Source organism: Schistocerca cancellata, chromosome 4 (genome assembly GCF_023864275.1).
Source record: "Schistocerca cancellata isolate TAMUIC-IGC-003103 chromosome 4, iqSchCanc2.1, whole genome shotgun sequence".
In the NCBI taxonomy this organism is placed as follows: domain Eukaryota; kingdom Metazoa; phylum Arthropoda; class Insecta; order Orthoptera; family Acrididae; genus Schistocerca; species Schistocerca cancellata.
In genome coordinates, this window is record NC_064629.1 from 156395112 (window position 1) to 156465092 (window position 69981).

Genomic DNA, 69981 nt, shown 5'->3' on the forward strand with positions numbered 1-69981 from the left:
TGCTCAGAGCCATTTGAACCATTTTACTTAGGTTCAAGTGAAGACGTGATATTTTTTGCAAGAAGTGTTATTTGACAATTTTTCTATTCCCAGTTTTTCACTTTCTTTAATGTGGCTCCTGAACTATCTACTGGTGCAGCGTTATTTTACATACAGAAAATACCACTGACTGACTTCCAAGTTCTTGATATTGGACGAAGAATAAGCTGCAATTCTTGTGACCTTCATATAATTCTTATTTATTCCACTTAGGATATACTTTATTTAGTAAAACTCCGCAGAAACTTCTGTTACGCGAAGATTTTAATTGTTTTGCGTCCAGTGGATGAGACCCATAATTTTAATTTCAGGAAAGAACTAGACTATTTGGTCCGTTCTCCGCTAATACGAAATGGGTGGATCTGTCAACATTCCACTCTCGTATATGCGCTTTACAGGTACTTCCCCCAGCCGATTCGATGGCTTTTATCTTTCTGACACTTCATGTGGACGGCTGTTAGCGATAGACGTGATACCAGCTTGTTTCACTCATCGCTGTGAAACGTCCCCTTAGAACAATTATACATGAATGTGCTTGAAGTGGCACACAATATTTTTTAGCGCAACGCAATCTGACTTTCAAAAATCCCTTCAAAAGAATGGCCCTGACTAACATTAAACTATATGTGTCACAAATCACTTACCTCACAAAAATCTTGGTTACTCGAACTACTACAATACAGCAAGCGCCACTACTGCCAGCTAAATAAAAGATTCAAACTACGGAAGGCACTAACTACTGATAGGCATAGTTATCAAATGAAAGATTTTAATAGAGAACAAACAATGTATTTACCTTAATAGTCATCAAAAGTCATAATATATATAGCAGTTCATGACATCCAGTCTTACAAATTTCAAAATTCCGCCATTTCTCTCCCCACATCCACCACTTCTGGCGGCTCACCTCCAACTGCGCAACGCTACGCGCTGTTAACAGCCAACTGCGCAACGCTACAGTGGCAGACAACAATACAAACTAGCCACAGACTGCACACAGCACAGCCAGTGATTTTCATACAGAGCGCTACGAGGCGTTACCAATATAAAAACCTAAACAGCATACTTACATAGCCCCCATGCTCCCCACAAAGAATTTACAAATTGTTTTGGGCAGTGGCCAATACAGATTTGAAGAAAATTTTCATAATTACAATAACAAAGAAATCAAATGCACACACTTATTATAATGTTGGTCAAAAGCTAAAATTTTCTCACAGTCCAGAAAGACAGTCCTGATAATTCATCACAGTAAAATTGCAGTTTTTTTTCTCAAAGTCTGAGCAGTAAAAGAGAATGCACACGGAAGTAGAGGATTTCCATGCAGTCTGGAAGTAGTGTTGTCCTTCCAACGAAAAGACAGTGCTGACTCTTGACATGCAGACAGGTAATGGGCCACAACAGAGCAAACCCACAGCAGTCAGTCGAAGTTTCGAAGAATATTGGTAGGTAGGTCATCACAGAGGAGACCCACTGTAGCCCTGGTAGAGATTATGGTATTGGTGGGCCACCAGAGGCGCAGACCCACTGCAGTCCTTGTAGAAATAATGGTATTGGTGGGTCATCAAAGGTTCATACCCACTTCAGTCCTTGTAGAGACGGCCAGCAGCCATCTGTTGCGACTGTGCAGGTGCACAATCACCATCGAAGAGTCCATAAACCACCACTTGTGCACTCACAAAGTTTTTGGAATTTTTCTTAGAACCAGCAATGCTGTTAACCAGTCCCTTGCTCAGTTGTTAACACACATGCAAACACGAACAGTCCCAACTTCTCACATGTTGTGCATATACTATGACCAACAGAAACGTGTGCAGTGAAATTTAACTTAAAAGTTACTTAATTTGATGAACTGGTGTCAATTACAATTATTTTATAACATAAGAATACAATAACAAAGGTACAAAATACATCTTTAAAGAACATAACAATACAGGTAACATTTTTAGTAATAGAGGCTTTACAAAAGAATAGAAATAAACATATACATCAGTGTTACAGGAATTATGACATAAGTAAATACATAAAAGATCAGAATAACTTTTGAAACATCAACTTCACACATGAGCATTAAAACAAAACAGAATAATGTCTATGCATCTTTACAAGGTAAATAACATATCATTAAAATTCTACAACATAAATCTTATTAGCTAAACACATACAGACAGGAAAAACACAAATTCACATAGTGTAATAACACAAGGAAAGGAGAGGTGAAACATCCCCTTAGAACAATTTATACAAGACTGTGCTTAACCTGACACACAATAATTTTAGCGCAACGCAATCTGACTATCAAAAATCCCAGCAAAAGAATGGCCCTGGGTAACATTAAACTATATCTTTCAGAAATCACTTACCTCACAAAAATCTTCGTTACTCGAACTACTGCAATACAGCGAGCGCCACTACTGCCAGCTAAATAAAAGATTCAAACTACTGAAGGCACTAACTACTGATAGGGATAGTTAGCAAATGAAAGATATTAATAGAGAACAAACAATGTATTTACCTTAATTTTCATAATTGACATCCAGTATTACAAATTATCAAAACTCCGCCATCTCTCTCCCCACATCCACCACTGCTGGCGGCTCACCTCCAACTGCGCAACGCTACGCGCTGTTCACATCCAGCTGCCGCTGCCCGACACTACAATGGCAGACAAGAATGCAAACCAGCCACATACCGCACACAGCACAGCCAGTGACTCCCATACAGAGCGCTACGTGGCATTACCAATATAAAAATCTAAACAGCCTACTTACATAAAGAAAACATAAACAGCCTACTTACATAGCCCCCATGCTTCCCACAAAAAATTTTTACAAATGATGTTGGGCACTGGCCAATACAGATTTGACAAACATTTTTCACAATTGCAGTAACAAAGATATAAAATGCACACACTTATTGATACAATGTTGGTCAAAAGCTGAAATTTTCTCACAGTGCATAAAGATAGTCCTGATCATTCATCATAATAGTAATTACAGTTCCTCATTAGTAAAAGAAATTGCACACAGAAGTAGTGGATTTCCATGCAGTCTTGAAGAAGTAGTGTTGTCCTTCCAACGGAAAGACAGTGCTGACTCTTGACATGCTGACAGGTAATGGGCCACAACAGAGCAAACCCACAGCAGAGTCATTCGACGTTTTGAAGAAGATTGGTAGGTAGGTCATCACAGAGTAGACCCACTGTAGTCCTTGTAGAGAGTATGGTATTGGTAGGCCACCAGAGGTGCAGACCCACTGCAGTCCTTGTAGAAATAATTATATTGGTGGGCCATCGAAGGTGCAGACCCACTGTAGTCCTTGTAGAGATTGTGGTATTGGTGAGTCAGCAAAGGTGCAAACCCACTGTAGTCCTTGTAGAGATGGCCAGCAGCCATCTATTGCGACTGTGCAGGTGTACAATCACCATCGAAGAGTCTTGCAGAGAAGTTTTTGGAATTGTCATTAGAAGGCTTGCAGACAGTATAGCAAGTCCATAAACCACCACTTGTGCACTCACAAAGTTTTTGGAATTGTCCTTAGAACCAGCAATGCTGTTATCCAGTCCCTTGCTGAATTATTAACACACGTGCAAACACTAACAGTCCCTACTTCTCACATATTGTCCATATACTATGACCAACAGAAAAGTGTGCAGTGAAATGAATGCTTACAAGTTAGTAACATGATGAACTGGTGTCAATTACAATTATATAACATAAGAATACAATTACAAAGATACAAAATACATCATTAAAAACATAACAATACAGATAACATTTGTAGTAATATAGGCTCTACAAAACAATAGAAATAATCATATACATCAGTGTTACAGGAATTATGACATAAGTAAATACATAAAAGATCAGAATAACTTTTGAAACATCAACTTCACACATTAGCATTAAAACAAAACAGAATAAATAATGTCTAAGCATATTTACAAGGTAAATAACATATTATTAATGCATATTATATTTGAGGATAACAGTATTCCTCATCATAGTTCATGTAGCGGAGTATTAGAAAAATTCTACAACATAAGTCTTATCAGATAAACATATAAAGACAGGAAGAACATAATTACACACAGGGACCCAAACACATAGTGGGATAACACAAAAGGAAAGGACAGGGTTTGTTTCACTGCAGTATTTTGTAAACAAAACTTTCTTTGCTTCTTGGAGATTTCCCTTCATTCATCATTATTCCCAAAAATCCTATCTAAGCCTGCCTTCTGTATTCTGTTCACATCCTCTTTCAAAATAAGTATTTCTGATTGTACAATACTCATTTTTGCCCAAACCATTTTCATATAGCTTCTCAATACATTTCTTCCTAGTCATCATAGTTAGTTTCTTATATAGTCTACCCCCTCTTAAGCTAACTTCAATCTACAGAGCTCAGATGCTAAACTAAGGGACGAGGCAATGCAGCAGCATACAACAAATCAACACAAACAGCAATGACAAAAAATGCCAATTTGCAAAGCAAGCAGCAGTAAATCTAAATTAACAGATAAAATGCAAAATTACAACTAATATGAGCCAATGTGCAGCAACAAGAAAAGCTTAACAGAGTAATACAAAGTTAAATTTAGGAGCACTATGCCTGGCAAACAGCAGCAACTTATACCTAAACATGACATAGCTCAAGCAGAAAAAATATTACAGTAAAAACAACAATGCAGAAAAGGTAAATGTATATTCACATCTTAATGTCTATGTAATTAAAGTGGTGCACCACAACAACTTATTGTAAAAAGAAATATTACAATGTACTTGAAAAGAAAATTATGTGTAACTGTTTCTAGTTCCTTCTTATTGTTCTTTCCTTTCCAAGTGCTCCTTTTGTAAAGAATGTGGATCATAAAATAATTATTTAATAGATCTGTTGACAGAAAGTGTTCACATTAGCAAATGCATTTTATTTCATAAAAGCAATGCTGCAACACAGCTGGAAACCAGATATCAAATGAAATAAGCAACTACGAAAACCAAAGCATAAAAATATCATTCAATAGTCATGTGGCATTTCGTAAGTCAGTAGCTCTCAACTCTAGTAGAAAGACACTTGTCATAATCAGGTGCGCAGATGTACGAATATTTCCCATCAATTCAGAAGCATTTCAGTAATTAGCACAAAGTACGAGTAATCATATGTTTTCAGGTAATGAGCGTGTAATATTTGCGATGCTTTCTACAAAGGAATGTCAATAGCAAGGTTAATGGAAGTAATGAGGGTGTCACATTTGCAATATTTTCTCTAAAGGAATGTCAATGGCGAGGATAAAGGCCTGCCTTTTTTCTTTTTTTCTTCTACCTGTGCTTCCGGAAAGGCACACCCTAATGGCTTGTTCTCCAGGTGTTTGACACAGCTGTGTGCCCACGACGCATTACGTGCAGGTGGTCACTTAACTTTCTTACGGAAATATTTATGACATGAGTTTCCGCTACAGTGACAGTCTCATATGAAAATTTCACAGGTCGAGAATTTGCATTGCAAATGTGTAGAAACAAAATCCTATGAATATAACATTGTCCAAAAAATTTTCGCCGGCCTTGTGATACATTCACGCATCTACACACACATTTCATAACTCTTAAAGTACAATTCTTGGTTTCCAACATCCTTTTTCACAAGTCCGCGTCCCTAACCACTATTCATTACTCCTTACCTTATTCGTCGACACTTCTTCAATATTGCATCATAACAGATATGTAGCATAATCAAATAACTCATATAGCATCAGCCTATTAATCATAAACATACCTCAGCAGCATAATACACATCGTCATCGTAATAATATCATAACACCTCAGTCAAACCTCAAAATCGTCGTAGCTTCCTCCAGTAATTTCAAAACCTAACAAAATTCTCTGCTCATGTCAAAAGTGTCATCTGCCTCAAACGTACTTTAAAATCATGCTCCCTTACCAAATACATCATTCAAAGCTCTCATAGTATCACAATGGTACCAAAAAAATATGAACAGTTCACACAGTACAGACAAAATACAATTTCGTAGTGAAGTTATCCAACGGTGTAATTGCGTAAACATGTGTCACTGACGTAGTAAAAAAGTTTGTCTCTCTCAGTTAAATGATCAGATAGCTGTGTAATTTGTGTTAGAGAAATATGGTACCGATGTGTTAAATTGTATAAGCAAATACCATATTAGCTAGGGCTCCTTGTGCTTGCCAAACACATGGTACACAAAGTAGGCGTGTACCCCCCTGAGGATTAATATAATTATACCCTCAGGTGTTACAGATTACAGCAATGGGATGAAATGTATCACGAAAAACTTTCTTTGTAATTCAAAAATCTTTAAAAATAAATGTTTAAGTACAAAATTAATCACTGAAATGCGTGTCCTGTAGCGCTAAATGTGCATCTTGTTGTAAGATAATCTCTGTGGAAGTGTCGTAGTTATTTTCCTACGAAAGCTAAGTTCTGCAGAAGTCAATGTACTTACCTCATGATACACAAAAGTGAAATGCTTTGCGTATAGATAACTTAGTTATTACGCTTATTGCCGTGATGAAGAAAGTACTGTGCTGTAACGTATTGTTGTGCTACGGAAAAGGCTGTCTCATTGTAGCTGTACCACAAAAGTTACTAATAAAACATGTTTTGCTTTCCAGAAGAATTCAGAAAAATTGTGCAGATATCAAACAGATACACCGCAAAAGCAACATTGTAAATTGTCGCTCATTAGTAGCGTCATGATAAAATCGTGTAGCTGTCACATAAACTAACCACTGTCTCATCTGGTATCTCACTGAAAGTACCTTAAATCCAGAATCCACTCTCAAGCAAACCAAAATGTTGCATGAAAATTTCATTAGCAGTGCCGGTATATGTTCCAAGTATGTGAGCCTTATAGTCAAAATCATCGTGTCGGCGAGTAGCATATCGGTCATTGTTATGTCGTGTAGGCGGTTCCATCTCAAAATTCGGTGTACCTTGCCAATTTCTTTCATAATTACCGAAATGCCCTGTGTTGTTATTTTGTGGCTTTTGCGTATTTCTAAGTGCCTCATCCCGTGTTGGAGCGCGAGTGTCCTCTGAAATACGTAATTCTTGTATTACCTGTGTCAGCTGATGTTGTACTTCCCGAATTTCTCTTTGGTGTTGCGTATTAATTTGATTCTGATTTTGTTTGAATTTCCTAATTTGTTCGCACTCTTCTGTGTCTTTAAAGACTACTGGTTTTGTGTCATTCAGATTATCATCTACCTTCGTAGATAAATTATTTAGCTGATCCGAAAGTTCAACTACTTTCTCTGATAATGAACTAATTTCCCCCATGTGTCTTTCTACTGTGTCCTTTAAGTTTTCCTGAGTTTTTGCGTAACCGAATCGGTAGATGCAACTGAGTCCATTTTAGCTTGCAAGGTCTCATGATTTTCATGAACAGTAGTCTGCAGTTCTTTTATGGCTGCTTCGTGATTCTGTAACGCATTCTCATGACGCGAAAAAATGGGTTGGAAATGCTCACAAATTGGTGTTTTTATGTCATTACAGACCTTTTGACATTTCGATTCGATGTTATGTAACTCAGTAGTTAAATCTTCACGTGTTTGTTCAAGTGTGGTGTCTCACTTTTGAAGATTTTGTTCCATTGTGTCTCACTTTTGAAGATTTTGTTCCATTGTGTCTAACTTTTGAAGATTTTGTTCCATTGTGTCTAAATTTTGAAGATTTTGTCCCATTTGTTTCTGATTTTGTTCAAGCGTTGTGTCTAACTTTTGTAGCCTTTGTCCCATTTGTTGCATTACCTGTAATAACAATGCACTGGTGTCTGAAACATGTTCCTCAGTGCTTTTCGGCAGTGAATTTGCACCGGCAACATTCACATTTTGACAAGCGGAAAATGTGTCTTGACTCATTTGAGAAAACGGTGAGGACGCAAAACCTGAATCTACAGTATTTGCAAAATTGTGTCCTATCATTTCGGATTCCTGAGGCGAGCTGTTGCCGACCGATCGATCGATAATGCTTCCCTGTTCACTACCTGTTTCACTGCCTACGCCATTCTTTGACGCCTGCTCCATTTCCCTATGCACAGTTACCAAATTACTACTTTGAATATTAGTTAATTCATTACATGGTGGGGCCAACACACTGCTTTCGTCTTCACTGTCATTTCTCAGTTTACTTTGGAGCCGAGTGTTACGTTTTTCACACGCCATTATTGTCACAATATTTCACACGATAACACAGAAAAGCACAATTTGAATAGCTAAAATAAGAGAACACATTAACATAGCACTGAAAATAATATGTAGTTAATTACAAGCGCAGCTGCGAAGTACTTGGTGCAAATCTACATGCATGCCACAACTGTTTTACAGTACAACAATGAAAGACTGCAACTACAAAGGTAATTCTCTCTACAATTACGCGCTAACAATAAACAAAAGCTACACTAAATACACAAACTACAAGAAAAAATCAGAAGATTCCAGTGAGGTATCCTAGGCTAAGGGTCGACATACGGAACGTCCCCTTAGAACATTTGTACATGACTATGCTTAACCTGACACACAATAATTTTAGCGCAACGACATCTGACTATCAAAAATCCCTGCAAAAGAATGGCCCTGAGTAACATTAAACTATACCTTTCAGAAATCACTTACCTCACATAAATCTACGTTACTCGAACTACTGCAATACAGCGAGTGCCACTACTACCAGCTAAATAAAAGATTCAAACTACTGAAGGCACTAACTACTGATAGGGATAGTTATCAAATGAAAGATATTAATAGAGAACAATGTATTTACCTTAATATTCATAATTGACATCCAGTATTACAAATTATCAAAACTCCGCCATCTCTCTCCCCACATATTCCACTGCTGGCGGCTCACCTCCAACTGCGCAACGCTACGCGCTGTTAACATCCAGCTGCCCCTCTACAATGGCAGACAACAATGCAAACTAGCCGCAGACTGCACACAGCACAGCCAGTGACTTTCATACAGAGAGCGCTACGTGGCGGTGGCGTTACCAATATAAGAACCTAAACAGCCTACTTACATAAAGAAAGCATAAATAGCCTACTTACACCATATTTGCGTTTTTCCCATATTTGCGTTTTTCCCATATTTGCGTTTTTCCCATATTTGCGTTTTTCCCATATTTGCGTTTTTCCCATATTTGCGTTTTTCCCATATTTGCGTTTTTCCCATATTTGCGTTTTTCCCATATTTGCGTTTTTCCCATATTTGCGTTTTTCCCATATTTGCGTTTTTCCCATATTTGCGTTTTTCCCATATTTGCGTTTTTCCCATATTTGCGTTTTTCCCATATTTGCGTTTTTCCCATATTTGCGTTTTTCCCATATCTGCGTTTTTCCCATATCTGCGTTTTTCCCATATCTGCGTTTTTCCCATATCTGCGTTTTTCCCATATCTGCGTTTTTCCCATATCTGCGTTTTTCCCATATCTGCGTTTTTCCCATATCTGCGTTTTTCCCATATCTGCGTTTTTCCCATATCTGCGTTTTTCCCATATCTGCGTTTTTCCCCTGCGTTTTTCCCATATCTGCGTTTTTCCCATATCTGCGTTTTTCCCATATCTGCGTTTTTCCCATATCTGCGTTTTTCCCATATCTGCGTTTCCGCCATATTTGCGTTTCCGCCATATTTGCGTTTCCGCCATATTTGCGTTTCCGCCATATTTGCGTTTCCGCCATATTTGCGTTTCCGCCATATTTGCGTTTCTGCCATATTTGCGTTTTTGCCATATTTGCGTTTCTCATATATTTCGTGAACCTTTGACTCTTCAGACTATGTCCTACCATCCAATTGTTTCCTCTTGTCATGTTGTACCACAAGTTTATCTTCTCCCTTATTTGCATTTTTCCCATATTTGCGTTTTTCCCATATTTGCGTTTTTCCCATATTTGCGTTTTTCCCATATTTGCGTTTTTCCCATATTTGCGTTTTCCCCATATTTTCGTTTTCCCCATATTTGCGTTTTCCACATATTTGCGTTTTCCACATATTTGCGTTTTCCACATATTTGCGTTTCTGCCATATTTGTGTTTCTGCCATATTTGTGTTTCTGCCATATTTGTGTTTCTGCCATTTTTGTGTTTCTGCCATATTTGTGTTTCTGCCATATTTGTGTTTCTGCCATATTTGTGTTTCTGCCATATTTGTGTTTCTGCCATATTTGCGTTTCTGCCATATTTGCGTTTCTGCCATATTTGCGTTTCTGCCATATTTGCGTTTCTGCCATATTTGCGTTTCTGCCATATTTGCGTTTCTGCCATATTTGCGTTTCTGCCATATTTGCGTTTCTGCCATATTTGCATTTCTGCCATATTTGCGTTTCTGCCATATTTGCGTTTCTGTCATATTTGCGTTTCTGTCATATTTGCGTTTCTGTCATATTTGCGTTTCTGCCATATTTGCGTTTCTGCCATATTTGCGTTTCTGCCATATTTGCGTTTCTGCCATATTTCCGTTTTTGCCATATTTTCGTTTTTCCAATATTTGCGTTTTTCTCATATATGTGTTTATCCGATATTTGCGTTTTTCCCATATTTGGGTTTTTCCCATATTTGGGTTTTTCCCATATTTGGTTTTTCCCATATTGGGTTTTTCCCATATTGGGTTTTTCCCATATTGGGTTTTTCCCATATTGCGTTTTTCCCATATTGCGTTTTTCCCATATTGGGTTTTTCCCATATTTGGGTTTTTCCCATATTTGCGTTTTTCCCATATTTGCGTCTTTCCCATATTTGCGTCTTTCCCATATTTGCGTCTTTCCCATATTTGCGTCTTTGCCATATTTGCGTCTTTGCCATATTTGCGTCTTTGCCATATTTGCGTGTTTCCCATATTTGTGTTTCTCATATATTTCGTGAACCTTTGACTATTCAGACTATGTCCTACCAAAAGAATCTTTCCTCTTGTCAAGTTGTACCACAAGTTTATCTCCTCCCATATTTGCATTTTCCCATATTTGCGTCTTTCCCATATTTGCGTTTTTCCAATATTTGCGGTTTTGCCATATATTTTTCCCATATTTGCGTTTTTCCCATATATTTTTCCCATAATTGCGTTTTTCCCATATTTGCGTTTTTCCCATATTTGCATTTTTCCCATATTTGCGTTTTTCCCATATTTGCGTTTTTCCCATATTTGCGTTTTTCCCATATTTGCGTTTTTGCGATTTTTGCATTTTTCCCATATTTGCATTTTTCCCATATTTGCATTTTTCCCATATTTGCATTTTTCCCATATTTGCATTTTTCCCATATTTGCATTTTTCCCATATTTGCATTTTTCCCATATTTGCATTTTTCCCATATTTGCATTTTTCCCATATTTGCATTTTTCCCATATTTGCATTTTTCCCATATTTGCATTTTTCCCAGTTTTGCTTTTTTGCCATATTTGCGTTTTTGCCATATTTGCGTTTTTGCCATATTTGCGTTTTTGCCATATTTGCGTTTTTGCCATATTTGCGTTTTTGCCATATTTGCGTTTTTGCCATATTTGCGTTTTTGCCATATTTGCGTTTTTGCCATATTTGCGTTTTTGCCATATTTGCGTTTTTGCCATATTTGCGTTTTTGCCATATTTGCGTTTTTGCCATATTTGCGTTTTTGCCATATTTGCGTTTTTGCCATATTTGCGTTTTTGCCATATTTCCGTTTTTGCCATATTTCCGTTTTTGCTATATTCGCGTTTTTGCCATATACGCATTTTTGCCATATACGCATTTTTGCCATATTTGTTTTTTTGCCATATTTGTTTTTTTGCCATATTTGTTTTTTTGCCATATTTGTTTTTTTGCCATATTTGTTTTTTTGCCATATTTGTTTTTTTGCCATATTTGCTTTTTTGATATATTTGCTTTTTGGCCATATTTGCATTTTTGCCATATTTGCTTTTTTCCCATATTTGCTTTTTTCCCATATTCGCGTTTTTGCCATATTTCTGTTTTTCCCATATTTCTGTTTTTCCCATGTTTGCGTCTTTCCCATGTTTGCGTCTTTCCCATGTTTGCGTCTTTCCCATGTTTGCGTCTTTCCCATGTTTGCGTCTTTCCCATGTTTGCGTCTTTCCCATGTTTGCGTCTTTCCCATGTTTGCGTCTTTCCCATGTTTGCGTCTTTCCCATGTTTGCGTCTTTCCCATGTTTGCGTCTTTCCCATGTTTGCGTCTTTCCCATGTTTGCTCTGCCATTGACCTTTCAATCTGTAGCCCTAGCCTCTTACCATCTGTCCACTGGAGTGTGCATGACGACCTGTGTGGTAGTGACCACTTTCCGATTTTTCTGTCACTACCACAGCGTCACTCTTCTGGGCGCCCTAGCAGATGGGCTATGAATAAGGCTGACTGGGACTTGTTCTCCTCCACTGCCGCTATTGAGCCTCTCTCAACTGATGCCATTGATGCGGTGGTTACATCGGTCACCGCCGGCATCGTCACTGCCGCCGAGTCTGCCATTCCCCGTTCTTCTGGGTCCCCTCGGCGGAGGGCTGTGCCTTGGTGGTCGCCTGAGATCGCTGAAGCGATTAAAGATCGCCGGCGAGCGCTCCAGCGTCACAAGCGACATCCCTCCATGGACCACCTTATCGCCTTCAAATGGCTGCGTGCGCGGGCCCGCCTCCTTATCTGCCAAGGCAAGAAGGAGTGCTGGGAGCGGTATGTGTCCACCATTGGACTCCATGTCACTCCATCGCAGGTCTGGGCCAAGATTCGACGGGTCTTCGGCTATCGGACCCCTGCCAGCGTCCCTGCGCTCCCACTGAATGGAGCAGTTTGTACTGACTCCGACGTCATTGCAAACCGCTTAGCAGAGCATTTTGCTATGAGTTCCGCTTCTGCGAATTACCCCCAGGCCTTCCGCTCCATTAAAGAGCGGATGGAACGTCGGAGCCTTTCTTTTCGCACCAACGCTTCTGAACCCTACAACGCTCCATTCAGTGAGTGGGAATTTCAGAGTGCCCTTGCCGCTTGCCCTGATACCGCTCCCGGGCCAGATCGCATCCACTGTCAGATGCTGAAACACCTTTCAGTGGACTGCAAGCGACGCCTCCTCGACCTTTACAACCGTCTCTGGGTCGAGGGTGAGTTTCCGTCGCAATGGCGGGAAAGTATTGTCATCCCCATTTTGAAACCTGGAACAAACCCTCTGGAGGTGGACAGCTACCGGCCCATTAGTCTCACCAACGTTCTTTGCAAGTTGCTTGATGGTGAGCCGGCGCTTAAATTGTGTGCTGGAGTCTCGGGGCCTTCTGGCTCCGTCTCAGGGTGGGTTCCGTAAAGGCCGCTCCGCCACCGACAATCTGGTGAGCCTTGAGTCGGCCATCCGTACAGCCTTTGCCCGCCGTCAGCACCTGGTCGCTGTCTTTTTCGACATGCGGAAGGCGTACGATACGACATGGCGTCATCACATCCTTTCTACGCTTCATGGATGGGGTCTTCGGGGCCCTCTGCCGATCTTTATCAGAAATTTTCTGTCGTATCGTACCTTCCGCGTGCAAGTCGCGGCCTCGTATAGTTCCTCCCTCGTGCAGGAGAACGGGGTACCCCAGGGCTCTGTCCTCAGTGTCTGCCTGTTTTTAATTGCAATAAATGGTCTCGCTGCGGCAGTTGGAAATTCTGTCTCCGCTTCCCTGTATGCTGGCGACTTCTGTCTTTACTATAGTTCTATTAGCATTGCAGCAGCTGAACGTCAGCTACAGGGCGCAATCCGCAATGCGCAGTCTTGGGCTGTAGCGCGTGGTTTTCAGTTTTCGGCTGCCAAGACCCGCGTTATGCATTTCTGCCGGCGCCGAACGGTCCATCCTGAGCCGCGGCTTTATCTTGCCGACGAACTTCTTGCTGTGGTGGAGACCCACAGGTTTTTGGGTGTCCTTTTTGATGCCCGGTTGACTTGGCTGCCTCATATCCGGCAGCTTAAACAAGCGTGTTGGCGGCATCTCAACGCCCTGCGTTGTTTGAGCCACACCCGCTGGGGCGCCGACCGATCTACCCTGTTGCGGCTCTACCAGGCGTTAATCCAGTCTCGCCTGGATTATGGGTGCCTAGCTTATGGCTCAGCATCCCCATCTGCATTGCGGGTGCTGGACCCCATTCTCCACAGCGGGATACGCCTTGCCACTGGTGCTTTCCGCACCAGCCCTGTGGACAGCGTCCTAGTGGAGGCAGGTGTACCTCCACTGCGGTTCCGACGCCAACGTTTGCTGGCCGCTTATGCTGCCCATGTTTTTAGCTTGCCCGGGCATCCAAATTATCGTGTCCTGTTCCCGCAGTCAGTCGTCCATCTGCCAGACCGTCGGCCCCGGTCGGGTTGTCCGATCGCCGTACGCATCAAGGAGCTTCTCTGCGGGCTTGGGTTTTTCCTAGTTCCACCTCCTTTCCGGGCGTCTCTGCGTACACCCCCGTGGTGTGTTCCTCGCCCTTGCCTTCGGCTCGACTTGGCACAGGGCTCGAAGGACTCGGTCCCTCCAGAGGCCTTCCGCCGCCGCTTTTATTCCATCCTGGCCACGTATCAGGGCTCTGGAATTGTTTACACCGACGGTTCGATGGTTGCTGGTCGTGTCGGGTATGCGCTAACTCTAGGGGACCATTCCGAACAACGGTCCTTGGCGGCTGGCTGCAGCGTTTACACTGCTGAGCTAGTCGCCATCTTTCGTGCCCTAGAGTATATCCGCTCCTGCTCAGGTGGGTCCTTCGTTATCTGTAGCGATTCCCTGAGCGGTTTACGAGCTCTCGACCATTGTTTTCCTCGTTCTCGTCTGGTGATGGCTATCCATGAGTCCCTGCATACTCTTGCGCGTTGCGGCCGCTCTGTGGTCTTTGTGTGGACCCCCGGTCATGTCGGTATCCCGGGCAATGAACATGTTGACCGCCTGGCGAAAGAGGCCACGAGTAAACAGTCTCTGGACGTTGGCCTCCCAGAGACTGATTTGCGGGCAGTCCTCCGCCGAAAAGTTTTTGCGCTTTGGGACGCTGAATGGCGCAATCGGATCATGCCCAATAAACTCCGTGCCATCAAGGAGACGACGACTGTGTGGCGGTCATCCCTGCGAGCCAACCGCAGGGACTCTGTCGTCCTTTGTCGGCTCCGCATTGGCCACTCCCACCTGACACATAGTTATTTACTGCGCCGGGAGGACCCTCCTGTATGTCGCTGTGGGGCGGCTTTGACAGTGGCCCACATTTTGTTGGCCTGCCCCCTTTTAGCTGTGGTCAGGCAGAAATTTGCGCTGCCTGATACGCTCCCTGCCCTCTTATGTGATGACCCTGGTATGGCTGACTTAGTTTTCCGTTTTATTCGGGCAGGGGGTTTTTATTATTTACTCTGAGTGTTTGTTCTGTTCTTTTGTGTTGATTCTGGCCATTGGCCTACGATTTTACGCTGAGTTTTTAATGTGTTCTCGGTGGTTGGCTTTTCCTTTTTATCTCTATGGTCGGCCAACCACTGTCACACTCTGTGTGATTTTAATTTGTTTCGTCTGATCTCTGTAGGAGTATTTCTTGTCCTATGTCGTCTGACGTCTTTCCTGTTGTTCGTTTTTTTTTTATTCTCTTTGGGTGGTTTTACTTTTTTTTTGGAAAAAGGGACCGATGACCGTCGCAGTCTGGTCCCTTTAATCCCTCCCAAACCAACCAACCAATCCCATGTTTGCGTCTTTCCCATGTTTGCGTCTTTCCCATGTTTGCGTCTTTCCCATGTTTGCGTCTTTCCCATGTTTGCGTCTTTCCCATGTTTGCATCTTTCCCATGTTTTGCGTCTTTCCCCTGTTTGCGTCTTTCCCCTGTTTGCGTCTTTCCCCTGTTTGCGTCTTTCCCATGTTTGCATCTTTCCCATGTTTGCGTCTTTCCCATGTCTGCGTCTTTCCCATGTCTGTGTCTTTCCCATGTTTGTGTCTTTCCCATGTTTGTGTCTTTCCCATGTTTGCGTCTTTCCCATGTTTGCGTCTTTCCCATGTTTGCGTCTTTCCCATGTTTGCGTCTTTCCCATGTTTGCGTCTTTCCCATGTTTGCGTCTTTCCCATGTTTGCGTCTTTCCCATGTTTGCGTCTTTCCCATGTTTGCGTCTTTCCCATGTTTGCGTCTTTCCCATGTTTGCGTCTTTCCCATGTTTGCGTCTTTCCCATGTTTGCGTCTTTCCCATGTTTGCGTCTTTCCCATGTTTGCGTCTTTCCCATGTTTGCGTCTTTCCCATGTTTGCGTCTTTCCCATGTTTGCGTCTTTCCCATGTTTGCGTCTTTCCCATGTTTGCGTCTTTCCCATGTTTGCGTCTTTCCCATGTTTGCGTCTTTCCCATGTTTGCGTCTTTCCCATGTTTGCGTCTTTCCCATGTTTGCGTCTTTCCCATGTTTGCGTCTTTCCCATGTTTGCGTCTTTCCCATGTTTGCGTCTTTCCAATATTTGCGTCTTTCCAATATTTGCGTCTTTCCAATATTTGCGTCTTTCCAATATTTGCGTCTTTCCAATATTTGCGTCTTTCCAATATTTGCGTCTTTCCAATATTTGCGTCTTTCCAATATTTGCGTCTTTCCAATATTTGCGTCTTTCCAATATTTGCGCCTTTCCAATATTTGCGTCTTTTCAATATTTTCTGTTTTGCTATATTTTTTTCCCATATTTGCGTTTTTGCCGTATTTGCGTTTTTGCCATATTTGCGTTTTTGCCATATTTCCCTTTTTGTCATAATTGCGTTTCTGCCATATTTGCGTTTTTGCGATATTTGCGTTTTTGCGATATTTGCGTTTTTCCCATATTTGCGTTTTTCCCATATTTGCGTTTTTGCCGTATTTGCGTTTTTGCCGTATTTGCGTTTTTCCCGTATTTGCGTTTTTGCCGTATTTGCGTTTTTGCCATATTTGCGTTTTTGCCATATTTGCGTTTTTGCCATATTTGCGTTTTTGCCATATTTGCGTTTTTGCCATATTTGCGTTTTTGCCATATTTGCGTTTTTGCCATATTTGCGTTTTTGCCATAGTTGCGTTTTTGCCATAGTTGCGTTTTTGCCATATTTGCGTTTTTGCCATATTTGCGTTTTTGCCATATTTGCGTTTTTGCCATATTTGCGTTTTTGCCATATTTGCGTTTTTGCCATATTTGCGTTTTTCACATATTTGCGATTTTGCCATATTTGCGTTTTTGCCATATTTGCGTTTTTGGCATATTTGCGTTTTTGCCATATGTGCGTTTTTGCCATATTTGCGTTTTTCCCGTATTTGCGATTTTCCCATATTTGCGATTTTCCCATATTTGCGTTTTTCTCATAGTTGCGTTTTTCCCATATTTGCATTTTTTCCCATTTTTGCATTTTTCCCATATTTGGGATTTGCCATATTTCCGTTTTTAACACATTTCCGTTATTGACTTATTTCCGTTTTTGCCACATTTTTGTTTTTGTCATATTTTCGTTTTTGCCATATTTTCGTATTTGCAGTATTTCCGTTTTTGTCATATTTCCGTTTTCGCTATATTTCCGTTTTTGCTATATTTGCGTTTTTTCCATATTTGCGTTTTTGCCATATTTGCGTTATTGCCATATTTGCGTTATTGCCATATTTGCGTTATTGCCATATTTGCGTTATTGCCATATTTGCGTTATTGCCATATTTGCGTTATTGCCATATTTGCGTTTTTGCCATATTTGCGTTTTTGCCATATTTTCGTTTTTGCTATATTTTCGTTTTTGCTATATTTTCGTTTTGGCCATATTTTCGTTTTTGCCATATTTTCGTTTTTGCCATATTTTCGTTTTTGCCATATTCTCGTTTTTGCCATATTTTAGTTTTTGCCATATTTTCGTTTTTGCCATATTTTCGTTTTTGCCATATTTTCGTTTTTGCCATATTTTCGTTTTTGCCATATTTCCGTTTTTCCCATATTTCCGTTTTTGCCTTATATGCGTATTTCCCATTTTTGTGTCTTTCCCATATTTGTGTCTTTGCCATATTTGCGTCTTTGCCATATTTGCGTCTTTGCCATATTTGCGTCTTTGCCATATTTGCGTCTTTGCCATATTTGCGTCTTTGCCATATTTGCGTCTTTGCCATATTTGCCTTTTTCCCATATTTGCGTTTTTGCCATATTTGCGTTTTTGCCATATTTGCGTTTTTGCCATATTTGCGTTTTTGCCATATTTGCGTTTTTGCCATATTTGCGTTTTTGCCATATTTGCGTTTTTGCCATATTTGCGTTTTTGCCATATTTGCGTTTTTGCCATATTTGCGTTTTTGCCATAGTTGCGTTTTTGCCATATTTGCGTTTTTGCCATATTTGCGTTTTTGCCATATTTGCGTTTTTGCCATATTTGCGTTTTTCACATATTTGCGATTTTGCCATATTTGCGTTTTTGCCATATTTGCGTTTTTGGCATATTTGCGTTTTTGCCATATGTGCGTTTTTGCCATATTTGCGTTTTTCCCGTATTTGCGATTTTCCCATATTTGCGATTTTCCCATATTTGCGTTTTTCTCATAGTTGCGTTTTTCCCATATTTGCATTTTTTCCCATTTTTGCATTTTTCCCATATTTGGGATTTGCCATATTTCCGTTTTTAACACATTTCCGTTATTGACTTATTTCCGTTTTTGCCACATTTTTGTTTTTGTCATATTTTCGTTTTTGCCATATTTTCGTATTTGCATTATTTCCGTTTTTGTCATATTTACGTTTTCGCTATATTTCCGTTTTTGCTATTTTTGCGTTTTTTCCATATTTGCGTTTTTGCCATATTTGCGTTATTGCCATATTTGCGTTATTGCCATATTTGCGTTATTGCCATATTTGCGTTATTGCCATATTTGCGTTTTTGCCATATTTGCGTTTTTGCCATATTTGCGTTTTTGCCATATTTTTGTTTTTGTCATATTTTCGTTTTTGCAATATTTTCGTATTTGCATTATTTCCGTTTTTGTCATATTTCCGTTTTCGCTATATTTGCGTTTTTGCGATATTTGCGTTTTTGCCATATTTGCGTTTTTGCCATATTTGCGTTTTTGCCATATTTGCGTTATTGCCATATTTGCGTTATTGCCATATTTGTGTTATTGCCATATTTGCGTTTTTGCCATATTTGCGTTTTTGCTATATTTGCGTTTTTGCCATATTTGCGTTTTTGCCATATTTGCGTTTTTGCCATATTTGCGTTTTTGCCATATTTGCGTTTTTGCCATATTTGCGTTTTTGCCATATTTGCGTTTTTGCCATATTTGCGTTTTTGCCATATTTGCGTTTTTGCCATATTTTCGTTTTTGCCAAATTTGCGTTTTTGCCATATGTGCGTTTTTGCCATATTTGCGTTTTTCCCGTATTTGCGATTTTCCCATATTTGCGTTTTTCTCATAGTTGCTTTTTTCCCATAGTTGCGTTTTTCCCATATTTGCGTGTTTCCCATATTTGCGTTTTTCCCATATTTGCGTTTTTCCCATATTTGCGTTTTTGCCATATTTGCGTTTTTGCCAAATTTGCGTTTTTGCCAAATTTGCGTTTTTGCCATATTTGCGTTTTTGCCATATTTGCGTTTTTGCCATATTTGCGTTTTTCCCATATTTGCGTTTTTCCCATATTTGCGTTTTTTCCCATATTTGCGTTTTTTCCCATATTTGCGTTTTTCCCATATTTGCGTTTTTCCCATATTTGCGTTTTTCCCATATTTGCGTTTTTCCCATATTTGCATTTTTTCCCATATTTGCGTTTTTCCCATATTTGCGGTTTTCAAATATTTGCGTTTTTCCCCATATTTGGGATTTGCCATATTTCCGTTTTTAACATATTTCCGTTTTTCCCATATTTCCGTTTTTCCCATATTTCCGTTTTTGCCTTATATGCGTATTTCCCATTTTTGTGTATTTCCCATATTTGTCTTTCCCATATTTGTGTCTTTCCCATATTTGTGTCTTTGCCTTATTTGCGTCTTTGCCATATTTGCGTCTTTGCCATATTTGCGTCTTTGCCATATTTGCGTCTTTGCCATATTTGCGTCTTTGCCATATTTGCGTCTTTGCCATATTTGCGTTTTTCCCATATTTGCGTTTGTCCCATATTTGCGTTTTTCCCATATTTGCGTTTTTCCCATATTTGCGTTTTTTCCCATATTTGCGTTTTTCCCCATATTTGCGTTTTTCCCCATATTTGCGTTTTTCCCCATATTTGCGTTTTTGCCATATTTGCGTTTTTGCCATATTTGCGTTTTTGCCATATGTGCGTTTTTGCCATATTTGCGTTTTTCCCGTATTTGCGTTTTTCCATATTTGCGTTTTTCCTATATTTGGGATTTGCCATATTTCCGTTTTTAACATACTTCCGTTATTGACTTATTTCCGTTTTTGCCATATTTTTATTTTTGGCATATTTTCGTTTTTGCAATATTTTTTGTATTTGCATTATTTCCGTTTTTGTCATATTTCCGTTTTCGCTATATTTGCGTTTTTGCGATATTTGCTTTTTTGCCATATTTGCGTTTTTGCCATATGTGCGTTATTGCCATATTTGCGTTATTGCCATATTTGCGTTATTGCCATATTTGCGTTTTTGCCATATTTGCGTTTTTGCCATATTTGCGTTTTTGCCATATTTGCGTTTTTGCCATATTTGCGTTTTTGCCATATTTGCGTTTTTGCCATATTTGCGTTTTTGCCATATTTGCGTTTTTCACATATTTGCGTTTTTGCCATATTTGCGTTTTTGCCATATTTGCGTTTTTGCCATATTTTCGTTTTTGCCAAATTTGCGTTTTTGCCATATGTGCGTTTTTGCCGTATTTGCGTTTTTCCCGTATTTGCGATTTTCCCATTTTTGCGATTTTCCCATATTTGCGTTTTTCTCATAGTTGCTTTTTTCCCATAGTTGCGTTTTTCCCATATTTGCGTGTTTCCCATATTTGCGTTTTTCCCATATTTGCGTTTTTGCCATATTTGCGTTTTTGCCATATTTGCGTTTTTGCCATATTTGCGTTTTTGCCATATTTGCGTTTTTGCCATATTTGCGTTTTTCCCATATTTGCGTTTTTTCCCATATTTGCGTTTTTTCCCATATTTGCGTTTTTCCCATATTTGCGTTTTTCCCATATTTGCGTTTTTCCCATATTTGCGTTTTTCCCATATTTGCGTTTTTCCCATATTTGCGTTTTTCCCATATTTGCATTTTTTCCCATATTTGCGTTTTTCCCATATTTGCGGTTTTCAAATATTTGCGGTTTTCCCCATATTTGTGGTTTTCCCCATATTTGCGTTTTTCCCCATATTTGCGTTTTTTCCCATATTTGCGTTTTTTCCCATATTTGCGTTTTTCCCCATATTTGCGTTTTTCCCCATATTTGCGTTTTTCCCCATATTTGCGTTTTTCCCCATATTTGCGATTTTCCCTATATTTGCGTTTTTCCCCATATTTGCGTTTCTCCCCATATTTTCGTTTTTCCCCATATTTGCGTTTTTCCCCATGTTTGCGTTTTTCCCCATGTTTGCGTTTTTCCCCATGTTTGCGTTTTTCCCCATTTTTGCGTTTTTCCCCATGTTTGCGTTTTTCCCCATGTTTGCGTTTTTCCCCATGTTTGCGTTTTTCCCCATGTTTGCGTTTTTTCCCATATTTGCGTTTTTCCCCATATTTGCGTTTTTCTCCATATTTGCGTTTTTCCCATATTTGCGTTATCTCCCATTTTTGCATTTTTCCCATATTTGCATTTTTCCCATATTTGCGTTTTTCCCATATTTGCGTTTTTCCATATTTACGTTTTTCCCATATTTGGGATTTGCCATATTTCCGTTTTTAACATATTTCCGTTTTTCCCATATTTCCGTTTTTGCCTTATATGCGTATTTCCCATTTTTGTGTATTTCCCATATTTGTGTCTTTCCCATATTTGTGTCTTTCCCATATTTGTGTCTTTGCCATATTTGCGTCTTTGCCATATTTGCGTCTTTGCCATATTTGCGTCTTTGCCGTATTTGCGTTTTTCCCATATTTGCGTTTGTCCCATATTTGCGTTTTTCCCATATTTGCGTTTTTCCCATATTTGCGTTTTTTCCCATTTTTGCGTTTTTTCCCATATTTGCGTTTGTTCCCATATTTGCGTTTTTCCCCATATTTGCGTTTTTCCCATATTTGCGTTTTTGCCATATTTGCGTTTTTGCCATATTTGCGTTTTTGCCATATGTGCGTTTTTGCCATATTTGCGTTTTTCCCGTATTTGCGATTTTCCCATATTTGCGATTTTCCCATATTTGCGTTTTTCTCATAGTTGCGTTTTCCCATATTTGCGTTTTTCCCATATTTGCGTTTTTGCCATATTTGCGTTTTTGCCATATTTGCGTTTTTGCCATATTTGCGTTTTTGCCATATTTGCGTTTTTGCCATATTTGCGTTTTTGCCACGTTTGCGTTTTTCCCATATATGCGTTTTTCCCATATTTGCGTTTTTGCCATATTCGGGTTTGTGCCATATTCGCGTTTGTGCCATATTCGCGTTTGTGCCATATTCGCGTTTGTGCCATATTCGCGTTTGTGCCATATTCGCGTTTGTGCCATATTCGCGATTGTGCCATATTCGCGTTTTTGCCAAATTCGCATTTTTGCCATATTCGCGTTTTTGCCATATTCGCGTTTTTGCCATATTCGCGTTTTTGCCATATTGGCTTTTTTGCCATATTTGCGTTTTTGCCATATTCGCTTTTTTGCCATATTTGTGATTTTGCCACATTTGCGATTTTGCCACATTTGCGATATTGCCACATTTGCGTTTTTCCCATATTTGCGTTTTTCCCATATTTGCGTTTTTCCCCATATTTGCGTTTTTCCCCATATTTGCGTTTTTTCCCATATTTGCGATTTTTCCCATATTGTCGTATTTGCATTATTTCTGTTTTTGTCATATTTCCGTTTTCGCTATATTTGCGTTTTTGCTATATTTGCGTTTTTTCCATATTTGCGTTATTGCCATATTTGCGTTATTGCCATATATGCGTTATTGCCATATTTGCGTTTTTGCCATATTTGCGTTTTTGCCATATTTGCGTTTTTGCCATATTTGCGTTTTTGCCATATTTGCGTTTTTGCCATATTTGCGTTTTTGCCATATTTGCGTTTTTGCCATATTTGCGTTTTTGCCATATGTGCGTTTTTGCCATATTTGCGTTTTTCATATATTTGCGATTTTCCCATATTTGCGATTTTCCCATATTTGCGTTTTTCCCATAGTTGCGTTTTTCCCATAGTTGCGTTTTTCCCATATTTGCGTTTTTGCTATATTTGCGTGTTTCCCATATTGGTGTATTTCCCATATTTGCGTTTTTGCCATATTTGCGTTTTTGCCATATTTGCGTTTTGCCATATTTGCGTTTTTCCCAAATTTGCGTTTTTCCCAAATTTGCGTTTTTCCCATATTTGCGTTTTTCCCATATTTGCGTTTTTCCCATATTTGCGTTTTTCCCATATTTGCGTTTTTCCCATATCTGCGTTTTTCCCATATCTGCGTTTTTCCCATATTTGCGATTTTGCCATATTTGCGTTTTTGCCATATTCGCGTTTTTGCCATATTCGCGTTTTTGCCATATTCGCGTTTTTGCCATATTCGCGTTTTTGCCATATTCGCGTTTTTGCCATATTTGCTTTTTTGCCATATTTGCGTTTTTCCCATATTTGCGTTTTTCCCATATTTGCGTTTTTCCCATATTTGCGTTTTTCATATTTTTGCGTTTTTCATATATTTGCGTTTTTCATATATTTGCTTTTTTCACATATTTGCGTTTTTCACATATTTGCGTTTTTCACATATTTGCGTTTTTCACATATTTGCGTTTTTCACATATTTGCGTTTTTCACATATTTGCGTTTTTCCCATATTTGCGTTTTTCCCATATTTGCGTTTTTCCCATATTTGCGTTTTTCCTATATTTGCGTTTTTCCCATATTTGCGTTTTTTCCATATTTGCGTTTTTCCCATATTTGCGTTTTTACCATATTTGCGTTTTTACCAAATTTGCTTTTTTCCATATTCGCATTTTATTCATATTCGCGTTTTTGTCATATTCGCGTTTTTGTCATATTCGCGTTTTTGCCATATTCGCGTTTTTGCCATATTCGCGTTTTTGCCATATTCGCGTTTTTGCCATATTTGCTGTTTTGCCATATTTGCTTTTTTGATATATTTCCTTTTTTGCCATATTTGCATTTTTGGAATATTTGCTTTTTTCCATATTCTCGTTTTTGCCATATTCGCGTTTTTTCCAAATTCGCGTTTTTGCCATATTCGCGTTTTTGCCAAATTCGCGTTTTTGCCAAATTCGCGTTTTTGCCAAATTCGCGTTTTTGCCATTTTCGCGTTTTTGCCATATTTGCTTTTTTGCCATATTTGCTTTTTTGCCATATTTGCTTTTTTGCCATATTTGCTTTTTTGTCATATTTGCTTTTTTGATATATTTCCTTTTTTGCCATATTAGAATTTTTGCCATATTTGCTTTTTTCCATATTCTCGTTTTTGCCATATTCGCGTCTCTGCCATATTTGCGTTTTTGCCATATTTGCGTTTTTGTCATATTCGCGTTTTTCCCATATTCGCGTTTTTCCCATATTCGCGTTTTTCCCATATTTGCGTTTTTCCCATATTTGCGTTTTTCCCATTTTTGCGTTTTTCCCATTTTTGCGTTTTTCCCATATTTGCGTTTTTCCCATATTTGCGTTTTTCCCATATTTGCGTTTCTCATATATTTCGTGATCCTTTGACAATTCAGACTATGTCCTACCAACCGATTCTTTCCCCTTGTCAAGTTGTTCCACAAGTTTATCTTCTCCCATTTTTGCATTTTTCCCGTATTTGCCTTTTTCCCGTATTTGCCTTTTTCCCATATTTGCGTTTTTCCCATATTTGCGTTTTTCCCATATTTGCGTTTTTCCCATATTTGCGTTACTGCCATATTTGCATTACTCCCATATTTGCGTTACTCCCATATTTGCGTTTTTCCCTTATTTGCGTTACTCCCATATTTGCGTTTTTCTCTTATTTGCGTTACTCCCATATTTGCGTTTTTCCCATATTCGCGTTTTTCCATATTCGCGTTTTCCCATATTCGCATTTTTGTCATATTCGCGTTTTTGCCATATTCGCGTTTTTGCCATATTTGCTGTTTTGCCATATTTGCTTTTTTGACATATTTGCTTTTTTGACATATTTGCTTTTTTGATATATTTCCTTTTTTGCCATATTTGCATTTTTGGAATATTTGCTTTTTTCCATATTCTCGTTTTTGCCATATTCGCTTTTTTGCCATATTGGCGTTTTTGCCATATTCGCAGTTTTGATATTTTCGCGTTTTTGCAATATTTGCTTTTTTGCCATATTTGCTTTTTTGCCATATTTGCTTTTGTGCCATATTTGCTTTTTTGCCATATTTGCTTTTTTGATATATTTTCTTTTCTGCCATATTTGCATTTTCGCCATATTTGCTTTTTTCCATATTCTCGTTTTTGCCATATTCGCGTCTCTGCCATATTTGCGTTTTTGTCATATTCGCGTTTTTGCCATATTCGCGTTTTTGCCATATTCGCGTTTATCCATATTTGTGTTTTTACCATATTTGCGTTTTTACCATATTTGCGTTTTTACCATATTTGCGTTTTTACCATATTTGCGTTTTTCCCACTTTCGCGTTTTTCCCACATTTGCGTTTTCCCCTCATTTGTGTTTTTCCCATATTTGCGTTTTTCCCATAATTGCGATTTTCTTATATTTGTTTTTCCCATATTTGCGTTTTTCCCATATTTGCGTTTTTCCCATATTTGCGTTTTGCCCATATTTGCGTTTGTCCCATATTTGCGTTTGTCCCATATTTGCGTTTGTCCCATATTTGCATTTGTCCCATATTTGCGTTTGTCCCACATTTGCGTTTGTCCCACATTTGCGTTTGTCCCACATTTGCGTTTGTCCCACATTTGCGTTTGTCCCACATTTGCGTTTGTCCCACATTTGCGTTTGTCCCATATTTGCGTTTGTCCCATATTTGCGTTTGTCCCATATTTGCGTTTTTCCCATATTTGCCTTTTTCCCATATTTGCCTTTTTCCCATATTTGCCTTTTTCCCATATTTGCCTTTTTCCCATATTTGCGTTTTTCCCATATTTTCGTTTTTCCCATATTTGCGTTTTCACCATATTTGCGTTTTCCCCATATTTGCGTTTTTCCCGTATTTGTGTTTCTCATATATTTCGTGATCCTTTGACTATTCAGACTATGTCCTACCTACCGATTCTTTCCTCTTGTCAAGTTGTACCACAAGTTTATCTTCTCCCATTTTTGCATTTTTCCCATATTTGCGTTTTTCCCATATTTGGGATTTGCCATATTTCCGTTTTTGCCATATTTCCGTTATTGCCTTATTTCCGTTTTTGCCATATTTTTGTTTTTGCCATATTTTTGTTTTTGCCATATTTTCGTTTTTGCCATATTTTCGTTTTTGCCATATTTTCGTTTTTGCCATATTTTCGTTTTTGCCATATTTCCGTTTTTGCCATATTTCCGTTTTTGTCATATTTCCGTTTTTGCCACATTTGCGTTTTACACATATTTGCGTTTTTCACATATTTGCGTTTTTCACATATTTGCGATTTTGCCATATTTGCGTTTTTGCCATATTGCGTTTTTCCCATATTTGCGTTTTTCCCATATTTGCGTTTTTGCCATATTGCGTTTTTCCCATATTTGCGTTTTCCCCATATTTGCGTTTCCCCATATTTGCGTTTGCGCCATATTTGCGTTTGCGCCATATTTGCGTTTTCACCATATTTGCGTTTTCACCATATTTGCGTTTTTCCCATATTTGCGTTTTTCCCATTTTTGCGTTACTGCCATATTTGCGTTACTCCCATATTTGCGTTGCTCCCATATTTGCGTTTTTCCCTTATTTACGTTACTCCCATATTTGCGTTTTTCCCATATTCGCATTTTTGTCATATTCGCGTTTTTGCCATATTCGCGTTTTTCCATATTTGCTGTTTTGCATATTTGCTTTTTTGCCATATTTGCATTTATGGAATATTTGCTTTTTTCCATATTCTCGTTTTTGCCATATTCGCTTTCTTGCCATATTCGCGTTTTTGCCATATTCGTGGTTTCGATATTTTCGCGTTTTTGCAATATTTGCTTTTTTGCCATATTTGCTTTTTTGCCATATTTGCTTTTTTGGCATATTTGCTTTTTTGCCATATTTGCTTTTTTGCCATATTTGCTTTTTTGCCATATTTGCTTTTTTGCCAAATTGCGTTTTTGCCATATTCGCGTTTTTGCCATATTCGCGTTTTTGCCATATTCGCGTTTTTGCCATATTTGCTTTTTTGCCATATTTGCGTTTTTGCCATATTTGCGTTTTTGCCATATTTGCGTTTTTGCCATATTTGCGTTTTTGATATATTTGCGTTTTTCCCATATTTGCGTTATGTATTTGCGTTTTTCACATATTTGCGTTTTTCACATATTTGCGTTTTTCACATATTTGCGTTTTTCACATATTTGCGTTTTTCACATATTTGCGTTTTTCACATATTTGCGTTTTTCACATATTTGCGTTTTTCACATATTTGCGTGTTTCACATATTTGCGTTTCTCATATATTTGCGTTTTTCACATATTTGCGTTTTTCACATATTTGCGTTTTTCACATATTTGCGTTTTTCACATATTTGCGTTTTTCACATATTTGCGTTTTTCACATATTTGCGTTTTTCCCATATTTGCGTTTTTTCCATATTTGCGTTTTTTCCATATTTGCGTTTTTCCCATATTTGCGTTTTTCCCATATTTGCGTTTTTACCATATTTGCTTTTTTCCATATTTGCTTTTTTTCCATATTCGCATTTTATTCATATTCGCGTTTTTGTCATATTCGCGTTTTTGCCATATTCGCGTTTTTGCCATATTTGCTGTTTTGAAACATTTGCTGTTTTGCCATATTTGCTGTTTTGCCATATTTGCTTTTTTGCCATATTTGCTTTTTTGATATATTTCCTTTTTTGCCATATTTGCAATTTTGGAATATTTGCTTTTTTCCATATTCTCGTTTTTGCCATATTCGCGTTTTTGCCATATTCGCATTTTTGCCAAATTCGCGTTTTTGCCATATTCGCGTTTTTGCCATATTCGCGTTTTTGCCATATTCGCGTTTTTGCCATATTCGCGTTTTTGCCATTTTCGCGTTTTTGCCATATTCGCGTTTTTGCCATATTTGCTTTTTTGCCATATTTGCTTTTTTGCCATATTTGCTTTTTTGCCATATTTGCTTTTTTGCCATATTTGCTTTTTTGATATATTTCCTTTTTTGCCATATTTGCATTTTTGCCATATTTGCTTTTTTTCCATATTCTCGTTTTTGCCATATTCGCGTCTCTGCCATATTTGCGTTTTTGCCATATTTGCGTTTTTGTCATATTCGCGTTTTTGCCATATTCGCGTTTTTCCCATATTCGCATTTTTCCCATATTCGCGTTTTTCCCATTTTCTCGTTTTTCGCATATTCGCGTTTTTCCCATATTTGTATTTCTCCCATATTAGCGTTTTTCCCATATTTGTATTTCTCTCACATTTGCGTTTTTCCCATATTTGCGTTTTTCCCATATTTGCGTTTTTCCCATATTTGCGTTTTTCCCATATTTGCGTTTTTCCCATATTTGCGTTTTTCCCATATTTGCGTTTTTCCCATATTTGCGTTTTTCCCATATTTGCGTTTTTCCCATATTTGCGTTTTTCCCATATTTGCGTTTTTCCCATATTTGCGTTTTTCCCATATGTGCGTTTTTCCCATATGTGCGTTTTTCCCATATTTGAGTTTTTCCCATATTTGCGTTTCTCATATATTTCGTGAAACTTTGACTATTCAGACTATGTCCTACCAACCGATCTATCCTCTTGTCAAGTTGTACAACAAGTTTATCTTGTCCCATATTTGCATTTTTCCCATATTTGCGTTTTTGGCCATATTCGCGTTTTTGCCATATTTGCGTTTTTACTATATTTGCGTTTTTACCATATTTGCGTTTTTGCCATATTTGCGTTTTTCCCACATTCGCCTGTTTCCCACATTTGCGTTTTTCCCACATTTGCGTTTTTCCCACATTTGCGTTTTTCCCACATTTGCGTTTTTCCCATATTTGCGTTTTTCCCATATTTGCGTTTGTCCCATATTTGCGTTTGTCCCATATTTGCGTTTGTCCCATATTTGCGTTTGTCCCATATTTGCGTTTGTCCCATATTTGCGTTTGTCCCATATTTGCGTTTGTCCCATATTTGCGTTTGTCCCATATTTGCGTTTGTCCCATATTTGCGTTTGTCCCTTATTTGCGTTTGTCCCATATTTGCGTTTGTCCCATATTTGCGTTTGTCCCATATTTGCGTTTGTCCCATATTTGCGTTTGTCCCATATTTGCGTTTGTCCCATATTTGCGTTTGTCCCATATTTGCGTTTGTCCCATATTTGCGTTTGTCCCTTATTTGCGTTTGTCCCATATTTGCGTTTGTCCCATATTTGCGTTTATCCCATATTTGCGTTTTTCCCATATTTGCGTTTCTCATGTATTTCGTGATCCTTTGACTATTCAGACTATGTCCTACCAACCGATTCTTTCCCCTTGTCAAGTTGTTCCACAAGTTTATTTTCTCCCATTTTTGCATTCTTCCCGTATTTGCCTTTTTCCCATATTTGCGTTTTTCCCATATTTGCGTTTTTCCCATATTTGCGTTTTTCCCATATTTGCGTGTTTCCCATATTTGCGTTTTTCCCATATTTGCGTTACTGCCATATTTGCATTACTCCCATATTTGCGTTACTCCCATATTTGCGTTTTTCCCTTATTTGCGTTACTCCCATATTTGCGTCTTTCCCTTATTTGCGTTACTCCCATATTCGCGTTTTTCCATATTCGCATTTTTGTCATATTCGCGTTTTTGCCATATTCGCGTTTTTGCCATATTCGCGTTTTTGCCATATTCGCGTTTTTGCCATATTTGCTGTTTTTCATATTTGCTTTTTTGCCATATTTGCTTTTTTGATATATTTCCTTTTCTGCCATATTTGCATTTTCGCCATATTTGCGTTTTTTCCATATTCTCGTTTTTGCCATATTCGCGTCTCTGCCATATTTGCGTTTTTGTCATATTCGCGTTTTTGCCATATTCGCGTTTTTGCCATATTTGTGTTTTTACCATATTTGCGTTTTTACCATATTTGCGTTTTTACCATATTTGCGTTTTTACCATATTTGCGTTTTTCCCACATTCGCGTTTTTCCCACATTCGCGTTTTTCCCACATTTGTGTTTTTCCCTCATTTGTGTTTTTCCCTCATTTGTGTTTTTCCCATATTTGCGTTTTTCCCATATTTGCGTTTTTCCCATATTTGCGATTTTCTTATATTTGTTTTTCCCATATTTGCGTTTTTCCCATATTTGCGTTTTTCCCATATTTGCGTTTTTCCCATATTTGCGTTTTTCCCATATTTTCGTTTTTCCCATATTTTCGTTTTTTCCATATTTGCGTTTTTCCCATATTTGCGTTTTTCCCATATTTGCGTTTTTCCCATATTTGCGTTTTTCCCATATTTGCGTTTTTCCCATATTTGCGTTTTTCCCATATTTGCGTTTTTCCCATATTTGCGTTTGTCCCATATTTGCGTTTGTCCCATATTTGCATTTGTCCCATATTTGCGTTTTTCCCATATTTGCGTTTTTCCCATATTTGCGTTTTTCCCATATTTGCGTTTTTCCCATATTTGCGTTTTTCCCATATTTGCGTTTTTCCCATATTTGCGTTTTTCCCATATTTGCGTTTTTCCCATATTAGCGTTTTTCCCATATTTGCGTTTTTCCCATATTTGCGTTTTTCCCATATTTGCGTTTTTCCCATATTTGCGTTTTTCCCATATTTGCGTTTTTCCCATATTTGCGTTTTTCCCATATTTGCGTTTTTCCCATATTTGCGTTTTTCCCATATTTGCGTTTTTCCCATATTTGCGTTTTTCCCATATTTGCGTTTTTCCCATATTTGCGTTACTGCCATATTTGCGTTACTCCCATATTTGCGTTGCTCCCATATTTGCGTTTTTCCCTTATTTACGTTACTCCCATATTTGCGTTTTTGCCATATTCGCGTTTTCGTCATATTCGCATTTTTGTCATATTCGCATTTTTGTCATATTCGCATTTTTGCCATATTCGCGTTTTTGCCATATTCGCGTTTTTGCCATATTTGCTGTTTTGCCATATTTGCTGTTTTGCCATATTTGCTTTTTTGCCATATTTGCATTTTTGGAATATTTGCTTTTTTCCATATTCTCGTTTTTGCCATATTCGCTTTCTTGCCATATTTGCGTTTTTGCCATATTTGTGGTTTTGATATTTTCGCGTTTTTGCCATATTTGCTTTTTTGCCATATTTGCTTTTTTGCCATATTTGCTTTTTTGCCATATTTGCTTTTTTGCCATATTTGCCTTTCTGCCATATTTGCTTTTTTGCCATATTTGCTTTTTTGCCATATTTGCTTTTTTGCCATATTTGCTTTTTTGCCATATTTGCTTTTTTGATATATTTCCTTTTTTGATATATTTCCTTTTCTGCCATATTTGCATTTTCGCCATATTTGCTTTTTTCCATATTCTCGTTTTTGCCATATTCGCGTCTCTGCCATATTTGCGTTTTTGTCATATTCGCGTTTTTGCCATTTTCGCGTTTTTCCCACATTCGCGTTTTTCCCACATTCGCGTTTTTCCTACATTCGCGTTTTTCCTACATTCGCGTATTTCCCACATTTGCGTTTTTCCCAATTTTGCGTTTTTCCCAATTTTGCGTTTTTCCCACATTTGCGTTTTTCCCACATTTGCGTTTTTCCCACATTTGTGTTTTTCCCATATTTGCGTTTTTCCCATATTTGCGATTTTTTCATATTTGCGATTTTCTTATATTTGCGATTTTCCCATATTTGCGATTTTCCCATATTTGCGATTTTCCCATATTTGCGTTTTTCCCATATTTGCGTTTTTCCCATATTTGCGTTTTTCCCAAATTTGCGTTTTTCCCAAATTTGCGTTTTTCCCTTATTTGCTTTTTTCACATATTTGCGTTTTTCACATATTTGCGTTTTTCTCAAATTTGCGTTATTCCCATATTTGCGTTATTCCCATATTTGCGTTATTCTCATATTTGCGTATTTCCCATATTTGCGTATTTCCCATATTTGCGTATTTCCCATATTTGCGTTTGTCCCATATTTGCGTTTGTCCCATATTTGCGTTTGTCCCATATTTGCGTTTGTCCCATATTTGCGTTTGTCCCATATTTGCGTTTGTCCCATATTTGCGTTTGTCCCATATTTGCGTTTGTCCCATATTTGCGTTTTTCCCATATTTGCGTTTTTCCCATATTTGCGTTTTTCCCATATTTGCATTTCTCATATATTTCGTGATCCTTTGACTATTCAGACTATGTCCTACCAACCGATTCTTTCCTCTTGTCAAGTTGTACCACAAGTTTATCTTCTCCCATTTTTGCATTTTTCCCATATTTGCGTTTTTCCCATATTTGGGATTTGCCATATTTCCGTTTTTGCCATATTTCCGTTATTGCCTTATTTCCGTTTTTGCTATATTTTTGTTTTTGCCATATTTTCGTTTTTGCCATATTTTCGTTTCTGCCATATTTTTGTTTCTGCCATATTTCCGTTTTTGCCATATTTCCGTTTTTGCCATATTTCCGTTTTTGCCATATTTCCGTTTTTGTCATATTTCCGTTTTCGCTATATTTGCGTTTTTGCTATATTTGCGTTTTGCCATATTTGCGTTTTTGCCGTATTTGCGTTTTTGCCATATTTGCGTTTTTGCCATATTTGCGTTTTTGCCATATTTGCGTTTTTGCCATATTTGCGTTTTTCACATATTTGCGATTTTGCCATATTTGCGTTTTTGCCATATTTGCGTTTTTCCCATATTGCGTTTTTCCCATATTTGCGTTTTTCCCATGTTTGCGTTTTCCCCATATTTGCATTTTCCCCATATTTGCCTTTTCCCCATATTTGCCTTTTTCCCATATTTGCCTTTTTCCCATATTTGCCCTTTTCCCATATTTGCCTTTTTCCCATATTTGCCTTTTTCCCATATTTGCCTTTTTCCCATATTTGCCTTTTTCCCATATTTGCCTTTTTCCCATATTTGCGTTTTTCCCATATTTGCGTTTTTCCCATATTTGCGTCTTTCCCATATTTGCGTCTTTCCCATATTTGCGTCTTTCCCATATTTGCGTTTTTCCCATATTTGCGTTTTTCCCTTATTTGCGTTTTTCCCATATTTGCGTTTTTCCCATATTTGCGTTTTTGCCATATTCGCTTTTTTGCCATATTCGCGTTTTTGCCATATTCGCGTTTTTGCCATATTCGCGTTTTTGCTATATTCGCGTTTTTGCCATATTCGCGTTTTTGCCATATTCGCTTTTTTGCCTTATTTGCGATTTTGCCACATTAGCGAATTTGCCACATTTGCGTTTTTGCCATATTTGCATTTAGCCATATTTTGGTTTTTCCCATATTTGGGTTTTTCCTATATTTGCGTTTTAACCATATTTGGGTTTTAACCATATTTGCGTTTTTCCCATATTTGGGTTTTTCCCATATTTGCGATTTTCCCATATTTGCGTTTTTCCCATTTTTGCGTTTTTCCCATTTTTGCGTTTTTCCCATATTTGCGTTTTTCCCATATTTGCGTTTTTCCCATATTTGCGTTTTTCCCATTTTTGCGTTTTTCCCATATTTGCGTTTTTCCCATATTTGCGTTTTTCCCATATTTGCGTTTTTCCCATTTTTGCGTTTTTCCCATTTTTGCGTTTTTCCCATATTTGCGTTTTTCCCATATTTGCGTTTTTCCCATATTTGCGTTTTTCCCATATTTGCGTTTATCCCATATTTGCGTTTTTCCTATATTTACGTTTTTGGAATACTTGCGTTTTTCCCATATTTGCATTTTTTCCCATATTTCCGTTTTTCCCATATTTCCGTTTTTCCCATATTTGCGTTTTTCCCATATTTGCGTTTTTCCCATATTTGCGTTTTTCCCATATTTCCGTTTTTCCCATATTTCCGTTTTTCCCATATTTCCGTTTTTCCCATATTTCCGTTTTTCCCATATTTCCGTTTTCCCCATTTTAGCGTTTTCCCCATATTTGCGTTTTCCCCATATTTGCGTTTTCCCCATATTTGCGTTTTCCCCATATTTGCTTTTTTCCCATATTTGCGTTTCTCATATATTTCGTGAACCTTTGACTATTCAGACTATGTCCTACCAACCGATTCCTTCCTCTTGTCAAGTTGTACCACAAGTTTTTTAATTATTCCCATATTTGCGTTTTTCCGATATTTGCGTTTTTCCCATATTTGCGTTTTTCCCATATTTGCGTTTTTCCCATATTTGCGTTTTTCCCATATTTGCGTTTTTCCCATATTTGCGTTTTTCCCATTTTTGCGTTACTGCCATATTTGCGTTACTCCCATATTTGCATTGCTCCCATATTTGCGTTTTTCCCTTATTTACGTTACTCCCATATTTGCGTTTTTCCCATATTCGCATTTTTGTCATATTCGCAGTTTTGCCATATTCGCGTTTTTGCCATATTTGCTGTTTTGCATATTTGCTTTTTTGCCATATTTGCATTTATGGAATATTTGCTTTTTTCCATATTCTCGTTTTTGCCATATTCGCTTTCTTGCCATATTCGCGTTTTTGCCATATTCGTGGTTTCGATATTTTCGCGTTTTTGCAATATTTGCTTTTTTGCCATATTTGCTTTTTTGCCATATTTGCTTTTTTGCCATATTTGCTTTTTTGCCATATTTGCGTTTTTGATATATTTGCGTTTTTCCCATATTTGCGTTTTTCCCATATTTGCGTTATGTATTTGCGTTTTTCACATATTTGCGTTTTTCACATATTTGCGTTTTTCACATATTTGCGTTTTTCACATATTTGCGTTTTTCACATATTTGCGTTTTTCACATATTTGCGTTTTTCACATATTTGCGTTTTTCACATATTTGCGTTTTTCACATATTTGCGTTTTTCACATATTTGCGTTTTTTCCATATTTGCGTTTTTTCCATATTTGCGTTTTTCCCATATTTGCGTTTTTACCATATTTGCTTTTTTTCCATATTTGCTTTTTTTCAATATTTGCTTTTTTTCCATATTCGCATTTTATTCATATTCGCGTTTTTGTCATATTCGTGTTTTTGCCATATTCGCGTTTTTGCCATATTTGCTGTTTTGAAACATTTGCTGTTTTGCCATATTTGCTGTTTTGCCATATTTGCTTTTTTGCCATATTTGCTTTTTTGATATATTTCCTTTTTTGCCATATTTGCAATTTTGGAATATTTGCTTTTTTCCATATTCTCGTTTTTGCCATATTCGCGTTTTTGCCATATTCGCATTTTTGCCAAATTCGCGTTTTTGCCATATTCGCGTTTTTGCCATATTCGCGTTTTTGCCATATTCGCGTTTTTGCCATATTCGCGTTTTTGCCATATTCGCGTTTTTGCCATATTTGCTTTTTTGCCATATTTGCTTTTTTGTCATATTTGCTTTTTTGATATATTTGCTTTTTTGATATATTTCCTTTTTTGCCATATTTGCATTTTTGCCATATTTGCTTTTTTTCCATATTCTCGTTTTTGCCATATTCGCGTCTCTGCCATATTTGCGTTTTTGCCATATTTGCGTTTTTGTCATATTCGCGTTTTTGCCATATTCGCGTTTTTCCCATATTCGCATTTTTCCCATATTCGCGTTTTTCCCATTTTCTCGTTTTTCGCATATTCGCGTTTTTCCCATATTTGTATTTCTCCCATATTAGCGTTTTTCCCATATTTGTATTTCTCTCACATTTGCGTTTTTCCCATATTTGCGTTTTTCCCATATTTGCGTTTTTCCCATATTTGCGTTTTTCCCATATTTGCGTTTTTCCCATATTTGCGTTTTTCCCATATTTGCGTTTTTCCCATATTTGCGTTTTTCCCATATTTGCGTTTTTCCCATATTTGCGTTTTTCCCATATGTGCGTTTTTCCCATATGTGCGTTTTTCCCATATGTGCGTTTTTCCCATATGTGCGTTTTTCCCATATTTGAGTTTTTCCCATATTTGCGTTTCTCATATATTTCGTGAAACTTTGACTATTCAGACTATGTCCTACCAACCGATCTATCCTCTTGTCAAGTTGTACAACAAGTTTATCTTGTCCCATACTTGCATTTTTCCCATATTTGCGTTTTTCCCATATTTGCGTTTTTGGCCATATTCGCGTTTTTGCCATATTTGCGTTTTTACTATATTTGCGTTTTTACCATATTTGCGTTTTTGCCATATTTGCGTTTTTCCCACATTCGCCTGTTTCCCACATTTGCGTTTTTCCCACATTTGCGTTTTTCCCACATTTGCGTTTTTCCCACATTTGCGTTTTTCCCATATTTGCGTTTTTCCCATATTTGCGTTTTTCCCATAATTGCGTTTGTCCCATATTTGCGTTTGTCCCATATTTGCGTTTGTCCCATATTTGCGTTTGTCCCTTATTTGCGTTTGTCCCATATTTGCGTTTGTCCCTTATTTGCGTTTGTCCCATATTTGCGTTTGTCCCATATTTGCGTTTGTCCCATATTTGCGTTTGTCCCATATTTGCGTTTGTCCCATATTTGCGTTTGTCCCATATTTGCGTTTGTCCCATATTTGCGTTTGTCCCATATTTGCGTTTGTCCCATATTTGCGTTTGTCCCATATTTGCGTTTGTCCCTTATTTGCGTTTGTCCCATATTTGTGTTTGTCCCATATTTGCGTTTGTCCCATATTTGCGTTTGTCCCATATTTGCGTTTTCCCCATATTTGCATTTTCCCCATATTTGCCTTTTCCCCATATTTGCCTTTTTCCCATATTTGCCTTTTTCCCATATTTGCCCTTTTCCCATATTTGCCTTTTTCCCATATTTGCCTTTTTCCCATATTTGCCTTTTTCCCATATTTGCCTTTTTCCCATATTTGCCTTTTTCCCATATTTGCCTTTTTCCCATATTTGCGTTTTTCCCATATTTGCGTTTTTCCCATATTTGCGTCTTTCCCATATTTGCGTCTTTCCCATATTTGCGTCTTTCCCATATTTGCGTTTTTCCCATATTTGCGTTTTTCCCATATTTGCGTTTTTCCCATATTTGCGTTTTTCCCATACTTGCGTTTTTCCCATATTTGCGTTTTTCCCATATTTGCGTTTTTCCCATATTTGCGTTTTTGCCATATTCGCTTTTTTGCCATATTCGCGTTTTTGCCATATTCGCGTTTTTGCCATATTCGCGTTTTTGCTATATTCGCGTTTTTGCCATATTCGCGTTTTTGCCATATTCGCTTTTTTGCCTTATTTGCGATTTTGCCACATTAGCGAATTTGCCACATTTGCGTTTTTGCCATATTTGCATTTAGCCATATTTTGGTTTTTCCCATATTTGGGTTTTTCCTATATTTGCGTTTTAACCATATTTGGGTTTTAACCATATTTGCGTTTTTCCCATATTTGGGTTTTTCCCATATTTGCGATTTTCCCATATTTGCGTTTTTCCCATTTTTGCGTTTTTCCCATTTTTGCGTTTTTCCCATATTTGCGTTTTTCCCATATTTGCGTTTTTCCCATATTTGCGTTTTTCCCATTTTTGCGTTTTTCCCATATTTGCGTTTTTCCCATATTTGCGTTTTTCCCATATTTGCGTTTTTCCCATTTTTGCGTTTTTCCCATTTTTGCGTTTTTCCCATATTTGCGTTTTTCCCATATTTGCGTTTTTCCCATATTTGCGTTTTTCCCATATTTGCGTTTATCCCATATTTGCGTTTTTCCTATATTTACGTTTTTGGAATACTTGCGTTTTTCCCATATTTGCATTTTTTCCCATATTTCCGTTTTTCCCATATTTCCGTTTTTCCCATATTTGCGTTTTTCCCATATTTGCGTTTTTCCCATATTTGCGTTTTTCCCATATTTCCGTTTTTCCCATATTTCCGTTTTTCCCATATTTCCGTTTTTCCCATATTTCCGTTTTTCCCATATTTCCGTTTTCCCCATATTAGCGTTTTCCCCATATTTGCGTTTTCCCCATATTTGCGTTTTCCCCATATTTGCGTTTTCCCCATATTTGCTTTTTTCCCATATTTGCGTTTCTCATATATTTCGTGAACCTTTGACTATTCAGACTATGTCCTACCAACCGATTCCTTCCTCTTGTCAAGTTGTACCACAAGTTTTTTAATTATTCCCATATTTGCGTTTTTCCGATATTTGCGTTTTTCCCATATTTGCGTTTTTCCCATATTTGCGTTTTTCCCATATTTGCGTTTTTCCCATATTTGCGTTTTTCCCATATTTGCGTTTTTCCCATTTTTGCGTTACTGCCATATTTGCGTTACTCCCATATTTGCATTGCTCCCATATTTGCGTTTTTCCCTTATTTACGTTACTCCCATATTTGCGTTTTTCCCATATTCGCATTTTTGTCATATTCGCAGTTTTGCCATATTCGCGTTTTTGCCATATTTGCTGTTTTGCATATTTGCTTTTTTGCCATATTTGCATTTATGGAATATTTGCTTTTTTCCATATTCTCGTTTTTGCCATATTCGCTTTCTTGCCATATTCGCGTTTTTGCCATATTCGTGGTTTCGATATTTTCGCGTTTTTGCAATATTTGCTTTTTTGCCATATTTGCTTTTTTGCCATATTTGCTTTTTTGCCATATTTGCTTTTTTGCCATATTTGCGTTTTTGATATATTTGCGTTTTTCCCATATTTGCGTTTTTCCCATATTTGCGTTATGTATTTGCGTTTTTCACATATTTGCGTTTTTCACATATTTGCGTTTTTCACATATTTGCGTTTTTCACATATTTGCGTTTTTCACATATTTGCGTTTTTCACATATTTGCGTTTTTCACATATTTGCGTTTTTCACATATTTGCGTTTTTCACATATTTGCGTTTTTCACATATTTGCGTTTTTTCCATATTTGCGTTTTTTCCATATTTGCGTTTTTCCCATATTTGCGTTTTTACCATATTTGCTTTTTTTCCATATTTGCTTTTTTTCAATATTTGCTTTTTTTCCATATTCGCATTTTATTCATATTCGCGTTTTTGTCATATTCGTGTTTTTGCCATATTCGCGTTTTTGCCATATTTGCTGTTTTGAAACATTTGCTGTTTTGCCATATTTGCTGTTTTGCCATATTTGCTTTTTTGCCATATTTGCTTTTTTGATATATTTCCTTTTTTGCCATATTTGCAATTTTGGAATATTTGCTTTTTTCCATATTCTCGTTTTTGCCATATTCGCGTTTTTGCCATATTCGCATTTTTGCCAAATTCGCGTTTTTGCCATATTCGCGTTTTTGCCATATTCGCGTTTTTGCCATATTCGCGTTTTTGCCATATTCGCGTTTTTGCCATATTTGCTTTTTTGCCATATTTGCTTTTTTGTCATATTTGCTTTTTTGATATATTTGCTTTTTTGATATATTTCCTTTTTTGCCATATTTGCATTTTTGCCATATTTGCTTTTTTTCCATATTCTCGTTTTTGCCATATTCGCGTCTCTGCCATATTTGCGTTTTTGCCATATTTGCGTTTTTGTCATATTCGCGTTTTTGCCATATTCGCGTTTTTCCCATATTCGCATTTTTCCCATATTCGCGTTTTTCCCATTTTCTCGTTTTTCGCATATTCGCGTTTTTCCCATATTTGTATTTCTCCCATATTAGCGTTTTTCCCATATTTGTATTTCTCTCACATTTGCGTTTTTCCCATATTTGCGTTTTTCCCATATTTGCGTTTTTCCCATATTTGCGTTTTTCCCATATTTGCGTTTTTCCCATATTTGCGTTTTTCCCATATTTGCGTTTTTCCCATATTTGCGTTTTTCCCATATTTGCGTTTTTCCCATATTTGCGTTTTTCCCATATTTGCGTTTTTCCCATATGTGCGTTTTTCCCATATGTGCGTTTTTCCCATATGTGCGTTTTTCCCATATGTGCGTTTTTCCCATATGTGCGTTTTTCCCATATTTGAGTTTTTCCCATATTTGCGTTTCTCATATATTTCGTGAAACTTTGACTATTCAGACTATGTCCTACCAACCGATCTATCCTCTTGTCAAGTTGTACAACAAGTTTATCTTGTCCCATACTTGCATTTTTCCCATATTTGCGTTTTTCCCATATTTGCGTTTTTGGCCATATTCGCGTTTTTGCCATATTTGCGTTTTTACTATATTTGCGTTTTTACCATATTTGCGTTTTTGCCATATTTGCGTTTTTCCCACATTCGCCTGTTTCCCACATTTGCGTTTTTCCCACATTTGCGTTTTTCCCACATTTGCGTTTTTCCCACATTTGCGTTTTTCCCATATTTGCGTTTTTCCCATATTTGCGTTTTTCCCATAATTGCGTTTGTCCCATATTTGCGTTTGTCCCATATTTGCGTTTGTCCCATATTTGCGTTTGTCCCTTATTTGCGTTTGTCCCATATTTGCGTTTGTCCCTTATTTGCGTTTGTCCCATATTTGCGTTTGTCCCATATTTGCGTTTGTCCCATATTTGCGTTTGTCCCATATTTGCGTTTGTCCCATATTTGCGTTTGTCCCATATTTGCGTTTGTCCCATATTTGCGTTTGTCCCATATTTGCGTTTGTCCCATATTTGCGTTTGTCCCATATTTGCGTTTGTCCCTTATTTGCGTTTGTCCCATATTTGTGTTTGTCCCATATTTGCGTTTGTCCCATATTTGCGTTTGTCCCATATTTGCGTTTTTCCCATATTTGCGTTTTTCCCATATTTGCGTTTTTCCCATATTTGCGTTTCTCATGTATTTCGTGATCCTTTGACTATTCAGACTATGTCCTACCAACCGATTCTTTCCCCTTGTCAAGTTGTTCCACAAGTTTATCTTCTCCCATTTTTGCATTCTTCCCGTATTTGCCTTTTTCCCATATTTGCCTTTTTCCCATATTTGCGTTTTTCCCATATTTGCGTTTTTCCCATATTTGCGTTTTTCCCATATTTGCGTTTTTCCCATATTTGCGTTTTTCCCATATTTGCGTGTTTCCCATATTTGCGTTTTTCCCATATTTTCGTTACTGCCATATTTGCATTACTCCCATATTTGCGTTACTCCCATATTTGCGTTTTTCCCTTATTTGCGTTACTCCCATATTTGCGTTTTTCCCTTATTTGCGTTACTCCCATATTTGCGTTTTTCCCTTATTTGCGTTACTCCCATATTTGCGTTTTTCCCATATTCGCGTTTTTGCCATATTCGCGTTTTTCCATATTCGCATTTTTGTCATATTCGCGTTTTTGCCATATTCGCGTTTTTGCCATATTCGCGTTTTTGCCATATTTGCTGTTTTTCCATATTTGCTTTTTTGCCATATTTGCGTTTTTGATATATTTCCTTTTCTGCCATATTTGCATTTTCGCCATATTTGCGTTTTTGTCATATTCGCGTTTTTGCCATATTCGCGTTTTTGCCATATTTGTGTTTTTACCATATTTGCGTTTTTACCATATTTGCGTTTTTACCATATTTGCGTTTTTCCCACATTCGCGTTTTTCCCACATTTGCGTTTTTCCCTCATTTGTGTTTTTCCCTCATTTGTGTTTTTCCCTCATTTGTGTTTTTCCCTCATTTGTGTTTTTCCCATATTTGCGTTTTTCCCATATTTGCGTTTTTCCCATATTTGCGATTTTCTTATATTTGTTTTTCCCATATTTGCGTTTTTCCCATATTTGCGTTTTTCCCATATTTGCGTTTTTCCCATATTTTCGTTTTTTCCATATTTGCGTTTTTCCCATATTTGCGTTTTTCCCATATTTGCGTTTTTCCCATATTTGCGTTTTTCCCATATTTGCGTTTTTCCCATATTTGCGTTTTTCCCATATTTGCGTTTTTCCCATATTTGCGTTTTTCCCATATTTGCGTTTTTCCCATATTTGCGTTTTTCCCATATTTGCGTTTTTCCCATATTTGCGTTTTTCCCATATTTGCGTTTGTCCCATATTTGCGTTTGTCCCATATTTGCATTTGTCCCATATTTGCGTTTTTCCCATATTTGCGTTTTTCCCATATTTGCGTTTTTCCCATATTTGCGTTACTGCCATATTTGCGTTACTCCCATATTTGCGTTGCTCCCATATTTGCGTTTTTCCCTTATTTACGTTACTCCCATATTTGCGTTTTTGCCATATTCGCGTTTTCGTCATATTCGCATTTTTGTCATATTCGCATTTTTGTCATATTCGCATTTTTGTCATATTCACGTATTTGCCATATTCGCGTTTTTGCCATATTTGCTGTTTTGCCATATTTGCATTTTTGGAATATTTGCTTTTTTCCATATTCTCGTTTTTGCCATATTCGCTTTCTTGCCATATTTGCGTTTTTGCCATATTTGTAGTTTTGATATTTTCGCGTTTTTGCCATATTTGCTTCTTTGCCATATTTGCTTTTTTGCCATATTTGCTTTTTTGCCATATTTGCTTTTTTGCCATATTTGCTTTTTTGCCATATTTGCTTTTTTGCCATATTTGCTTTTTTGCCATATTTGCTTTTTTGCCATATTTGCTTTTTTGCCATATTTGCTTTTTTGATATATTTCCTTTTCTGCCATATTTGCATTTTCGCCATATTTGCTTTTTTCCATATTCTCGTTTTTGCCATATTCGCGTCTCTGCCATATTTGCGTTTTTGTCATATTCGCGTTTTTGCCATTTTCGCGTTTTTCCCACATTCGCGTTTTTCCTACATTCGCGTTTTTCCTACATTCGCGTATTTCCCACATTTGCGTTTTTCCCAAATTTGCGTTTTTCCCACATTTGCGTTTTTCCCACATTTGCGTTTTTCCCACATTTGTGTTTTTCCCATATTTGCGTTTTTCCCATATTTGCGATTTTTTCATATTTGCGATTTTCTTATATTTGCGATTTTCCCATATTTGCGATTTTTCCATATTTGCGATTTTCCCATATTTGCGTTTTTCCCATATTTGCGTTTTTCCCATATTTGCGTTTTTCCCATATTTGCGTTTTTCCCAAATTTGCGTTTTTCCCAAATTTGCGTTTTTCCCTTATTTGCTTTTTTCACATATTTGCGTTTTTCCCAAATTTGCGTTATTCCCATATTTGCGTTATTCCCATATTTGCGTTATTCTCATATTTGCGTTATTCTCATATTTGCGTATTTCCCATATTTGCGTTTGTCCCATATTTGCGTTTGTCCCATATTTGCGTTTGTCCCTTATTTGCGTTTGTCCCATATTTGCGTTTGTCCCATATTTGCGTTTGTCCCATATTTGCGTTTGTCCCATATTTGCGTTTTTCCCATATTTGCGTTTTTCCCATATTTGCGTTTTTCCCATATTTGCATTTCTCATATATTTCGTGATCCTTTGACTATTCAGACTATGTCCTACCAACCGATTCTTTCCTCTTGTCAAGTTGTACCACAAGTTTATCTTCTCCCATTTTTGCATTTTTCCCATATTTGCGTTTTTCCCATATTTGCGTTTTTCCCATATTTGCGTTTTTCCATATTTGCGTTTTTCCCATATTTGGGATTTGCCATATTTCCGTTTTTGCCATATTTCCGTTATTGCCTTATTTCCGTTTTTGCCATATTTTTGTTTTTGCCATATTTTCGTTTTTGCCATATTTTCGTTTCTGCCATATTTTCGTTTCTGCCATATTTTCGTTTCTGCCATATTTCCGTTTTTGCCATATTTCCGTTTTTGTCATATTTCCGTTTTCGCTATATTTGCGTTTTTGCTATATTGCGTTTTTCCATATTTGCGTTTTTGCCATATTTGCGTTTTTGCCGTATTTGCGTTTTTGCCATATTTGCGTTTTTGCCATATTTGCGTTTTTGCCATATTTGCGTTTTTGCCATATTTGCGTTTTTGCCATATTTGCGTTTTTGCCATATTTGCGTTTTTCACATATTTGCGATTTTGCCATATTTGCGTTTTTGCCATATTTGCGTTTTTCCCATATTGCGTTTTTCCCATATTTGCGTTTTTCCCATGTTTGCGTTTTCCCCATATTTGCATTTTCCCCATATTTGCCTTTTTCCCATATTTGCCTTTTTCCCATATTTGCCTTTTTCCCATATTTGCCTTTTTCCCATATTTGCCTTTTTCCCATATTTGCCTTTTTCCCATATTTGCCTTTTTCCCATATTTGCCTTTTTCCCATATTTGCCTTTTTCCCATATTTGCCTTTTTCCCATATTTGCGTTTTTCCCATATTTGCGTTTTTCCCATATTTGCGTCTTTCCCATATTTGCGTCTTTCCCATATTTGCGTCTTTCCCATATTTGCGTTTTTCCCATATTTGCGTTTTTCCCATATTTGCGTTTTTCCCATATTTGCGTTTTTCCCATATTTGCGTTTTTCCCATATTTGCGTTTTTCCCATATTTGCGTTTTTCCCATATTTGCGTTTTTCCCATATTTGCGTTTTTCCCATATTTGCGTTTTTGCCATATTTGCGTTTTTGCCATATTTGCGTTTTTGCCATATTTGCGTTTTTGCCATATTCGCGTTTTTGCCATATTCGCGTTTTTGCCATATTCGCGTTTTTGCCATATTCGCGTTTTTGCCATATTCGCGTTTTTGCCATATTCGCTTTTTTGCCTTATTTGCGATTTTGCCACATTAGCGAATTTGCCACATTTGCGTTTTTGCCATATTTGCATTTAGCCATATTTTGGTTTTTCCCATATTTGGGTTTTTCCCATATTTGCGTTTTAACCATATTTGGGTTTTTCCCATATTTGCGTTTTTCCCATATTTGCGTTTTTCCCATATTTGCGTTTTTCCCATATTTGCGTTTTTCCCATTTTTGCGTTTTTCCCATATTTGCGATTTTCCCATGTTTGCGTTTTTCCCATGTTTGCGTTTTTCCCATATTTGCGGTTTTCCCATATTTGCATTTTTTCCCATATTTCCGTTTTTCCCATATTTGCGTTTTTCCCATATTTGCGTTTTTCCCATATTTGCGTTTTTCCCATATTTCCGTTTTTCCCATATTTCCGTTTTCCCCATATTTCCGTTTTCCCCGTATTTCCGTTTTCCCCATATTTGCGTTTTCCCCATATTTGCGTTTTCCCCATATTTGCGTTTTCCCCATATTTGCGTTTTCCCCATATTTGCGTTTTCCCCATATTTGCGTTTTCCCCATATTTGCGTTTTCCCCATATTTGCGTTTTCCCCATATTTGCGTTTTCCCTATATTTGCGTTTTCCCCATATTTGCGTTTTCCCCGTATTTGCGTTTTCCCCGTATTTGCGTTTTCCCCGTATTTGCGTTTTCCCCATATTTGCGTTTTCCCCATATTTGCGTTTTCCCCATATTTGCGTTTTCCCCATATTTGCGTTTTCCCATATTTGCGTTTTCCCCATATTTGCGTTTTCCCCATATTTGCGTTTTCCCCATATTTGCGTTTTCCCCATATTTGCGTTTTCCCCATATTTGCGTTTTCCCCATATTTGCGTTTTCCCCATATTTGCGTTTCTCATATATTTCGTGAACCTTTGACTATTCTGACTGTGTCCTACTAACCGATTCTTTCCTCTTGTCAATTTGTACCACAAGTTTATCTTCTCCCATTTTTGCATTTTTCCCATATTTGCATTTTTCCCATATTTGTGTTTTTCCCATATTTGCGTTTTTCCCATATTTGCGTTTTTCGCATATTTGCGTTTTTCCCATATTTGCGTTTTTCCCATATTTGCGTTTTTCCCATATTTGCGTTTTTCCCATATTTGCGTTTTTCCCATATTTGCGTTTTTCCCATATTTGCGTTTTTCCCATATTTGCGTTTTTCCCATATTTGCGTTTTTCCCATATTTGCGTTTTTCCCATATTTGCGATTTGTCATATTTGCGTTTTTGCCATATTTGCGTTTTTGCCATATTTGCGTTTTTGCCATATTTGCGTTTTTGCCATATTTGCGTTTTTGCCATATTTGCATTTTTGCCATATTTGCGTTTTTGCCATATTTGCGTTTTTGCCATATTTGCGTTTTTGCCATATTTGCGTTTTTGCCATATTTGCGTTTTCCCCATATTTGCGTTTTCCCCACATTTGCGTTTTCCCCACATTTGCGTTTTTCCCATATTTGCGTTTTTCCCATATTTGCGTTTTTCCCATATTTGCGTTTTTCCCATATTTGCGTTTTTCCCATATTTGCGTTTTTCCCATATTTGCGTTTTTCCCATATTTGCGTTTTTCCCATATTTGCGTTTTTCCCATATTTGCGTTTTTCCCATATTTGCGTTTTTCCCATATTTGCGTTTTTCCCATATTTGCGTTTTTCCCATATTTGCGTTTTTCCCATATTTGCGTTTTTCCCATATTTGCGTTTTTCCCATATTTGCGTTTTTCCCATATTTGCGTTTTTCCCATATTGCGTTTTTCCCATATTGCGTTTTTCCCATATTTGCTTTTTTCCCATATTTGCGTTTCTCATATATTTCGTGAACCTCAGACTATGTCCTACCAACCGATTCTTTCCTCTTGTCAAGTTGTACCACAAGTTTATCTTCTCCCATTTTTTTAATTTTTCCCAAATTTGCATTTTTCCCATATTTGTGTTTATACCATATTTGCGTTTTTCCCATATTTGCGTTCTTGCCTTATTTGCGTTTATCCCATATTTCCGTTTTTCCTATATTTACGTTTTTGCAATACTTGCGTTTTTCCCATGTTTGCGTTTTTCCCATGTTTGCGTTTTTCCCATATTGGCGTTTTTCCCATATTGGCGTTTTTCCCATATTTGCGTTTTTCCCATATTTGCGTTTTTCCCATATTTGCGTTTTTCCCATATTTGCGTTTTTCCCATCTTTGCGTTTTTCCCATATTTGCGATTTTCCCATGTTTGCGTTTTTCCCATATTTCCGTTTTTCCCATATTTGCGTTTTCCCCATATTTGCGTTTTCCCCATATTTGCGTTTTCCCCATATTTGCGTTTTCCCCATATTTGCGTTTTCCCCATATTTGCGTTTTCCCCATATTTGCGTTTTCCCCATATTTGCGTTTTCCCCATATTTGCGTTTTCCCCATATTTGCGTTTTCCCCATATTTGCGTTTTCCCCATATTTGCCCCCATATTTGCGTTTTCCCCATATTTGCGTTTTCCCCATATTTGCGTTTTCCCCATATTTGCGTTTTCCCCATATTTGCGTTTTCCCCATATTTGCGTTTTCCCCATATTTGCGTTTTCCCCATATTTGCGTTTTCCCCATATTAGCGTTTTCCCCATATTTGCGTTTTCCCCATATTTGCGTTTTCCCCATATTTGCGTTTTCCCCATATTTGCGTTTTCCCCATATTTGCGTTTTCCCCATATTTGCGTTATCCCCATATTTGCGTTTTCCCCATATTTGCGTTTTCCCCATATTTGCGTTTTCCCCATATTTGCGTTTTCCCCATATTTGCGTTTTCCCCATATTTGCGTTTTCCCCATATTTGCGTTTTCCCCATATTTGCGTTTTCCCCATATTTGCGTTTTCCCCATATTTGCGTTTTCCCCATATTTGCGTTTTCCCCATATTTGCGTTTTTCCCATATTTGCGTTTCTCATATATTTCGTGAACCTTTGACTATTCTGACTATGTCCTACTAACCGATTCTTTCCTCTTGTCAATTTGTAACACAAGTTTATCTTCTTCCATTTTTGCATTTTTCCCATATTTGTGTTTTTCCCATATTTGTGTTTTTCCCATATTTGCGTTTTTCCCATATTTGCGTTTTTCCCATATTTGCGTTTTTCCCATATTTGCGTTTTTCCCATATTTGCGTTTTTCCCATATTTGCGTTTTTCCCATATTTGCGTTTTTCCCATATATGCGTTTTTCCCATATTTGCGTTATTCCCATATTTGCGTTTTTCCCATATTTGCGTTTTTCCCATATTTGCGATTTTCCCATATATGCGTTTTTCCCATATTTGCGTTTTTCCCATATTTGCGTTTTTCCCATATTTGCGTTTTTCCCATATTTGCGTTTTTCCCATATTTGCGTTTTTCCCATATTTGCGTTTTTCCCATATTTGCGTTTTTCCCATATTTGCGTTTTTCCCATATTTGCGTTTTTCCCATATTTGCGTTTTTCCCATATTTGCGTTTTTCCCATATTTGCGTTTTTCCCACATTTGCGTTTTTGCCACATTTGCATTTTTGCCATATTTGCGTTTTTGCCATATTTGCGTTTTTGCCATATTTGCGTTTTTGCCATATTTGCGTTTTTGCCATATTTGCGTTTTCCCCACATTTGCGTTTTCCCCACATTTGCGTTTTTCCCATATTTTCGTTTTTCCCATATTTGCGTTTCTCATATATTTCGTGAACCTGTGACTATTCAGACTATGTCCTTCCAACCGATTCTTTCCTCTTGTCAAGTTGTACCACAAGTTTATTTTCTCCCATATTTGCATTTTCACATATTTGCGTTATTCCCATATTTGCGTTATTCCCATATTTGCGTTTTTCCCATATTTGCGTTTTTCCCATATTTGCGTTTTTCCCATATTTGCGTTTTTCCCATATTTGCGTTTTTCCCATATTTGCGTTTTTCCCATATTTGCGTTTTTACCATATTTACGTTTTTCCCATATTTGCGTTTTTCCCATATTTGCGTTATTCCCATATTTGCATTACTCCCATATTTGCGTTACTCCAATATTTGCGTTTTTCCCTTATTTGCGTTTTTCCCTTATTTGCGTTTTTCCCTTATTTGCGTTTTTCCCTTATTTGCGTTACTCCCATATTTGCGTTTTTTCCATATTCTCGTTTTTGCCATATCCGCATTTTTGCCATATTCACATGTTTGCCACATTCGCGTTTTTGACATATTCGCGTTTTTGACATATTCGCGATTTTGCCATATTCGCGTTTTTGCCATATTCGCGTTTTTCGCATATTCGCGTTTTTCGCATATTCGCGTTTTTCACATATTTGCGTTTTTGCCATATTTTCTTTTTTGCCATATTTGCTTTTTTGCCATATTTGCTTTTTTGATATATTTCCTTTTTTGCCATATTTGCATTTTTTCATATTTGCTTTTTTCCATATTCTCGTTTTTGCCATATTCACGTTTTTGCCATATTCGCGTCTCTGCCATATTTGCGTTTTTGCCATATTTGCGTTTTTGCCATATTTGCGTTTTTGCCATATTTGCGTTTTTGCCATATTCGCATATTTGCCATATTCGCGTTTTTGCCATATTCGCGTTTTTGACATATTCGCGTTTTTGACATATTCGCGTTTTTGACATATTCGCATTTTTGCCATATTCGCGTTTTTTACATATTTGCGTTTTACCCATATTTGCGTTTTACCCATATTTGCGTTTTTCCCATATTTGCGTTTTTGCCCTATTTGCGTTTTTCCCATATTTGCGTTTTTCCCATATTTGCGTCTTTCCTATATTTACGTTTTTGCAATACTTGCGTTATTCCCATATTTGCGTTTTTCTCATATTTGCGTTTTTCCCATATTTGCGTTTTTCTCACATTTGTGTTTTTCCCATATTTGCGATTTTCCCATATTTGCGATTTTCCCATATTTGCGTTTTTCCCATGTTTGCGTTTTTCCCATGTTTGCGTTTTTCCCATATTTGCGGTTTTCCCATATTTGCGGTTTTCCCATATTTGCGGTTTTCCCATATTTGCGTTTTTCCCATATTTGCGTTTTTCCCATATTTGCGTTTTTCCCATATTTGCGTTTTTCCCATATTTGCGTTTTTCCCATATTTGCGTTTTTCCCATATTTGCGATTTGTCTTATTTGCGTTTTTGCCATATTTGCGTTTTTGCCATATTTGCGTTTTTCCCATATTTGCGTTTTCCCCATATTTGCGTTTTCCCCACATTTGCGTTTTCCCCACATTTGCGTTTTCCCCACATTTGCGTTTTCCCCACATTTGCGTTTTCCCCACATTTGCGTTTTCCCCACATTTGCGTTTTCCCCACATTTGCGTTTTCCCCACATTTGCGTTTTCCCCACATTTGCGTTTTCCCCACATTTGCGTTTTTCCCATATTTCCGTTTTTCCCATATTTGCGTTTCTCATATATTTCGTGAACCTTTGACTATTCAGACTATGTCCTACCAACCGATTCTTTCCTCTTGTCAAGTTGTACCACAATTTTATCTTCTCCCATATTTGCATTTTCACATTTTTGCGTTTTTCCCATATTTGCGTTTTCCCCACATTTGCGTTTTCCCCACATTTGCGTTTTCCCCACATTTGCGTTTTCCCCACATTTGCGTTTTCCCCACATTTGCGTTTTCCCCACATTTGCGTTTTCCCCACATTTGCGTTTTCCCCACATTTGCGTTTTCCCCACATTTGCGTTTTCCCCACATTTGCGTTTTCCCCACATTTGCGTTTTCCCCACATTTGCGTTTTCCCCACATTTGCGTTTTCCCCACATTTGCGTTTTCCCCACATTTGCGTTTTCCCCACATTTGCGTTTTCCCCACATTTGCGTTTTCCCCACATTTGCGTTTTCCCCACATTTGCGTTTTCCCCACATTTGCGTTTTCCCCACATTTGCGTTTTCCCCACATTTGCGTTTTCCCCACATTTGCGTTTTCCCCACATTTGCGTTTTCCCCACATTTGCGTTTTCCCCACATTTGCGTTTTCCCCACATTTGCGTTTTCCCCACATTTGCGTTTTCCCCACATTTGCGTTTTCCCCACATTTGCGTTTTCCCCACATTTGCGTTTTCCCCACATTTGCGTTTTTCCCATATTTGCGTTTCTCATATATTTCGTGAACCTTTGACTATTCAGACTATGTCCTACCAACCGATTCTTTCCTCTTGTCAAGTCGTACCACAAGTTTATCTTCTCCCATATTTGCATTTTCACATATTTGCGTTATTCCCATATTTGCGTTTTTCCCATATTTGCTTTTTTCCCATATTTGCGTTCCTCCCATATTTGCGTTTTTCCCATATTGCGTTTTTCCCATATTTGCTTTTTTCCCATATTTGCGTTTCTCATATATTTCGTGAACCTCAGACTATGTCCTACCAACCGATTCTTTCCTCTTGTCAAGTTGTACCACAAGTTTATCTTCTCCCATTTTTTTAATTTTTCCCAAATTTGCATTTTTCCCATATTTGTGTTTATCCCATATTTGCGTTTTTCCCATATTTGCGTTTTTGCCTTATTTGCGTTTATCCCATATTTGCGTTTTTCCTATATTTACGTTTTTGCAATACTTGCGTTTTTCCCATGTTTGCGTTTTTCCCATGTTTGCGTTTTTCCCATATTTGCGTTTTTCCCATATTTGCGTTTTTCCCATCTTTGCGTTTTTCCCATCTTGGCGTTTTTCCCATATTTGCGATTTTCCCATGTTTGCGTTTTTCCCATATTTCCGTTTTTCCCATATTTGCGTTTTCCCCATATTTGCGTTTTCCCCATATTTGCGTTTTCCCCATATTTGCGTTTTCCCCATATTTGCGTTTTCCCCATATTTGCGTTTTCCCCATATTTGCGTTTTCCCCATATTTGCGTTTTCCCCATATTTGCGTTTTCCCCATATTTGCGTTTTCCCCATATTTGCGTTTTCCCCATATTTGCGTTTTCCCCATATTTGCGTTTTCCCCATATTTGCGTTTTCCCCATATTTGCGTTTTCCCCATATTTGCGTTTTCCCCATATTTGCGTTTTCCCCATATTTGCGTTTTCCCCATATTTGCGTTTTCCCCATATTTGCGTTTTCCCCATATTTGCGTTTTCCCCATATTTGCGTTTTCCCCATATTTGCGTTTTCCCCATATTTGCGTTTTCCCCATATTTGCGTTTTCCCCATATTTGCGTTTTCCCCATATTTGCGTTTTCCCCATATTTGCGTTTTCCCCATATTTGCGTTTTCCCCATATTTGCGTTTTCCCCATATTTGCGTTTTCCCCATATTTGCGTTTTTGCCACATTTGCATTTTTGCCATATTTGCGTTTTTGCCATATTTGCGTTTTTGCCATATTTTCGTTTTCCCCACATTTGCGTTTTCCCCACATTTGCGTTTTCCCCACATTTGCGTTTTCCCCACATTTGCGTTTTTCCCACATTTGCGTTTTTCCCATATTTTCGTTTTTCCCATATTTGCGTTTCTCATATATTTCGTGAACCTGTGACTATTCAGACTATGTCCTTCCAACCGATTCTTTCCTCTTGTCAAGTTGTACCACAAGTTTATTTTCTCCCATATTTGCATTTTCACATATTTGCGTTATTCCCATATTTGCGTTATTCCCATATTTGCGTTATTCCCATATTTGCGTTATTCCCATATTTGCGTTTTTCCCATATTTGCGTTTTTCCCATATTTGCGTTTTTCCCATATTTGCGTTTTTCCCATATTTGCGTTTTTCCCATATTTGCGTTTTTCCCATATTTGCGTTTTTACCATATTTGCGTTTTTACCATATTTGCGTTTTTCCCATATTTGCGTTATTCCCATATTTGCATTACTCCCATATTTGCGTTACTCCAATATTTGCGTTTTTCCCTTATTTGCGTTTTTCCCTTATTTGCGTTTTTCCCTTATTTGCGTTTTTCCCTTATTTGCGTTTTTCCCTTATTTGCGTTACTCCCATATTTGCGTTTTTTCCATATTCTCGATTTTCCATATCCGCATTTTTGCCATATTCACATGTTTGCCACATTCGCGTTTTTGACATATTCGCGTTTTTGACATATTCGCGATTTTGCCATATTCGCGTTTTTGCCATATTCGCGTTTTTCGCATATTCGCGTTTTTCGCATATTCGCGTTTTTCACATATTTGCGTTTTTGCCATATTTTCTTTTTTGCCATATTTGCTTTTTTGCCATATTTGCTTTTTTGATATATTTCCTTTTTTGCCATATTTGCATTTTTTGCATATTTGCTTTTTTCCATATTCTCGTTTTTGCCAAAATCACGTTTTTGCCATATTCGCGTCTCTGCCATATTTGCGTTTTTGCCATATTTGCGTTTTTGCCATATTTGCGTTTTTGCCATATTTGCGTTTTTGCCATATTCGCATATTTGCCATATTCGCGTTTTTGACATATTCGCGTTTTTGACATATTCGCGTTTTTGACATATTCGCATTTTTGCCATATTCGCGTTTTTCACATATTTGCGTTTTACCCATATTTGCGTTTTACCCATATTTGCGTTTTTCCCATATTTGCGTTTTTGCCCTATTTGCGTTTTTCCCATATTTGCGTATTTCCCATATTTGCGTCTTTCCTATATTTACGTTTTTGCAATACTTGCGTTATTCCCATATTTGCGTTTTTCTCATATTTGCGTTTTTCCCATATTTGCGTTTTTCTCACATTTGTGTTTTTCCCATATTTGCGATTTTCCCATATTTGCGATTTTCCCATATTTGCGTTTTTCCCATGTTTGCGTTTTTCCCATGTTTGCGTTTTTCCCATATTTGCGGTTTTCCCATATTTGCGGTTGTCCCATATTTGCGGTTTTCCCATATTTGCGGTTTTCCCATATTTGCGGTTTTCCCATATTTGCGTTTTTCCCATATTTGCGTTTTTCCCATATTTGCGTTTTTCCCATATTTGCGTTTTTCCCATATTTGCGTTTTTCCCATATTTGCGTTTTTCCCATATTTGCGTTTTTCCCATATTTGCGATTTGTCTTATTTGCGTTTTTGCCATATTTGCGTTTTTGCCATATTTGCGTTTTTGCCATATTTGCGTTTTCCCCATATTTGCGTTTTCCCCATATTTGCGTTTTCCCCACATTTGCGTTTTCCCCACATTTGCGTTTTCCCCACATTTGCGTTTTCCCCACATTTGCGTTTTCCCCACATTTGCGTTTTCCCCACATTTGCGTTTTCCCCACATTTGCGTTTTTCCCATATTTCCGTTTTTCCCATATTTGCGTTTCTCATATATTTCGTGAACCTTTGACTATTCAGACTATGTCCTACCAACCGATTCTTTCCTCTTGTCAAGTTGTACCACAAGTTTATCTTCTCCCATTTTTTTAATTTTTCCCAAATTTGCATTTTTCCCATATTTGTGTTTATCCCATATTTGCGTTTTTCCCATGTTTGCGTTTTTCCCATGTTTACGTTTTTCCCATATTTGCGTTTTTCCCATATTTCCGTTTTTCCCATATTTCCGTTTTTCCCATATTTGCGTTTTTCCCATGTTTACGTTTTTCCCATATTTGCGTTTTCCCCATATTTGCGTTTTCCCCATATTTGCGTTTTCCCCGTATTTGCGTTTTCCCCATATTTGCGTTTTCCCCGTATTTGCGTTTTCACCATATTTGCGTTTTCTGCATATTTGCGTTTTCTGCATATTTGAGTTTTTTCCATATTTGCGTTTTTTCCATATTTGCGTTTTTTCCATATTTGCGTTTTTTCCATATTTGCGTTTTTCCCATATTTGCGTTTTTCCCATATTTGCGTTTTTCCCATATTTGCGTTTTTCCCATATTTGCGATTTTCCCATATTTGCGTTTTTCACATATTTGCGTTTTTCCCATATTTGCGTTTTTCCCATATTTGCGTTTTTGCCTTATTTGCGTTTATCCCATATTTGCGTTTTTCTTATATTTACGTTTTTGCAATACTTGCGTTTTTCCCATATTTGCGTTTTTCCCATATTTTCGTATTTCCCATATTTTCGTATTTCCCATATTTGCGTCTTTCCCATATTTGCGTCTTTCCCATATTTGCGTCTTTCCCATATTTGCGTCTTTGCCATATTTGCGTCTTTGCCATATTTGCGTCTTTGCCATATTTGCATCTTTGCCATATTTGCGTCTTTCCCATATTTGCGTTTTTCCCATATTTGCGTTTTTCCCATATTTGCGTTTTTCCCATATTTGCGTTTTTCCCATATTTGCGTTTTTTCCATATTTGCGTTTTTCCCATATTTGCGTTTTTCCCATATTTGCGTTTTTCCCATATTTGCGTTTTTCCCATATTTGCGTTTTTCCCATATTTGCGTTTTTCCGATATTTGCGTTTTTCCCATATTTGCGATTTGTCATATTTGCGTTTTTGCCATATTTGCGTTTTTGCCATATTTGCGTTTTTGCCATATTTGCGTTTTTGCCATATTTGCGTTTTTGCCATATTTGCGTTTTCCGCATATTTGCGTTTTCCCCGTATTTGCGTTTTCCCCGTATTTGCGTTTTCCCCATATTTGCGTTTTCCCCGTATTTGCGTTTTCCCCATATTTGCGTTTTCTGCATATTTGCGTTTTCTGCATATTTGCGTTTTCCGCATATTTGCGTTTTCCGCATATTTGAGTTTTTTCCATATTTGCGTTTTTTTCATATTTGCGTTTTTTCCATATTTGCGTCTTTCCCATATTTGCGTTTTTCCCATATTTGCGTTTTTCCCATATTTGCATTTTTCACATATTTGCGTTTTTCCCATATTTGCGTTTTTCCCATATTTGCGTTTTTCCCATATTTGCGTTTTTCGCATATTTGCGTTTTTGCCACATTTGCGTTTTTGCCATATTTGCGTTTTTCCCATATTTGCGTTTTCGCCATATTTGCGTTTTCCCCATATTTGCGTTTCCCCCACATTTGCGTTTTCCCCACATTTGCGTTTTTCCCATATTTGCGTTTTTCCCATATTTGCGTTTTTCCCATATTTGCGTTTCTCATATTTCGTAAACCTGTGACTATTCAGACTATGTCCTTCCAACCGATTCTTTCCTCTTGTCAAGTTGTACCACAAGTTTATTTTCTCCCATATTTGCATTTTCACATATTTGCGTTATTCCCATATTTGCGTTATTCCCATATTTGCGTTTTTCCCATATTTGCTTTTTTCCCATATTTGCGTTTTTCCCATATTTGCGTTTCTCATATATTTCGTAAACCTTTGACTATTCAGACCATGTCCTACCAACCGATTCTTTCCTCTTGTCAAGTTGTACCACAAGTTTATCTTCTCCCATTTTTTTAATTTTTCCCAAATTTGCATTTTTCCCATATTTGTGTTTATCCCATATTTGCGTTTTTCCCATATTTGCGTGTTTGCCTTATTTGCGTTTATCCCATATTTGCGTTTTTCATATATTTACGTTTTTGCAATACTTGCGTTTTTCCCATATTTGCGTTTTTCCCATATTTGCGTCTTTCCCATATTTGCGTCTTTGCCATATTTGCGTCTTTGCCATATTTGCATCTTTGCCATATTTGAGTCTTTCCCATATTTGCGTTTTTCCCATATTTGCGTTTTTCCCATATTTGCGTTTTTCCCATATTTGCGTTTTTCCCATATTTGCGTTTTTCCCATATTTGCGTTTTTCCCATATTTGCGTTTTTCCCATATTTGCGTTTTTCCCATATTTGCGTTTTTCCCATATTTGCGTTTTTCCCATATTTGCGTTTTTCCCATATTTGCGTTTTTCCCATATTTGCGTTTTTCCCATATTTGCGTTTTTCCCATATTTGCGTTTTTCCCATATTTGCGTTTTTCCCATATTTGCATCTTTCCTATATTTGCATCTTTCCTATATTTACGTTTTTGCAATACTTGCGTTATACCCATATTTGCGTTTTTCTCATATTTGTGTTTTTCCCATATTTGCGTTTTTCTCACATTTGCGTTTTTCCCATATTTGCGATTTTCCCATATTTGCGTTTTTCCCATATTTGCGTTTTTCCCATGTTTGCGTTTTTCCCATGTTTGCGTTTTTCCCATGTTTGCGTTTTTCCCATGTTTGCGTTTTTCCCATATTTGCGTTTTTCCCATATTTGCGTTTTTCCCATATTTGCGTTTTTCCCATATTTGCGGTTTTCCCATATTTGCGTTTTTCCCATATTTGCGTTTTTCCCATATTTGCGTTTTTCCCATATTTGCGTTTTTCCCATATTTGCGTTTTTCCGATATTTGCGTTTTTCCCATATTTGCGATTTGTCATATTTGCGTTTTTGCCATATTTGCGTTTTTGCCATATTTGCGTTTTTGCCATATTTGCGTTTTCCGCATATTTGCGTTTTCCCCATATTTGCGTTTTCCCCACATTTGCGTTTTCCCCACATTTGCGTTTTCCCCACATTTGCGTTTTCCCCACATTTGCGTTTTCCCCACATTTGCGTTTTCCCCACATTTGCGTTTTTCCCATATTTGCGTTTTTCCCATATTTGCGTTTCTCATATATTTCGTGAACCTTTGACTATTCAGACTATGTCCTACCAACCGATTCTTTCCTCTTGTCAAGTTGTACCACAAGTTTATCTTCTCCCATTTTTTTAATTTTTCCCAAATTTGCATTTTTCCCATATTTGTGTTTATCCCATATTTGCGTTTTTCCCATGTTTGCGTTTTTCCCATGTTTGCGTTTTTCCCATGTTTACGTTTTTCCCATATTTGCGTTTTTCCCATATTTCCGTTTTTCCCATATTTCCATTTTTCCCATATTTCCGTTTTTCCCATATTTGCGTTTTCCCCATATTTGCGTTTTCCGCATATTTGCGTTTTCCCCATATTTGCGTTTTCCCCATATTTGCGTTTTCCCCATATTTGCGTTTTCCCCATATTTGCGTTTTCCCCATATTTGCGTTTTCCCCGTATTTGCGTTTTCCCCGTATTTGCGTTTTCCCCGTATTTGCGTTTTCCCCTTATTTGCATTTTCCCCATATTTGCGTTTTCCCCATATTTGCGTTTTCCGCATATTTGAGTTTTTTCCATATTTGCGTTTTTCCCATATTTGCGTTTTTCCCATATTTGCGTTTTTCCCATATTTGCGTTTTTCCCATATTTGCGTTTTTCCCATATTTGCGTTTTTCCCATATTTGCGTTTTTCCCATATTTGCGTTTTTCCCATATTTGCGTTTTTCCCATATTTGCGTTTTTCCCATATTTGCGTTTTTCCCAAATTTGCATTTTTCCCATATTTGCATTTTTCCCATATTTGTGTTTATCCCATATTTGCGTTTTCCCATGTTTGCGTTTTTCCCATGTTTGCGTTTTTCCCATGTTTGCGTTTTTCCCATGTTTGCGTTTTTCCCATGTTTGCGTTTTTCCCATGTTTGCGTTTTTCCCATGTTTGCGTTTTCCCCATATTTGCGTTTTCCCCATATTTGCGTTTTCCCCATATTTGCGTTTTCCCCATATTTGCGTTTTCCCCATATTTGCGTTTTCCCCATATTTGCGTTTTCCCCATATTTGCGTTTTCCCCATATTTGCGTTTTCCCCATATTTGCGTTTTCCCCATATTTGCGTTTTCCCCATATTTGCGTTTTCCCCATATTTGCGTTTTCCCCATATTTGCGTTTTCCCCATATTTGCGTTTTCCCCATATTTGCGTTTTCCCCATATTTGCGTTTTCCCCATATTTGCGTTTTCCCCATATTTGCGTTTTCCCCATATTTGCGTTTTCCCCATATTTGCGTTTTCCCCATATTTGCGTTTTCCCCATATTTGCGTTTTCCCCATATTTGCGTTTTCCCCATATTTGCGTTTTCCCCATATTTGCGTTTTCCCCATATTTGCGTTTTCCCCATATTTGCGTTTTCCCCATATTTGCGTTTTCCCCATATTTGCGTTTTCCCCATATTTGCGTTTTCCCCATATTTGCGTTTTCCCCATATTTGCGTTTTCCCCATATTTGCGTTTTCCCCATATTTGCGTTTTCCCCATATTTGCGTTTCTCATATATTTCGTGAACCTTTGACTATTCTGACTATGTCCTACTAACCGATTCTTTCCTTTTGTCAATTTGTACCACAAGTTTATCTTCTCCCATTTTTGTGTTTTTCCCATATTTGCGTTTTTCCCATATTTGCGTTTTTCCCATATTTGCGTTTTTCCCATATTTGCGTTTTTCCCATATTTGCGTTTTTCCCATATTTGCGTTTTTCCCATATTTGCGTTTTTCCCATATTTGCGTTTTTCCCATATTTGCGTTTTTCCCATGTTTGCGTTTTTCCCATATTTGCGTTTTTCCCATATTTGCGTTTTTCCCATTTTTGCGTTTTTCCCATCTTGGCGTTTTTCCCATATTTGCGATTTTCCCATGTTTGCGTTTTTCCCATATTTCTTTTTTTCCCATATTTGCGTTTTCCCCATATTTGCGTTTTCCCCATATTTGCGTTTTCCCCATATTTGCGTTTTCCCCATATTTGCGTTTTCCCCATATTTGCGTTTTCCCCATATTTGCGTTTTCCCCATATTTGCGTTTTCCCCATATTTGCGTTTTCCCCATATTTGCGTTTTCCCCATATTTGCGTTTTCCCCATATTTGCGTTTTCCCCATATTTGCGTTTACCCCATATTTGCGTTTTCCCCATATTTGCGTTTTCCCCATATTTGCGTTTTCCCCATATTTGCGTTTTCCCCATATTTGCGTTTTCCCCATATTTGCGTTTTCCCCATATTTGCGTTTTCCCCATATTTGCGTTTTCCCCATATTTGCGTTTTCCCCATATTTGCGTTTTCCCCATATTTGCGTTTTCCCCATATTTGCGTTTTCCCCATATTTGCGTTTTCCCCATATTTGCGTTTTCCCCATATTTGCGTTTTCCCCATATTTGCGTTTTCCCCATATTTGCGTTTTCCATATATTTGCGTTTTCCCCATATTTGCGTTTTCCCCATATTTGCGTTTTCCCCATATTTGCGTTTTCCCCATATTTGCGTTTTCCCCATATTTGCGTTTTCCCCATATTTGCGTTTTTCCCATATTTGCGTTTTTCCCATATTTGCGTTTTTCCCATATTTGCGTTTCTCATATATTTCGTGAACCTTTGACTATTCTGACTGTCCTACTAACCGATTCTTTCCTCTTGTCAATTTGTAACACAAGTTTATCTTCTTCCATTTTTGCATTTTTCCCATATTTGTGTTTTTCCCATATTTGTGTTTTTCCCATATTTGCGTTTTTCCCATATTTGCGTTTTTCCCATATTTGCGTTTTTCCCATATTTGCGTTTTTCCCATATTTGCGTTTTTCCCATATTTGCGTTTTTCCCATATTTGCGTTTTTCCCATATTTGCGTTTTTCCCATATTTGCGTTTTTCCCATATTTGCGTTTTTCCCATATTTGCGTTTTTCCCATATTTGCGTTTTTCCCATATTTGCGTTTTTCCCATATTTGCGTTTTTCCCATATTTGCGTTTTTCCCATATTTGCGTTTTTCCCATATTTGCGTTTTTCCCATATTTGCGTTTTTCCCATATTTGCGTTTTTCCCATATTTGCGTTTTTCCCATATTTGCGTTTTTCCCATATTTGCGTTTTTGCCACATTTGCATTTTTGCCACATTTGCATTTTTGCCACATTTGCATTTTTGCCACATTTGCATTTTTGCCATATTTGCGTTTTCCCCACATTTGCGTTTTCCCCACATTTGCGTTTTCCCCACATTTGCGTTTTTCCCATATTTGCGTTTTTCCCATATTTTCGTTTTTCCCATATTTGCGTTTCTCATATATTTAGTGAACCTGTGACTATTCAGACTATGTCCTTCCAACCGATTCTTTCCTCTTGTCAAGTTGTTCCACAAGTTTATTTTCTCCCATATTTGCATTTTCACATATTTGCGTTATTCCCATATTTGCGTTATTCCCATATTTGCGTTTTTCCCATATTTGCTTTTTTCCCATATTTGCGTTTTTCCCATATTTGCGTTTTTCCCATATTTGCGTTTTTCCCATATTTGCGTTTTTACCATATTTGCGTTTTTCCCATATTTGCGTTTTTCCCATATTTGCGTTATTCCCATATTTGCATTACTCCCATATTTGCGTTACTCCAATATTTGCGTTTTTCCCTTATTTGCGTTTTTCCCTTATTTGCGTTTTTCCCTTATTTGCGTTTTTCCCTTATTTGCGTTTTTCCCTTATTTGCGTTTTTCCCTTATTTGCGTTACTCCCATATTTGCGTTTTTTCCATATTCTCGTTTTTGCCATATCCGCATTTTTGCCATATTCACATGTTTGCCACATTCGCGTTTTTGACATATTCGCGTTTTTGACATATTCGCGATTTTGCCATATTCGCGTTTTTGCCATATTCGGGTTTTTCGCATATTCGCGTTTTTCGCATATTCGCGTTTTTCGCATATTCGCGTTTTTCACATATTTGCGTTTTTGCCATATTTTCTTTTTTGCCATATTTGCTTTTTTGCCATATTTGCTTTTTTGATATATTTCCTTTTTTGCCATATTTGCATTTTTTGCATATTTGCTTTTTTCCATACTCTCGTTTTTGCCATATTCACGTTTTTGCCATATTCGCGTCTCTGCCATATTTGCGTTTTTGCCATATTTGCGTTTTTGCCATATTTGCGTTTTTGCCATATTCGCATATTTGCCATATTCGCGTTTTTGACATATTCGCGTTTTTGACATATTCGCGTTTTTGACATATTCGCGTTTTTGACATATTCGCGTTTTTGACATATTCGCATTTTTGCCATATTCGCGTTTTTCACATATTTGCGTTTTACCCATATTTGCGTTTTTCCCATATTTGCGTTTTTGCCCTATTTGCGTTTTTCCCATATTTGCGTTTTTCCCATATTTGCGTCTTTCCTATATTTACGTTTTTGCAATACTTGCGTTATTCCCATATTTGCGTTTTTCTCATATTTGCGTTTTTCCCATATTTGCGTTTTTCTCACATTTGTGTTTTTCCCATATTTGCGATTTTCCCATATTTGCGTTTTTCCCATGTTTGCGTTTTTCCCATGTTTGCGTTTTTCCCATGTTTGCGTTTTTCCCATGTTTGCGTTTTTCCCATGTTTGCGTTTTTCCCATATTTGCGGTTTTCCCATATTTGCGGTTTTCCCATATTTGCGGTTTTCCCATATTTGCGGTTTTCCCATATTTGCGGTTTTCCCATATTTGCGGTTTTCCCATATTTGCGTTTTTCCCATATTTGCGTTTTTCCCATATTTGCGTTTTTCCCATATTTGCGTTTTTCCCATATTTGCGTTTTTCCCATATTTGCGATTTGTCGTATTTGCGTTTTTGCCATATTTGCGTTTTTGCCATATTTGCGTTTTTGCCATATTTGCGTTTTTGCCATATTTGCGTTTTCCCCATATTTGCGTTTTCCCCACATTTGCGTTTTCCCCACATTTGCGTTTTCCCCACATTTGCGTTTTCCCCACATTTGCGTTTTCCCCACATTTGCGTTTTCCCCACATTTGCGTTTTTCCCATATTTGCGTTTTTCCCATATTTCCGTTTTTCCCATATTTCCGTTTTTCCCATATTTGCGTTTTTCCCATGTTTACGTTTTCCCATATTTGCGTTTTCCCCATATTTGCGTTTTCCCCATATTTGCGTTTTCCCCGTATTTGCGTTTTCCCCATATTTGCGTTTTCCCCGTATTTGCGTTTTCACCATATTTGCGTTTTCTGCATATTTGCGTTTTCTGCATATTTGAGTTTTTTCCATATTTGCGTTTTTTCCATATTTGCGTTTTTTCCATATTTGCGTTTTTTCCATATTTGCGTTTTTCCCATATTTGCGTTTTTCCCATATTTGCGTTTTTCCCATATTTGCGTTTTTCACATATTTGCGTTTTTCCCATATTTGCGTTTTTCCCATATTTGCGTTTTTGCCTTATTTGCGTCTTTCCCATATTTGCGTTTTTCCCATATTTGCGTTTTTCCCATATTTGCGTTTTTCCCATATTTGCGTTTTTCCCATATTTGCGTTTTTCCCATATTTGCGTTTTTCCCATATTTGCGTTTTTCCCATATTTGCGTTTTTCCCATATTTGCGTTTTTCCCATATTTGCGTTTTTCCCATATTTGCGTTTCTCCCATATTTGCGTTTTTCCCATATTTGCGTCTTTCCTATATTTACGTTTTTGCAATACTTGCGTTATTCCCATATTTGCGTTTTTCTCATATTTGCGTTTTTCCCATATTTGCGTTTTTCTCACATTTGCGTTTTTCCCATATTTGCGATTTTCCCATATTTGCGTTTTTCCCATGTTTGCGTTTTTCCCATGTTTGCGTTTTTCCCATGTTTGCGTTTTTCCCATGTTTGCGTTTTTCCCATATTTGCGTTTTTCCCATATTTGCGTTTTTCCCATATTTGCGTTTTTCCCATATTTGCGTTTTTCCCATATTTGCGTTTTTCCCATATTTGCGTTTTTCCGATATTTGCGTTTTTCCCATATTTGCGATTTGTCATATTTGCGTTTTTGCCATATTTGCGTTTTTGCCATATTTGCGTTTTTGCCATATTTGCGTTTTTGCCATATTTGCGTTTTTGCCATATTTGCGTTTTCCGCATATTTGCGTTTTCCCCATATTTGCGTTTTCCCCGTATTTGCGTTTTCCCCGTATTTGCGTTTTCCCCGTATTTGCGTTTTCCCCATATTTGCGTTTTCTGCATATTTGCGTTTTCTGCATATTTGCGTTTTCCGCATATTTGAGTTTTTTCCATATTTGCCTTTTTTCCATATTTGCGTTTTTTCCATATTTGCGTTCTTCCCATATTTGCGTTTTTCCCATATTTGCGTTTTTCCCATATTTGCGTTTTTCACATATTTGCGTTTTCCCCATATTTGCGTTTTCCCCATATTTGCGTTTTTCCCATATTTGCGATTTGTCATATTTGCGTTTTTGCCATATTTGCGTTTTTGCCATATTTGCGTTTTTGCCATATTTGCGTTTTTGCCATATTTGCGTTTTCCGCATATTTGCGTTTTCCGCATATTTGCGTTTTCCCAATATTTGCGTTTTCCCCGTATTTGCGTTTTCCCCGTATTTGCGTTTTCCCCGTATTTGCGTTTTCCCCGTATTTGCGTTTTCCCCGTATTTGCGTTTTCCCCGTATTTGCGTTTTCCCCGTATTTGCGTTTTCCCCGTATTTGCGTTTTCCCCGTATTTGCGTTTTTCCCATATTAGCGTTTTTCCCATATTAGCGTTTTTCCCATATTTGCGTTTTTCCCATATTTGCGTTTTTCCCATATTTGCGTTTTTCCCATATTTGCGTTTTTCCCATATTTGCGTTTTTCGCATATTTGCGTTTTTGCCACATTTGCGTTTTTGCCATATTTGCGTTTTTCCCATATTTGCGTTTTCGCCATATTTGCGTTTTCCCCATATTTGCGTTTCCCCCACATTTGCGTTTTCCCCACATTTGCGTTTTTCCCATATTTGCGTTTTTCCCATATTTGCGTTTCTCATATATTTCGTGAACCTTTGACTATTCAGACTATGTCCTACCAACCGATTCTTTGCTCTTGTCAAGTTGTACCACAAGTTTATCTTCTCCCATTTTTTTAATTTTTCCCAAATTTGCATTTTTCCCATATTTGTGTTTATCCCATATCTGCGTTTTTCCCATATTTGCGTGTTTGCCTTATTTGCGTTTATCCCATATTTGCGTTTTTCCTATATTTACGTTTTTGCAATACTTGCGTTTTTCCCATATTTGCGTTTTTCCCATATTTGCGTCTTTGCCATATTTGCGTCTTTGCCATATTTGCGTCTTTGCCATATTTGCGTCTTTGCCATATTTGCGTCTTTCCCATATTTGCGTTTTTCCCATATTTGCGTTTTTCCCATATTTGCGTTTTTCCCATATTTGCGTTTTTCCCATATTTGCGTTTTTCCCATATTTGCGTTTTTCCCATATTTGCGTTTTTCCCAAATTTGCATTTTTCCCATATTTGCATTTTTCCCATATTTGTGTTTATCCCATATTTGCGTTTTTCCTATGTTTGCGTTTTTCCCATGTTTGCGTTTTTCCCATGTTTGCGTTTTTCCCATGTTTGCGTTTTTCCCATGTTTGCGTTTTTCCCATGTTTGCGTTTTTCCCATGTTTGCGTTTTTCCCATGTTTGCGTTTTCCCCATATTTGCGTTTTCCCCATATTTGCGTTTTCCCCATATTTGCGTTTTCCCCATATTTGCGTTTTCCCCATATTTGCGTTTTCCCCATATTTGCGTTTTCCCCATATTTGCGTTTTCCCCATATTTGCGTTTTCCCCATATTTGCGTTTTCCCCATATTTGCGTTTTCCCCATATTTGCGTTTTCCCCATATTTGCGTTTTCCCCATATTTGCGTTTTCCCCATATTTGCGTTTTCCCCATATTTGCGTTTTCCCCATATTTGCGTTTTCCCCATATTTGCGTTTTCCCCATATTTGCGTTTTCCCCATATTTGCGTTTTCCCCATATTTGCGTTTTCCCCATATTTGCGTTTTCCCCATATTTGCGTTTTCCCCATATTTGCGTTTTCCCCATATTTGCGTTTTCCCCATATTTGCGTTTTCCCCATATTTGCGTTTTCCCCATATTTGCGTTTTCCCCATATTTGCGTTTTCCCCATATTTGCGTTTTCCCCATATTTGCGTTTTCCCCATATTTGCGTTTTCCCCATATTTGCGTTTTCCCCATATTTGCGTTTTCCCCATATTTGCGTTTTCCCCATATTTGCGTTTCTCATATATTTCGTGAACCTTTGACTATTCTGACTATGTCCTACTAACCGATTCTTTCCTTTTGTCAATTTGTACCACAAGTTTATCTTCTCCCATTTTTGTGTTTTTCCCATATTTGCGTTTTTCCCATATTTGCGTTTTTCCCATATTTGCGTTTTTCCCATATTTGCGTTTTTCCCATATTTGCGTTTTTCCCATATTTGCGTTTTTCCCATATTTGCGTTTTTCCCATATTTGCGTTTTTCCCATATTTGCGTTTTTCCCATGTTTGCGTTTTTCCCATATTTGCGTTTTTCCCATATTTGCGTTTTTCCCATTTTTGCGTTTTTCCCATCTTGGCGTTTTTCCCATATTTGCGATTTTCCCATGTTTGCGTTTTTCCCATATTTTTTTTTTTCCCATATTTGCGTTTTCCCCATATTTGCGTTTTCCCCATATTTGCGTTTTCCCCATATTTGCGTTTTCCCCATATTTGCGTTTTCCCCATATTTGCGTTTTCCCCATATTTGCGTTTTCCCCATATTTGCGTTTTCCCCATATTTGCGTTTTCCCCATATTTGCGTTTACCCCATATTTGCGTTTTCCCCATATTTGCGTTTTCCCCATATTTGCGTTTTCCCCATATTTGCGTTTTCCCCATATTTGCGTTTTCCCCATATTTGCGTTTTCCCCATATTTGCGTTTTCCCCATATTTGCGTTTTCCCCATATTTGCGTTTTCCCCATATTTGCGTTTTCCCCATATTTGCGTTTTCCCCATATTTGCGTTTTCCCCATATTTGCGTTTTCCCCATATTTGCGTTTTCCCCATATTTGCGTTTTCCCCATATTTGCGTTTTCCATATATTTGCGTTTTCCCCATATTTGCGTTTTCCCCATATTTGCGTTTTCCCCATATTTGCGTTTTCCCCATATTTGCGTTTTCCCCATATTTGCGTTTTCCCCATATTTGCGTTTTTCCCATATTTGCGTTTTTCCCATATTTGCGTTTTTCCCATATTTGCGTTTCTCATATATTTCGTGAACCTTTGACTATTCTGACTGTCCTACTAACCGATTCTTTCCTCTTGTCAATTTGTAACACAAGTTTATCTTCTTCCATTTTTGCATTTTTCCCATATTTGTGTTTTTCCCATATTTGTGTTTTTCCCATATTTGCGTTTTTCCCATATTTGCGTTTTTCCCATATTTGCGTTTTTCCCATATTTGCGTTTTTCCCATATTTGCGTTTTTCCCATATTTGCGTTTTTCCCATATTTGCGTTTTTCCCATATTTGCGTTTTTCCCATATTTGCGTTTTTCCCATATTTGCGTTTTTCCCATATTTGCGTTTTTCCCATATTTGCGTTTTTCCCATATTTGCGTTTTTCCCATATTTGCGTTTTTCCCATATTTGCGTTTTTCCCATATTTGCGTTTTTCCCATATTTGCGTTTTTCCCATATTTGCGTTTTTCCCATATTTGCGTTTTTCCCATATTTGCGTTTTTCCCATATTTGCGTTTTTCCCATATTTGCGTTTTTGCCACATTTGCATTTTTGCCACATTTGCATTTTTGCCACATTTGCATTTTTGCCACATTTGCATTTTTGCCATATTTGCGTTTTCCCCACATTTGCGTTTTCCCCACATTTGCGTTTTCCCCACATTTGCGTTTTCCCCACATTTGCGTTTTTCCCATATTTGCGTTTTTCCCATATTTTCGTTTTTCCCATATTTGCGTTTCTCATATATTTAGTGAACCTGTGACTATTCAGACTATGTCCTTCCAACCGATTCTTTCCTCTTGTCAAGTTGTTCCACAAGTTTATTTTCTCCCATATTTGCATTTTCACATATTTGCGTTATTCCCATATTTGCGTTATTCCCATATTTGCGTTTTTCCCATATTTGCTTTTTTCCCATATTTGCGTTTTTCCCATATTTGCGTTTTTCCCATATTTGCGTTTTTCCCATATTTGCGTTTTTACCATATTTGCGTTTTTCCCATATTTGCGTTTTTCCCATATTTGCGTTATTCCCATATTTGCATTACTCCCATATTTGCGTTACTCCAATATTTGCGTTTTTCCCTTATTTGCGTTTTTCCCTTATTTGCGTTTTTCCCTTATTTGCGTTTTTCCCTTATTTGCGTTTTTCCCTTATTTGCGTTTTTCCCTTATTTGCGTTACTCCCATATTTGCGTTTTTTCCATATTCTCGTTTTTGCCATATCCGCATTTTTGCCATATTCACATGTTTGCCACATTCGCGTTTTTGACATATTCGCGTTTTTGACATATTCGCGATTTTGCCATATTCGCGTTTTTGCCATATTCGGGTTTTTCGCATATTCGCGTTTTTCGCATATTCGCGTTTTTCGCATATTCGCGTTTTTCACATATTTGCGTTTTTGCCATATTTTCTTTTTTGCCATATTTGCTTTTTTGCCATATTTGCTTTTTTGATATATTTCCTTTTTTGCCATATTTGCATTTTTTGCATATTTGCTTTTTTCCATACTCTCGTTTTTGCCATATTCACGTTTTTGCCATATTCGCGTCTCTGCCATATTTGCGTTTTTGCCATATTTGCGTTTTTGCCATATTTGCGTTTTTGCCATATTCGCATATTTGCCATATTCGCGTTTTTGACATATTCGCGTTTTTGACATATTCGCGTTTTTGACATATTCGCGTTTTTGACATATTCGCGTTTTTGACATATTCGCATTTTTGCCATATTCGCGTTTTTCACATATTTGCGTTTTACCCATATTTGCGTTTTTCCCATATTTGCGTTTTTGCCCTATTTGCGTTTTTCCCATATTTGCGTTTTTCCCATATTTGCGTCTTTCCTATATTTACGTTTTTGCAATACTTGCGTTATTCCCATATTTGCGTTTTTCTCATATTTGCGTTTTTCCCATATTTGCGTTTTTCTCACATTTGTGTTTTTCCCATATTTGCGATTTTCCCATATTTGCGTTTTTCCCATGTTTGCGTTTTTCCCATGTTTGCGTTTTTCCCATGTTTGCGTTTTTCCCATGTTTGCGTTTTTCCCATGTTTGCGTTTTTCCCATATTTGCGGTTTTCCCATATTTGCGGTTTTCCCATATTTGCGGTTTTCCCATATTTGCGGTTTTCCCATATTTGCGGTTTTCCCATATTTGCGGTTTTCCCATATTTGCGTTTTTCCCATATTTGCGTTTTTCCCATATTTGCGTTTCTCATATATTTCGTGAACCTTTGACTATTCAGACTATGTCCTACCAACCGATTCTTTGCTCTTGTCAAGTTGTACCACAAGTTTATCTTCTCCCATTTTTTTAATTTTTCCCAAATTTGCATTTTTCCCATATTTGTGTTTATCCCATATCTGCGTTTTTCCCATATTTGCGTGTTTGCCTTATTTGCGTTTATCCCATATTTGCGTTTTTCCTATATTTACGTTTTTGCAATACTTGCGTTTTTCCCATATTTGCGTTTTTCCCATATTTGCGTCTTTGCCATATTTGCGTCTTTGCCATATTTGCGTCTTTGCCATATTTGCGTCTTTGCCATATTTGCGTCTTTCCCATATTTGCGTTTTTCCCATATTTGCGTTTTTCCCATATTTGCGTTTTTCCCATATTTGCGTTTTTCCCATATTTGCGTTTTTCCCATATTTGCGTTTTTCCCATATTTGCGTTTTTCCCATATTTGCGTTTTTCGCATATTTGCGTTTTTCCCATATTTGCGTTTTTCCCATATTTGCGTTTTTCCCATATTTGCGTTTTTCCCATATTTGCGTTTTTCCCATATTTGCGTTTTTCCCATATTTGCGTTTTTCCCATATTTGCGTTTTTCCCATATTTGCGTTTTTCCCATATTTGCGGTTTTCCCATATTTGCGTTTTTCCCATATTTGCGTTTTTCCCATATTTGCGTTTTTCCCATATTTGCGTTTTTCCCATATTTGCGTTTTTCCCATATTTGCGTTTTTCCCATATTTGCGTTTTTCCCATATTTGCGTTTTTCCGATATTTGCGTTTTTCCCATATTTGCGATTTGTCATATTTGCGTTTTTGCCATATTTGCGTTTTTGCCATATTTGCGTTTTTGCCATATTTGCGTTTTCCGCATATTTGCGTTTTCCGCATATTTGCGTTTTCCCCATATTTGCGTTTTCCCCATATTTGCGTTTTCCCCATATTTGCGTTTTCCCCACATTTGCGTTTTCCCCACATTTGCGTTTTCCCCACATTTGCGTTTTCCCCACATTTGCGTTTTCCCCACATTTGCGTTTTCCCCACATTTGCGTTTTCCCCACATTTGCGTTTTTCCCATATTTGCGTTTTTCCCATATTTGCGTTTCTCATATATTTCGTGAACCTTTGACTATTCAGACTATGTCCTACCAACCGATTCTTTCCTCTTGTCAAGTTGTACCACAAGTTTATCTTCTCCCATTTTTTTAATTTTTCCCAAATTT

The 69981-nt window shown here is 37.5% G+C and overlaps 13 protein-coding genes across 13 annotated transcripts; all 13 read right to left on the bottom strand.

The window, feature by feature from the left end:
- Positions 1-19810: 19810 nt before the first annotated feature.
- On the bottom strand, positions 19811-20344 carry LOC126183943 (uncharacterized). The gene has a single exon (XM_049926292.1). It carries the CDS (start codon positions 20342-20344, stop codon positions 19811-19813), a length of 534 nt encoding a protein of 177 aa, XP_049782249.1.
- Positions 20345-20696: 352 nt separating this feature from the next.
- On the bottom strand, positions 20697-21716 carry LOC126183944 (translation initiation factor IF-2-like). The gene has a single exon (XM_049926293.1). The coding sequence runs from the start codon at positions 21714-21716 to the stop codon at positions 20697-20699; it is 1020 nt and encodes a 339-aa protein (XP_049782250.1).
- Positions 21717-24061: 2345 nt separating this feature from the next.
- LOC126183945 (uncharacterized) lies at positions 24062-24917 on the bottom strand. The gene is made up of 2 exons (XM_049926294.1): positions 24873-24917; positions 24062-24754 (listed from the first exon to the last, which is right to left on the bottom strand). The coding sequence occupies exons 1-2, from the start codon at positions 24915-24917 to the stop codon at positions 24062-24064; spliced, it is 738 nt and encodes a 245-aa protein (XP_049782251.1).
- A 2919-nt stretch (positions 24918-27836) lies between these two features.
- LOC126183946 (uncharacterized) lies at positions 27837-28844 on the bottom strand. Its single transcript, XM_049926295.1, has one exon. The coding sequence runs from the start codon at positions 28842-28844 to the stop codon at positions 27837-27839; it is 1008 nt and encodes a 335-aa protein (XP_049782252.1).
- A 6409-nt stretch (positions 28845-35253) lies between these two features.
- LOC126183947 (uncharacterized) lies at positions 35254-36174 on the bottom strand. The gene has a single exon (XM_049926296.1). It carries the CDS (start codon positions 36172-36174, stop codon positions 35254-35256), a length of 921 nt encoding a protein of 306 aa, XP_049782253.1.
- Positions 36175-36839: 665 nt separating this feature from the next.
- Positions 36840-37436, bottom strand: LOC126183948 (uncharacterized). The gene has a single exon (XM_049926298.1). The coding sequence runs from the start codon at positions 37434-37436 to the stop codon at positions 36840-36842; it is 597 nt and encodes a 198-aa protein (XP_049782255.1).
- Positions 37437-39166: 1730 nt separating this feature from the next.
- On the bottom strand, positions 39167-40156 carry LOC126183949 (uncharacterized). The gene has a single exon (XM_049926299.1). It carries the CDS (start codon positions 40154-40156, stop codon positions 39167-39169), a length of 990 nt encoding a protein of 329 aa, XP_049782256.1.
- Positions 40157-43863: 3707 nt separating this feature from the next.
- LOC126183950 (uncharacterized) lies at positions 43864-44748 on the bottom strand. Its single transcript, XM_049926300.1, has one exon. The coding sequence runs from the start codon at positions 44746-44748 to the stop codon at positions 43864-43866; it is 885 nt and encodes a 294-aa protein (XP_049782257.1).
- A 15-nt stretch (positions 44749-44763) lies between these two features.
- Positions 44764-45597, bottom strand: LOC126183951 (uncharacterized). The gene has a single exon (XM_049926301.1). It carries the CDS (start codon positions 45595-45597, stop codon positions 44764-44766), a length of 834 nt encoding a protein of 277 aa, XP_049782258.1.
- Positions 45598-46765: 1168 nt separating this feature from the next.
- On the bottom strand, positions 46766-47680 carry LOC126183952 (LWamide neuropeptides-like). The gene has a single exon (XM_049926302.1). It carries the CDS (start codon positions 47678-47680, stop codon positions 46766-46768), a length of 915 nt encoding a protein of 304 aa, XP_049782259.1.
- A 3634-nt stretch (positions 47681-51314) lies between these two features.
- On the bottom strand, positions 51315-52241 carry LOC126183953 (uncharacterized). Its single transcript, XM_049926303.1, has one exon. The coding sequence runs from the start codon at positions 52239-52241 to the stop codon at positions 51315-51317; it is 927 nt and encodes a 308-aa protein (XP_049782260.1).
- Positions 52242-58857: 6616 nt separating this feature from the next.
- Positions 58858-59823, bottom strand: LOC126183954 (uncharacterized). Its single transcript, XM_049926304.1, has one exon. The coding sequence runs from the start codon at positions 59821-59823 to the stop codon at positions 58858-58860; it is 966 nt and encodes a 321-aa protein (XP_049782261.1).
- Positions 59824-61610: 1787 nt separating this feature from the next.
- Positions 61611-62342, bottom strand: LOC126183956 (LWamide neuropeptides-like). The gene has a single exon (XM_049926305.1). The coding sequence runs from the start codon at positions 62340-62342 to the stop codon at positions 61611-61613; it is 732 nt and encodes a 243-aa protein (XP_049782262.1).
- Positions 62343-69981: the final 7639 nt, after the last annotated feature.

Excerpts from the sequence above, each read along its gene's own strand:
- LOC126183943 (XM_049926292.1), bottom strand. The coding sequence starts at position 20,344 with ATGTTAAAAACGGAAATATGGCAAATCCCAAATATAGGAAAAACGCAA.
- LOC126183944 (XM_049926293.1), bottom strand. The coding sequence starts at position 21,716 with ATGGGAAAAATGCAAAAATGGGAGATAACGCAAATATGGGAAAAACGC.
- LOC126183945 (XM_049926294.1), bottom strand. The coding sequence starts at position 24,917 with ATGGGAAAAACGCAAATATGGGAAAAACGCAAATATGGGAAAAAG. Across the intron at positions 24,755-24,872 it reads AACGCAAATATGGGAAAAAG|GATCACGAAATATATGAGAA; the intron begins GCAAATACGGGA and ends GAATTGTCAAAG.
- LOC126183946 (XM_049926295.1), bottom strand. The coding sequence starts at position 28,844 with ATGGGAAAAACGCACATATGGGAAAAACGCACATATGGGAAAAACGCA.
- LOC126183947 (XM_049926296.1), bottom strand. The coding sequence starts at position 36,174 with ATGGGAAAAACGCACATATGGGAAAAACGCACATATGGGAAAAACGCA.
- LOC126183948 (XM_049926298.1), bottom strand. The coding sequence starts at position 37,436 with ATGGCAAAAACGCGAATATGGCAAAAACGCGAATATAGCAAAAACGCG.
- LOC126183949 (XM_049926299.1), bottom strand. The coding sequence starts at position 40,156 with ATGGGAAAAACTCAAATATGGGAAAAACGCACATATGGGAAAAACGCA.
- LOC126183950 (XM_049926300.1), bottom strand. The coding sequence starts at position 44,748 with ATGGCAAAAACGCGAATATGGCAAAAACGCGAATATGGCAAAAACGCG.
- LOC126183951 (XM_049926301.1), bottom strand. The coding sequence starts at position 45,597 with ATGGGGAAAACGCAAATATGGGGAAAACGCAAATATGGGGAAAACGCA.
- LOC126183952 (XM_049926302.1), bottom strand. The coding sequence starts at position 47,680 with ATGGGGAAAACGCAAATATGGGGAAAACGCAAATATGGGGAAAACGCA.
- LOC126183953 (XM_049926303.1), bottom strand. The coding sequence starts at position 52,241 with ATGGGAAAAACGAAAATATGGGAAAAACGCAAATGTGGGAAAAACGCA.
- LOC126183954 (XM_049926304.1), bottom strand. The coding sequence starts at position 59,823 with ATGGGAAAAACGCAAATATGGGAAAAACGCAAATATGGGGAAAACGCA.
- LOC126183956 (XM_049926305.1), bottom strand. The coding sequence starts at position 62,342 with ATGGGAAAAACGGAAATATGGGAAAAACGGAAATATGGGAAAAACGCA.